This window comes from Cynocephalus volans, chromosome 9 (genome assembly GCF_027409185.1).
Source record: "Cynocephalus volans isolate mCynVol1 chromosome 9, mCynVol1.pri, whole genome shotgun sequence".
Classification (NCBI taxonomy): domain Eukaryota; kingdom Metazoa; phylum Chordata; class Mammalia; order Dermoptera; family Cynocephalidae; genus Cynocephalus; species Cynocephalus volans.
In genome coordinates this window covers 58985251-59050813 of record NC_084468.1, presented here as the reverse complement: position 1 = coordinate 59050813, position 65563 = coordinate 58985251, and the positions used below count along the sequence as shown (strand labels likewise).

Sequence of the window (65563 nt, the reverse complement as noted above, 5' to 3'; positions counted from 1 at the left end):
AAATTGCTGACCAAGAACACTATAAATGGCAGGGCTGTTCTTCAGAAATGAAGATGAGGCAAGGATTTTCTCAAATAATACCTGTGGGAGTCCATCACCACCATAACGGCCTTACAAGAAATGCTAAAGGGAATTCTTCAAGTTAAAAGAAAAAGACTCTAACTGACAACATAAAAATATACAGAAGTATAATATGTACTGTAAAGGTAAGGATATAATTAAATTTAGAATACTCTAATATTGTAATGCTGGTGTAAAAATCACTTTTAACTCTAGTATAAAAGTCAAAAAAACACAAAAGTATTAAAAATAACTATAGGTACAACATTTTGTGAATAAATACATTACATACAAAAGATGTAAATTGTTATATCGATAACATAAAATATGTGGGGAGGAGGAGTAAAGCATAGAGTTTTTGTATGCAATCCAGGATAAGTTGTTATAAGCTTACACAGAGTGGCTGAATAAATTAATAAAAAAGATTGAAATATGACTTCCTTGAATAGAATGTCTTTAGCCTTTAGGAAACACATAGGCTGAAAGTGAAGTAATGGGAAAAGATATTCCCTGCAAATCTCTCTCTCCAATAGATTAGGGGTAGCTATAGTTAAATCAGACAAAACAAACTTTAAATCAGTTACAAGAGACAAAGATGATTACTATATAATAATAAATGGGTCAATTCATCAAGAGGATATAATAATTGTGAATATATATGCACCTAACATCAGTGTACATAAATATAGAAAGCAAATATTAACATAATTTAAGGTAGAAATGGACAGAAATATGATAACAGTGGGAGACTTTAATTTTCCACTTTCAACAATAGACAGATCAACATATTATCAATAAGAGAATATCAAACTGAAACAACACTGTAGAAAAAAATGGACCTAACAGACATACTGAGCAGCCGACAGCAACAAAATACAAAATCTTCTCAACTTTATATGGAACATTTTCCAGGATAGATCTTATGTCAGGCTACAAAACAAGTGTTAACAAATTCAAGAAGAATAAAATCATAGCAAGCATCATTTTCAACTACAATAGTAGGAAACTAGAATTTAATAACAGAAAGAAAATTGAAAAATTTACGCATGTGTGGAATTCAAACAACACATTCCTGAACAATCAAAGGATCAAAGAAGAAATGAAAAAGAAACTTAAAAATTATCTTGACACAAACAAAAATGGAAATACAACATACCAAATCTATGGGAAACAGCAAATGCAGTCCTAAGAGGGAAGTTTATAACAATACACATCTACATTCGGAAAGAAGAAATATTTCAAGCAACTTAACTTTAGACAGATGACCTGAAAGAAAAAGGAAATAAAAAAGTTCTGAGCAAAAATAAATAAGATAAACAATATAGAAGATCAATAAAACTAAGTTGTTTTTAAAAAATATAAACAAAATAGACAAATGAAAAAGAGAAGACATAAATAATAAAATCAGAAATGAGAGAGGAGACATTACAATGATTCCACAAAAGTAAAAAGGATCATAAGAGACTACTATGTACAATTATATGCTGACAAATTGGATAACCTAAAAGAAATGGATAAATTCCTTGAAACATACAACCTGTTGTAGGGTCCTCCACAATAGTTTGGGGACAATTTTCCTCTGTCCTAAGAAATAACAGAGTGTCTTGACTGCTTTATGACCCAGCCAGATGGATGTTTTCCCATGCTGGCTTGAACCCAAGCCTGGGCTTCTGCTGTGGGAAGCCTACCTAGCAACAGGGACTCAGCTGACAGCCAGGAGGAAGATGCACAAGTCAGAAAAGAATGGAGGGGAATTTTTGAGCTCCCTTATATAAACTAAATTAGAGCAAATCCACAGTCCCCCTACCACCTTCCAATCAAACTTATCCCTTGAGAATATACTCTTGTGGAGTTGATTGATCTGGCTAGCTGCTTTCAGCAGAACCCAGAGGAGTCCTTAACAATTTGGTTGATAAGATTATGGGATGGTAGTACTGATGAGGTGGTTCTGTCTGGATGTAATGTAGAAAAGATTACCAATGTCCCAGCATATTCCTCCATCAGGCAACACCTACATACTTCCATGCTATTTTAGGAAATTATTCCATGATAGACTAGGTCATTCCAGCTTGTAGGGGATCTTTGCCATCATAGGGGGATATGACTGGGAATCCTGAGCCTTTAAAGATAATCAAAGAGACACAGGATTTGTTACCTGAGCTGGCAGTGAGGATGGTCATCCATGCTCCTGCTTTCCAGGGAATTGATAAGGTCATTTTCATGGCCAACATATGCAATAAGCTCCTAAAAACTAAGGGGCCCCTCCATATGATGTGGGCCAGACTTTGGCTAAATTAGGGGAAGTAGAACTGACTGGTACAGCCAAAGTGTGGAGTGCTCTAAAAACAGGGGAACCCAAAAAGAGACAAAGAAAGGGAAAAGAGAGGGATGCTACAAAATGTGTGTTGTGGAGCCAAATATGGCAAAATCTTTTGAAGGCAGATACAGAAATATTAAAAAAAAAAAAAATAGGCAAATAACCCAGTACAGTTCTCTTTAGTTTTTGGTAAGCCAGAGAACCCTACTGTGACAGGAAGGTCAATGTTTCCCTCAGTGTAGGGTAATTTAGGAGGACTGGAGGCCTCATGTAGAAATAGTAATTAACTGGTCCCCTCAAAACAAGCAAAAAGTTTGGCTCTGGTGAATACAGGGGATAAATATACTCTAATACATGGTAATCCTCACACATTTTCTGAGCCCCTAACTTGCATGGATGGGTACAGAGGTACATCTATCCCTGTGAAATGAGCATATCCTACTGTGGCAAACTGGGAATGTTCCACTCATCCATGATGTGTCTACATTTCCGTAATTCTAGAGAACATTTTGGGGATAGATACTCTCTTGGGAATTTCCCTTGAAACAACTGTAGGTAAATTCTATCTTCAGGTAAAACTGGTAAAGTCATGCTCTGAGCGGAGGCTAAATGGGAGCCATTGGTGCTACCCAACCCAAGACAGGTGTGTGTATCAAAGAATATGGTCTCTGAAGAGGACACAGAAAGATAACAGTTATGATTCAGAAACTAGAGAGGGTGAGGATTCTGCCTCCTATAGAGAGCCCACTGAACAGCTGGGTAAGGGCAGTGGAAAAGCTTGATAGTACCTGGAAAATGATAGTTGATTATTAGGAACTACATAGGATGACTCTGGCCATAAGCGATGCTGTCCCAAATGTGGCTCAAATACCAAAAAACTTTACTTGTTTAGGTACATGGCAAACTGTTCTAGGTTTAACAAATTCGCTCTACAGTTTACTTTAGACCCAAAGTCCTAAGACATGCTTGCCTTCATCTGGGAGGGCCACCAATGAAACTTTCAGGTGTTACCACAGTGGTACTTACATAGCTCCACTATTTGACATGGTTTAGTGGCCAAAGACCTGGCCATTTTGGGTGATATACCTGGTATTCACTGGGGAACTTATGTGAATGATATTCTGCTAACCTCTACAGACATAAGTCTTTTTTCAGAAAGATACATAAAATGTCCTAGAGAATCTACAATTCAGAAGATAGGACTTTAAGCCGTATAAACCCCCCAAACCACAGCCACTGTAAAATTCCTGGATGTGGTGTGCTAAGATATTGGAGGACCTACATTCTCCACTTGGCCCAATGGATCCGGCCATTACATGATCTGATAAAAAAGTGTTCACAATATTAGGATTCGGACACTAAAATATAAGAAGTGTTTACTCAGACTAAAGACTTACAGATGTAAGCACAAACTCTACAAACTGTCATCCCCTGGAGACCATTTGAATTAAAAGTTTCTGTGACTGAGGAAGAAATAGTTTGGGTGCTCTGGAAGAAGGAGGATAACCAACAAATGTCCACTGGCTTCATGTCACAATTGTTTAGGCGGGTAAAGAAATGCTGTAAAAAGTTTACAAGAAAGTTTCTTTCAGTTTACCAGGCCCTCTCGCACATAGAGCTCTAATCAGAGACATGCCATTGGAAGTAAAAATGGGTTACTCTATTAGTTGTTGGGTCAATGACCTCTTTGCCAGATCAACATCGGAGGTAGAACAAAATAGTACCTTGGTTAGGTGGTATGCATACCTGCAGCAGAAAGGGCACCTTACACATAGCCCTCTGTCTGAAGAATCACAGGCTCTGTTGAAACCTGTATAATATTCTATACATTTAAAATTAGTTCCAACACCATCCCCAAAGAAACCCTATACAGGAAGGATATAGGACCCTACCTATACTAGTCCATTTCTGTTGCTCATAACAAAATACATAGAACTGGGTATTTTACAAAGAAAAAAAAAATTATTGCTTACAGTTTCTGAGGCTGGGAAATCCAAAGTCCGGGGAACACATCTGGCAAGAGACTTGGTGGTAGCGACAGTGATGGCAGAGTATTACATTGTGAAAATGGCAGAGCAGATAGAGAGAATAACTTCCTCATTACCTCTCCTGTTAAAGCCCTAAAAAGTACGTGCCCATGACCACCATTTTTAACCCATTCACTATGACATGGTCCTATAATCTAATCACCTCAAAGGCCCCACCTTTCAATTACCATAATAGGATTTCCCACCCTCTTAACAGTCACAGTGGAGGGTCAAGTTTTTAATACATAAAACTTGGGGGGCGCAATTCAAGCTTCAGTGACTTTTGGGGGAACATAATTCAATTCACTACACTACCTCAGGATGCTTGGTACATGGATAGCTCTAGTATTGGCCAGCAACCCAGATGACAGATTGCTGTGGCTACTCAACCAGCCACTGGTACCATGTGGGTAGAATCAGTAATGCGGTATAGGAGCCAATCAGTGGATGTGTGAGCTGTCTGGTTAGTGATTATGAAGGAGCCACACCCAGTAATTGTGTAGTTATTTCTGGTGGTAATGAAAAGGTTAACACTGTTAATAACTCAATGGAAAAAGGGTCAATGGTTCATAAGTAGAAGTCTATTATGGGGGGTAGAACTATGGGCAGACTTTGGGAGCAATTACAACCAGGGGCTAATGCTACAGTGTTCCACATAGCAGGTTACCAACAATCATCCCCTGGTGAAAATATGGAAGCAGATACCCTGTTGAACAGTTTCTTTTTTGCCACATTTCTTCCTGAGATCTATGTATTGTGTGCAGCTTCACCACCAAAAATCTTCTGCAGTTCTTTGAATACATCTTGAAACACAAATTGGACAGTTTTTTCTGCCAGTATTGGAATGTGTCCTCTGTTATATCTACCATGTTTCTCTGCCCAGGCAACTTTTCATTAAAGGAACCTCAGCCAGTATCCAAGCAGATTGAGTCTGGTGAAGTTAACAGAAGAACAAACTCAGGGATGGAGATGAATCATCTGATGGTGTGGTATCAGACAGAAAGTACAGATTGTGCACAAAAACTGGAATCTGAAGCTCCCTTAAATATTCACATCTGGAAATACTTCACGACTTTCATTCAATAGAAAAGAATGATTTCAGCTGAGGAATAGCCACAAATATCCCATGAGGAAAATCTCTGTCCACATTGGAATAAAAAAGATGCTTGCAGCAAAATGCTTGCAGCGTAATAGTTAACAGTACTGTTTAAGCAATTACAATAATTGTATATTCACTTTTAATGTACTTTCTTCACCTCATTTTATATATCCTGGATTAGTATTAAAACATGATCATTTAGTGAAAAATATTTTGGGTTTTTTGAGATTAGAGTTTTTTATTTTGTACCATTTCTTTAAAGCAGAGTTCTTAGTAACATGAGCTGTTCATGATTTCAAACAAACCATTTTGTACGTTACAGATTTTAATAGATTAACTAATGTTACGGGTTAGTGTTTTCAATCTTTACAATTCAAAAACACCAAAAACTTGTAAGTATCTTAGTACTATCCTCAATATACCTGCTCTGAGTGCACATTGGGTTTATCGCAGTTTTTTCAAGCCATGACAAAGGGTTGAAAAAAAACTTTGGTGGATAAAAGCTTAAGCCAAGTATCCAGTAAGGAATGTGGATTTCCCTGATTCCATCTCCAGGAATGGTGAAGAATGGTATTATAAAAGAAAAAATGGGGGCTGGTTGTTTTCTGAGCAAATTTGCAAGATGGACTTAAAGATCACAAGGAGATTAATTTATGAATGTGCTGGACTTCGTGTAACAGACATAAGTATGTGGCTACATCAATAAATGTGTATAGTCAGGTTTTTGACACATAACTTATTTAATATTACAGAGAAACAATAAAGAATATCAAATATTTCTCTGATCCTGACAGAGAAAATAAATCCCCCCCCACCCCCACCCCACACAGTTGACTTAACTCTTTGTTGTCTAAATTTGGTGTTTCCTGTTCTGGGTGTAGCAAACGTTCTGGTACTTTGAATTGGGATGCAAAACTTAAACCACCACTTTACCAATACGAAAACCAGTGTATTACATTGGCTGTTAGATTAAGCACAGAGCCATCTGGGTTTAGTTCAGTATTTCCAGCAAGTATATTTAATGTTGATAGTTGTGCTTTATTGGATACAGCATACATGCTCACCTGCTTCTTCTATTTGCAGTTCCCTGGGAGAGTTATATTCGCTTATGTATGTGTGTGTTCACATTTTATATCTTGTATTTATATTGAAAATATTATGCAATTAAGAAAAAGAATTTTTTTGTGCATGTAGACATTGGCATGATATGATGTAGTCAACAGTCAATTCCTTAAAGGTCTTGCTGCTATCAGGTGTTATGAACTACATTCATCACAATTCTGTTAAACATATTTCATGTGTAAATAAACATGGGACATTTGTCCAAGAAATAAAAATAATAACCTAGGGAACCATATTATAAAGTATGATGGGGAAAAATCTTCCCAAGAAAGCTAAATTTAACATAAAATTGGTAGAATGTGCAAGAGACCAAATGAGAAAAAATCAAGGGCAAAGGTACTGAAGTAGGAAAGAATTTCTTATCACAAAGCTCAAATTAATCTGATATGGAGATGGATGGAGCCAGAAAATGGACAGTCATGATATTAGAAAGCTGTCAGGATTTTAGGATCCATTTTAGAGAATGTAGATTTCTTTCTTCTTTCTTTCTTTCTTTCTTTCTTTCTTTCTTTCTTTCTTTCTTTCTTTCTTTCTTTCTTTCTTTCTTTCTTTCTTTCTTTCTTTCTTTTTTGCTTTTTTTTAGTTCAGAATTAAGTTTATTTTTTTATTTTTATTTTTATTAAAGAGTCATTAATTGTACATATTTGGGGGGTACAGTGCTGACTATCATCACCTATGTTCAACATGTGATGATTAAATCAATATTATTAGCATGTTCATTATTACAAATAGTAATTATTCTTTTTGTGACCCTTATAGAATATCTTCCAATCCTCTGTCCCTCCTCCCACCTCTAGTAAATATAGATTCATTCTCTCCTTCTGAAAGTTCAATGTATTATTGTGGTGTTTCTTTCTTTCTCTTTTTTCTTTCTTTCTTTCTTTCTTTCTTTCTTTCTTTCTTTCTTTCTTTCTTTCTTTCTTTCTTTCTTTCTTTCTTTCTTTCTTTCTTTCATATGCTATGAGTGAGCACATGCTGTATTTCTCTTTCTGTGGCTTATTTCACTTATAATTTTCTCCAAGCTCATCCATTTTGGTGCAAATGGCAGAATTTCATTCTTTTTTATGGCAGAGTAGTATTCCATTTTGTATATATACCACATTTTCCTTATTGAGTCATCCATCAAAGGACATTTAGGTTGGTTCCATGTCTTGGCTATTGTAAACAGACATGCGATAAACGTGAGAATGCAGGTATACCTTTGACATTATGATTTCCATTGCTTTAGGTATATACCCAGAAGTGGGATTGCTGGATCATATGGTAGTTCTATCTATAGTTATCTGAGAAACCTCCATACTGTTTTCCATAATGGATGTACTATTTTACAGTCCCATCAACTGTGTAAAAGAGTTCCCCTTTCTCCACATCCTCACCAGCATTTGATCTTAACGTATATAAAAGAGAAAGTTGTTAAAGTATTTTGCTCAGGAATGACACTCCCTGCAACAGATATATTTGAAATCAGAGACGTTTCTATGTGGAAAGAGATTTGTAAGTATACAAAAGTGGAAGCAGGGATATTAGAAGGCTTGCTGCAGTCACCTCAGGTTTGATATGAAAATTGCCAGGTTTACATTGGTAACAGTAAAGACTGATAAAGGAGAATGAATTGACACATATTTGGAGGATCAAATTTGTATGATATATTAATCAATTGAATAATTACTCAATAATATTTTCATTATTACCCAATAATTCTTATGAGTATTACAATAATAATGTCATTATCATTACATATTCCTATTGAATAATTATTTGGGGAAAAGTCAACTTTTTAAGCAAAAACATTATACATGAATGTATTATTCTAAATGACACTGAATCCTTTTCTACGTAGGGTAGTGACTTCTAGGTATGGAGATCCAGGCAAAAAAATAGAAAAAATGAAATTACAAGTAATAAAAAGTCTGTGAGAACAAAAAGAGAAAGAAAATAGAATTGGATATGCTGTAAAGGTGAGGTTATCTTTTCACGGTTTGTATTTTCTGTTCTGAGATATCACTTCTCTACACAACATTGACCTAAATCAACTCTGACCTAAAATCAGAACATTCATATATATATTTAGTAATGGTTAAAAAAGGTCATTCTCATTTTCTCTTTAAGATAGATGTGATTTCACAAAAAAGCTTTGGAGTTAGCATTAGAAGATGTGGATTTAAATCTTCTCCCTACCGTAACACCTCTTAAAGTACACATTTTTTCCTAAAAGGAGGAGAGGGCCTCTTTTCTTACTAGAATGTCCAGGATGGTTATCAGCAAGAGAAATACTTGAGACATCATGCTGTTCAAAAGAACATTCAAATGAAACCAAAGAAAAAGAAAGGATAACAATTCCATCTTAATTGACTGAACATCGTATGGTGATGAATTTTATTAACATCATTTAGAAATTATTTTGCATTTGTGTTTAATTTTAAGCCTCTTTATTTCCCTATCTTCTAGAAGAAGCTTTGAAATTCTAGTTCTGAGTATTTTCTTTGCAACTGATTATATTAACTATATCGATCTGTTTTCTTCAAAACAGTTGCATTTGATTTTAATCAAAAATACAAAGTAAACTCTTCAAAGTTTAGCCCAACCCACCATAAAGTAATAGAGAAGGTCAATAATACAAGGTATGTTCTTCAGAGTTTAGCCCATCCCACCATGAGTTGAGAGAGTCAACAATACAAAGCTCACTCTTTAATGTTTGCCCAACCACAATAAATTGATTGAAAGGATCACAAAAGAAGTCTTTCAAGTATCAGCCTCTTGTGCTTGGTTTAAACCCAGGCCTAATTAACTAGAGTGAGAGTTGGTCATGGGGACTGTGAAAGTCTTCTGTGTCCTTTTCATGCTGCATCTGTGTTTCTTCGACTCTGGAAGAAGTGGGAAAATACTTGTTTGGCCAATGGACTTCAGTCACTGGATTAATTTAAAAGTTATTCTGGACGAACTCCAGCTTCGTGGGCATGAGATAACCGTTCTAGTACCTTCGCCAAGCCTGCTGCTTGATCATACCAAGATCCCCTTTAACGTGGAGGTCCTCCAACTTCCAGTAACCAAAGAAACTCTCATGGAAGAGATCAATAGCATTATCTATGAAACTTCTTTTGAACTGCCAAAAGTTTCATGGTGGTACAGGTACCTAAGGATTGCAAAAATCGAAAAGAGTTTTGGAAGTGCATTGAAAAGAGTATGTGACAGTGCTGTAATGAATAAGGAGTTACTTGCCAAGCTAAAGGCAGCTAAGTTTGATATCTGCTTTGCTGACCCTTTAAGCTTTTGTGGAGAGTTGGTGGCTGAGCTTCTCAATATTCCATTCATGTATACTTTCCGGTTTTCTATGGGGAACTTCTATGAGCGATTTTGTGCTGGACTTCCCAGCCCTTCTTCATATGTTCCTGGCAGCACATCAGGACTGACAGACAACATGCCTTTTGTACAGAGGCTGAAAAATTGGTTACTATATGTAATGTATGATGTGATGTATTTTTGCTACCTATTTCCGGAATGGGATGAGTATTACAGCAGTGTTTTAGGTAAGAGCAATTTGCATGTAAAAGAATTGTTATTTCATATGCAAAACTTAAATGCTTATCTGACTGTATGAAGACTTAGAATACGCATATTTAAATGTTAACACATTTTAGCCAAGCGTTTGTGGCTTTTAGGTAAAAAAAAAAAAAAAAAGATTCTTTTTTTTTTAGATTTAAGTTTTAGATGATTGAGGCAAAACAGCATATCAGAGAAGGATTTTTTTTATATGTATTATACATAAATCCTCTTTGTTGCTACTAATTCTTTTTGGAGGTGTACACAATTTGGGATCCCCAAATCGGACACTGTGCTTACTTAACCTTTTGCTGTTTCTTGTTTAGTTCTCCATTTACACACCCTGTTTTCTTTCTGATAAATTGCCTCCTTCTTTGGTTTTCCCTTTGTGACCTTTGTAGGCTTGGTTGTTTGGTAGCAGGGTTTGGCATGTGGTGAGTATGAAACCAGATAGTCAAAAGACTGTAACTTGGTGCATATGCTCTTGTCTCCCAAAAGAGAGAAAGTGGAAGATATTTTGTTAAAGGACTGTTTTTCCATACTTTTTTTTTTAACTTCATCTCACTGATCTCTTGTTGTTTTTGTTGTTCTATATAAAATTGCATTAGAGGGCAACTAGTGAGCTGTGACCCTGAACACGACCATTTCAACAAGTCCTCTTACCCTTCCTTATTAATCTCTACATTCCCATACTGTGGATGAATGCAATGGGAATTTCCAATATAATTGTCTTCTTTTCCCAAAAGTTTGAGAACTTGTACAGCTATTGTTTGTTTTGTTTTACATCGCAAAGAGCCATGAAAATACAATGTTTCCTCCTTATTGCTTTGTGCCTGCCTGGACTGCCAGTCCAGAAGTCTGTGTATTTTAGATTTCTTGCATCCATGTCTTTCTCTTAAAGTATGTTTTAAAAGGAGAGTGACTCTTCGGAACAACTTTGTTTGTGGGTAGCACCACTGGCATCTTAAAAAAAGTCATGCCCTCCCTGTGAGGTTCTTCTCATGTAACCCAGAATATTTAGAATAGTAATATGCTAAGTTTAAATTTTTATTTGACCCAATTGACTTACCTAGCATTTCCCTTAAATTTACAACATTTTCTACTGAGGAGAGATATTTTCACGTGATATGTAAATTGTCCCAGTTTGGTTTTATATGGAAGTTGAGGCCTTGATAACAAGAGGAATTCTCATACAGTGCTCATCTTCAAGTGTAAAATTATTTAAGTATAAAAAGCAAACATTTCTTTAAAATAAGTGTTCTGTTCTCATTAGAAGAAAATAAACCCCATTCACCTCTGTAAAACATGACAATTTTTCGTATTAAGAGAAAATATATTTTGAGCAAGATGAACATTATTCAATTTAAATAGTTAATCATTTGAATAAGCTACATCCCAAATGATCTAATTCTTTAAACACATGTACTTTATAAGCCTCTAGTTTATCTTAAGCATGTGCCAGCCATTGGCCATATAAATTCTGTCTCTCTCTCTCTTCTTTATCTACTCTATCTCACCTCTCTCAATACACACACACACACACACACACACACACACACACACGCACGCACGCACACACACACAGACACACATGCATAAACAAACATGCCAAAAAAGGCCTATCTATTTAGGCTAATATATTTGTTGTGTGTGTAATTATATGTACATATGAGGATACTTCAAAACATTTTTGGAATTAGAGAATTAAAAGATGAGAAGAAACTTTCCATGTACGTATTGAAGACAAAACATATGACCCCAAAACTATAATATGGAACACTCAGCAAACTTATATTCAAGGAAACTTTTCTAATCTTGTGTTTAGAGCAAATAAATAGAAGTGTCTGTATTAGGGCAAACACGAAAAATGTTTTCCCACCTGTGGTAAACTGACTCAGAGCACTTTTGTGGTTCACAATCGTGAGGTTCTTTTTAGTATCTATGGCCTTTCGTAAAGAGAGGCAAATGGAGGGTATAGTTTGTCTGCCCCATAATCTCACTATCAGTTGATATGTTAAAGGCATAATAGAATTCTGCCACATGTTTATATATTAGCAAGCAAGTAAGTAGCAAGAAAGTGAGTAGTCACATCAATAAAATCTTAGCCTTTTGTCCATTTAATCACTCCAACACATGTTCTGAATGATCACTTAGGGCAGATGTATTAATATTGGAGAAAGAGCATTCAGCTAGCACTCTAGAGGCAATTAGGTACCACACTCTTCTGTTAAGTCTTAAAGCACAAAATCAAATCAGAGTCCTGTTACTGAATTCCACCCCAATGTGTGTTAGCTTTCTGGATCTTCTAGATACTTCCCTTTATCTGTTTATGCAAGGGCAGAGATACTGAATGGTGTTTTCAGCTAATCTGCAAATATTTCGCACTTCATATTAGCCATGAAAATTACTTTTAATCTTCCTTATGTGAACTAACTATACTCCAGTGTAGCTTTATTTAAAAATAACTGAAGTGGTTTCATTAGGTCTTCTGAATTGTATAATCATAATTTTTGAATCAAATATTAAGTAATTGCCTCAGACATGTCCATTGTATTTAATCATGCACATGAACACAGTTGTCTATGCTGAACAATTCTAGATTAAATTGCACAAAATACAATACTCCTCGTTTTCAACTTACTTCCGTTCTTAGAAAAAAATATATCTAACTCTGAATTTCTTTGTCAAGAATGTTAGCTCATTTGAGACTGCAGATTTGAGTAGGATCGTAATATGGTTATCCCTAAGCCTTTAGCAACCTGCAGTAACTTTATTGGGAAACTCAAATCCATTGGGAGTAGCTAGATCCCAGAGTGGCAGAAACCAGGAGGCAGCACACAACCTTCAAAGGCAACGTGGGAGTGGTTACCAGGATGGACAGAAGAGTCAAAGAAGCAGAGTAGTCTCAATAGCACAGACATATGGCATTGTTTAGTTAATCATTGTATTCCCAGATGAGAAATAGATAGGAAGCCTATCAAATTATTACTTGGTTTCTATTAGTGGAAAAATTCCAGGTCAAGTGAAAAAAAGTCTTAGATGAATTATAAAATAAGAGTGTCATGACCTCTTAATCAATTCCCAGGCTTCACCCAGTTTATAGACTCGGAACCACTTGAAAGAAGGGGAGGTTAGGTCAGCTTGATGAAAGACACCAGCACACTGTTATAAATTTAAACTGTTAGTTTTCCTCCTTTCCCAAGGGGACCTATAGCTTTTACTAAGGGATATGTGCAAGGGGAAAAAGAAAATAATCAGACCTTTTGGGGGCTACTGGACATTGGCTCTGGGCTAACAATTACTAGAGATCTAAAACATCACTGTGGTCCAGTGGTCATAGTAGTGGCTTATGGAGGATAAGTGATCAATGGAGTTTTAGCTCAGGTCCATCTCACAGTAGGCCTGGTATGTGCCCAACCCTATCTGTGGTTATTCCCCCTGTTTTGAACTGCATAATTGGCATAGATGTAGTTGGCAGCTGGCAGAATCCTTGCACTGGTATTCTGACTGGTGAAGTGAGGGGTATAAGATTGGAGAAGCCAAGTGGAAGCCACTAGGCCACATGAAGCCACTGCCCCTAACAGGGAAATTAGTAAAGCAAAAGCAATACCACATCTCAGAAGGACTGCAGAGATTAGTGTCATCATCAAGAACTTGAAAAATTTGGGGGTGTTTGTACCCAATATTCCTATTCAATTCAGGTGTTTGGCCTGGGCAGAAAATATTTTGAGATTTTAACATTGACAGCCAATTATTGGCTTAACCAGTAGGTGACTCAACTGAAGCTTCAATACATCCCTGGACTGCTTACATCATGAAAATGGCAGCATTTTATTCTTACTGGATGGGCCCATGCACACAGAATTTATTGGGTTTTTGTTGTTGTTGCTGTTATTTATCCCTCCATCTGCAAGCAACTGGTCAGATATAACAGTGGAATGGCCTTTTGAAGATCAGTTACAGTGCCAGATAGATGGTAATAGCTTACAGTGCTGGGGCAAGATTCTCCAAAGGCTGCATATGCTCTGAATCAGTGCCCTGTATACGGTGCTGTTTCTACCTTAGCTAGGATTCATGGGTTCAGAAATCAAAGGTTGGAAATGGGAGTAACACCACTCACTGTTTCCCCTAGTGACCCAGCAAGAAAATATTTGCTTTCTGTTTTCACAATCAAATGAACTTTATGGGAGTTAATGGAGAAGGAGTGTTCTGTATGGATATTGAGTTTGGCTTACACTGAATTTAGAGATTAATTGGTGGAAAACTTACCTCTTGAACATCTAGAGTCTTTCAGCAAAAGAAATTTTCTTTACATATTTTTTATCTAACAATCAATAATGCCTTATCATCCTTTTGATAAAAATTTTAAATATTTATTTCTGAGATTATTCTTTAGAGTTTGTAGTTACCATTGATATCTTCTTGCAGTGGCTATTGCAGAGTTAAGGAAGCTATTGATATTTCTGTATCTCACTCTTGAATTTAGTAACCTAACTAAAATGTGTTAATAAATTCTACTAACATTTAAGTTGAGAGATTTATATCAGATTAACTAGATAAAAATCACATCAATAAATATTAGCTATTTTTTCTTTCAAAACTGTCTCCTACTTGTTTTAGATTTTGGTTTTGATTTCCGTTTGGGGGGGGAGTTGCTGTTATTTCTATTGCTGCTTATTCCATTGACTGAAGCCTCAAGTATGACAATAAGTACTAGTGGTAATAACCAGAAATCTTCCTTCTCACTAATTTTAACAGAAGTTTCTGTAATACCTTATCTCTACTAAAGGTTAATTTGCTCCTATAAATATTAAAATTTTCCCATATAATTGTGATCTTTTATAAGGAAACATCCATTTTCCTTTTTATTGCTACCAGTAATGTAAATTTCCTCTGAAAAATGATTTCCTCACCAATTTGCATACAATGTGAATGCTTCATAATACCGGTGACTGGTTTTAGGAGGTACACAACTTAATCAGATCCAGTTGTTGCACTGAGACTTTTTCTGGGCATTCTGGGACAGAGGCAAATGCTTATTTCCTCTTGAATTCACCCTGAAAAATGTGTACAGAAACTACTACACCCATCCTTTACCCATGGTCGTAGGCCAAGCAGCAAAAGGCAAAACTGAGAAAAGGTAACTGTGTAGCCGATCCTGGTGACCATCTCTGAGCCATGGATCAAGCAGTGACAGATCTACTCCTGGAGTTAACTTATTTGATTACTTTTGATTCCAGTAATTTGGTAGTCAGTTTTGAAACCTCTTTTATAGTAAAGCATTACTGATAGACTATTATTCTGTCTCTGATTCTTTCCTAGGTCTTAATACTGTAAAGTGTACTTTTTAGCAAAAAAAATCAATATTCTGAGAAAGAATGTAAAATTTGATACATAGAAGAAAAAAGATTTATTTGCCAGTCTACACTTAAAAAGGCTATTAGCTGTCATTTGTCATTTGATTGTTTAGAATTTGGAATCTTTATTACGTCATTCAGTCCAAGTATATTCTTCAGATTTTTAGAAAAATATAATTCATAACTCACATATAAATTAAATAAACAATGTCATAGAAATATCTACATCACTGAGGAAGAAACCAGTAAGATCACAAATCTGTTTCAAAAAATATTTTGAAGAAGTATTTATAAACTTTTTGATGAGAAAAAGGAATGTGATGATTATTCTGCCAAATCAGATACAAAATTGATTAATGCTAATAAAATCATGATTTGGGGAAAGATATTTCTACCAGACAGAAATATGCAAGTTAATATTTGGCTACATTGTATCCAAACTCAAAAGTAAATAGTAAATCAATATTAAATAACAAAGTCAAACTTAAGCACATTCTTCTGGAAGATTAAATCCTTAGAACATTCATTGGTAAATTGCCCCAGAATGACATCAGAAGGAATTGTTGTAATATCTTTTGATTACACAATTTGAGACACCTTTCCAATAATCTCTTTATCTAAATCAGATTTTCTTTGGACTGTATTGGCTATATTTTTTAAAGTTGCATTAAGCATACTCCACTCTTATCTAAGGAGGAGGAATTTCAACAGGAAAAAAATATCGTGTTATGAAAGAGAGTGAATCAACTACAGGAACCACTGATTCTCTGCTAGGTATGCAGCCAAGAAAACATATCATTTACAGAAGCCAAAAGTGGAAACAACCCAGATGTTCATCAGCAGATGAATGGATCAATAAAATGTGGTATATTCATGCACGGAAATACTATACAGGAATACAAAGCAATGACATGACGATACATGTTAAAACATGGATGAGCTTTGAAAATATTCTGGTTAATTAAAAAAGCCAGCATGAAACACCCAATATTGAACGATTCTGTTTATATAAAATGCTCAGAATAGCAAATCCATAGAGACAAAAAGTAGATTAGTTTTTGTCAGGGGATCGGAAAAGGGAGAAACAGATAATGATTTTCCATTGGTTGTAAAATGGGTGTAATAAAAAATGCCCCTTGGGGGTAGTGAAAATGTTCTAAATTTAAAAAATGAATTAAAATTAAACAGTAGTGATGGTTGCTCAACTTTATGAATACACTAAAAACTACTCAGTTGTGTACTTTATAAGGAAGGACCTTACAGTATGTAAATTATATCTCAATAAAGTAGTTATAGAAAGGGTGGGGTAGTGATGTATCATACAAAGAGAATAAGATCACACCCATGGCTGATTTGAACAAGGCACTAAAATGGGATATGTACTGAATCTGGATTTTGGACATCATCGTCATTACCAGAATTAAACACATAAATTACTGAAATGTGCTTGCTTTTGTACAGATACACTGTCCTGATCAGTTCATACTCTCTCATATTTCCTAACCAAAATGCTGGTACATTTAAGACATAAGGAGAATATTCAGAGAGCCAGATGTGGAAAAAATACATTGCTATGGTTTCCTCATATCTATATCACTGAATACACATATGAGAAGACACCAAGAATCTGGGTAAGATTCCTCATACCACAATAACTGAATAGAATTCAGAAATGAGTACTCTGACGAAGCAAAGTGACCTTACTCAGAGTCACTAATATGAGTTCTTATTCCCTTAAAGTTCAATTGCTTGCCATGTCAGCAGAAAGATACCCCCTTCATAGTTTTTGTCCTTTAATATGTCAGACAGCAAATATTTTACCACCAAATTATTACGCAGTGCTATGTCTCACCAAAGTTGACAAAGCCCTGTGACATAGGAACTTTCATTTTGTGTGGTGAAGGAGTTAATCACTTTCAAACGTTTATTAAAAGATTTCCACTCCTGCTATGATATAATTTTCTGTGGCAGCACATTCAAAAACACTAGAAAAAGAGAGATAAATCACAAAAGCCTCTAGAGAAAGGCCTCAGAAGGCTTTTGCAGCAATAACGATGAGATCAATTGGAATTGCAGAAGAGGAGGCGTGCTCTGTCCCAGTGAGTGGAGGATCGCTGCCTGGGTTCCTGGCAGGGAGCATGAGCCCATTCTCAGCATGGAGCTGGGCTCATGTGGGGTTCAGGCAGAAAGACTGGACTGGCAGAGGGAAAGCAGTGGGCTTCTGACCTCGTTCTAGTCTTCAATCCTTGTTTGGGTATTCGTAATCTCAACAGAATGTACTCTTGAAAGGCCAGCTGATTTCAGATGGATTACATAGGCCGAACAGTGGTTCTTTAAAGATTTTCTTTGAAAATTAGATTGTAAAATATTTATCATTTAATATATCAATTTATTTTCCCTCTATCATTCTTTATTTTTTTTCAGGAAGACCTACCACAATTTGTGAGATTATGGGAAAAGCTGAAATGTGGTTGATTCGAACTTACTGGGATTTTGAATTTCCTCGCCCTTATTTACCTAATTTTGAACTCGTTGGAGGACTTCACTGCAGGCCTGCAAAGCCCCTACCTGAGGTAATTTATTGTGCTTATTTTTGCTTGTTTGAGTATTTTTCTCCTGCAATGATTTCTTCTTTATTTTTTATAACATTTGATCCTTAAACTGAAAAAAATAGAGAATTAATAGGGATGAGCGGACATTACTGTCTGAAGTAATTATACTACCATAGATATATTGCAACCTTATGATGTCAGTCATTAGTGATGATCATCAAATATGCCAGATATTTTATAGGAACAAATTTTTTTGCCCCTGAGTTTGGGGGAGGCATGAAATAATGTCTGGTCAATAAATATGAGCTGAAGTGGCATGCATCATTTCTGGGTCTAGCACTCAATTGCCAAGTCCAGTGCTCCAGAATTCTCTTTCCATTTGTCATATGAATTGAGTGTGTTAGGGTTAGTAGCTGCTCTGTCAACCTGCGTTTTGAATCAATGAATATACATAGGAACTGCAGTGCAATAAATAGATATATGACATGATAAAGAGATAAACTGTTCTTTTAAAACCCTGAGATTTTGAAATTACAAGTTATTTGGCATAACCCAATTTTATAAATTTCCAATAAAGGAGAAATTTTACTTTGAGAATAGGTCGAGTATACATATGATGACCTAAAAACAAACAAAAAGCAGAAACACACACACAAGAACCCTGGAAGAAGTTTAGTAATGATAGTGATAAACTGTTTGGTTGAATAGAGCAGAGAAATACACTGGAGAGATGAGAGGGGATAGGTTGTGAAGAAAAAAAGGGCGTCACTAAGTATACTTTACCTCAATTTAAGGACAATGAAGAATAAGTGACTAATGTTTAAGCAGTAATACGGCAGAGTTTTCCTTTTCATAAAGATCGTCTGTTTGAATTGTTTGGAAGGAAGAAAGATTGAAGGCAAGAAAAAGAGTGAAGATATGATTGCAGTAGTTCCTGGGAGAGATTATAGAGATCCACACTGTGGTATGGTAGTGTTTCGAATCAAAGTTAAGACATTTAGGAAGTGTTTACAAAAAAATATTATTAGGACTTAGTGTTCTGCTGGAGGTGGAGATTAAGGGAAAGAGAAGTTAAAGAATAAATCCTGGCTTTTTCTTTCCTTGTGTGTCATTTATTTATTTGTTTGTTTGTTTGTTTGTTTACACAGGCTCTTATACACAAGAACGTGATAAGAAAACATGCTAGAACTGGAAACTTTCCAAAAACAATAATGTTGTTTTGAAGTTAGCGTATGTACCTTAATCCCTGTACATCTGTCTGGTAAATCAGCCTGGATCATTTGGTTTGAATCAAGTGCGCATAGCTGTTCCTTCCCTGGAGACAAAATCGTTATCAATTATTGCGCAGCTATCTCAAAGTAATGAGACACATGTACACTTGAAAAGAAGAAGACTGTATTCGAGACCTGCCCTTGGAACAGGTTCTTTTCTTCTTAAATGTTTTCCCCATCTGTAGAAGAAGTAGAGTAAGAGCCACACTCACCCATGTATGTGTGTTCTTACAACACCCAGCACAATGAAACCCTAGTGAGTGTGGCCCAACCAGGGATCTGGAGTAAAACTCAATTGGATTTTCATCTCCTCCTTCTAAGAAAGTAACAGGAAAAGGCTGGGGAGAGGAATGAAAAATGACCCTCCCTCTAAAACATGATAAATGATGTCACTTTGATTTTGAATGCCAAAACAAGTTTGTGTTGTACAATTTATATCTGTTTTTCTTAGCTTTGTTTGGACCTCTAGTTCAGCGAATGTATTAAACAAACTTTCAGTTTACACCATATCGTAATCAGTCCATAGCACAATCCACTCTTGATTTACTTATATGTTTACCTTTTTCCTTTGTCCTCATTTCTTTTTCCATTCTTCTACCACCATTAGGCACCAGTTAAGTACACTTAATATTACCTACTCATTCAAATTTGCACATATTTATGTAGGTAACTATTGATCCTGAACAATATGTGTTATTGATTTGAGTTTTTTAATTATGTAAATGATATTATGCTATAATTGATAGTTTCTTATTTATTACTCAATACTATTTTTCATATTTATCCAAGTTTCTATTTGTAAATACAGTTCATTCACTCTGACTTATCTATTCCCCATTAAAAAAAATTAGGTGTCTCCATCTCTATCCTACTACAAAGAATATTGTGAAGAAAAATTTCAAACATCTTCCTTTATGGATCAGTGTATGCATTTGAAACATATACCTAATATTGGGATCATAAGGTCACAGTACAAGTTTTCTGTAGTCTACAATCTCTAGGTATCAATCCTTATTTTAGCCATTGCAAATATCTTCTCCCATGCTATCATACATCTTTTATTGTTACATCTGATTTCCCTTTTTAAACATAAAGTACCAAAGTTGATGTAATCAAATCTATAATTTTTTACCTTATGTTTTGTGCTCTTCAAAGTACTATTTAAAATGTCTTTTTTATCTCCAAAGTTATAAAGACATTTGCCTGTGTTTTCTTCTGAAAAATGCTTAATACCTTTATTTTACTTTAACACGCATGCATTTAATACACGTATTTTATATTGATGTATGGTGTGAGGTAAGGACCCATGTCCCTTTTTGTCTAAGTGGTGAATATACTTTTATTACCACTTCTTAATAAATAACCCAATCAGTATGAGTTGTTCTCGCTGATTGTCTCAGTGACTTATGATATCACCTCATCCTACCGCAAGCTTTTACATGCTCATGGTTCTCTTTCTGGGCTCACTGCTTTGTTCAATATTTCGCTTTGTCTGTTAGGAAGTCAGTGGCATTCGTTTCACGTTATACATTATTACCTGGTTGAAGTAGTTCCCAGTATTTCCCTTTCTCTTTCCAACTTTATTAATTATTTATGAAAAATTTTCTTCCATATACATTTGAAAATTTTCCAAAGTTCTCAAGAAAAATATACTGCAATTGCAAACTAATTTAAAGTTATTGATATCCATGTTAAGTCAATCCATCTATGAACAATGTGATGGTTACTTTTATTTGTCAACTTGCCTGGGCCACAATGCTCAGATATATGGTCAAATATTATCCTGAATGTTTATGTAAGGGTGTTTTTAGATGAGATTAACATTTAAATCAGTTGACTTTAAGAAGACTTCTCTCCATGTGTAGATCTCATTTAATCAGTTGAAGGCCTAATTAGAACAAAACACTAACCTTTTCGAAGCAACAGGAATTTCTACCAGCAGACAGCCATCAGACTTGAACTGTAACATCAGCTCTTCTCTGGTCTCTAATCTTACAGCCCAGCCTGCAGGTTTTGGGCATGCTTGCCTCCATTTCCCATGAGCATATTCCTTAAAATCTCTCTTTTTTTTCCGTACACACACACAAATGCACACACTCATCTTATTAATTCTGTCTTTCTATTTGGGTCTTCTTTTATGTAAGTTACTAGAATTTAAAAGTTTTAAAGTACATGTATCTGTACTCTTAGTTTATATTTTTAGTTGCTACAATGAATGCTGACCTTTTTTTTTTTTTAAACTCTCAATTCAGGTTGATTATTGCTGTTATGAAAGAATATTATGGATTTTTTGTAATGCTTATATTCGGGCCAACTTGGTGAAATATTTTATTATTTCTAATAGTTTCCATATTAGTTATTTAAATTTTACCAATATTTGTATAAATGTACGTGGACAATTTATATCTTTCCCTTTCAATTTTCACACATTGTTTATTGTCTTTGGTAAACTTAGTTTGATATAGTATTTAGAGGGAGGGTGGAACTAATTCTTCTTACTTAAATATGATTAAATATGCCATTTTTACATGAATGTAAAGCTATATTTTTAATAATTTCACTGTCATCTCTAGAGTATGCATTATAGATATTTCTGTGTTATGTATTTGGTAAGGAATTTATATAGCTACCTTGTTTCGAAATGTGAGTGTGAAAGCTTATATAAGGTACAAATGCAACCAAAAAAATAAAATTTTAGTTTATGAAACAAAAAATGTAATATACTACTAGTATGTTAATATACTAGGTGAGACTGGAGAAAATTATGTTAAGTAAAGTAAGACCGACAAGGAAAGAGAAATACCTCACGTTATTGCTCATAACTGGGTGCTAAGAACAAATGAATTAAAGGATGGATAGATGGAAGGAAGGAAGGAAGGAAGGAACGAACGAAGGAACGAAGGAAGGAAGGAAGAAAAAAGACCACAACAATATGTTGAACTTTCAGAAGGAGAGAACAAATCTAAGGATACTAGAGTTGTGGGGAGGGAGGGAGGGGGTTTGGTAAGTGATAGGTCAGGTAAAGTGTGTAAAAAAAATTACAGTTTGTAGTAATGAATATGTTAATGATAAAAATTGAAAATTAAAAAAATAAAAGTTAGTCTTCATTAAAGAACAAGAAAGAAAAAAAAAGTTGGTGATAATATTAGCATCCAAGGATAAGTAGAGAATACCCAGTATGGTCATTGTCTTTATAGTAAATAAGCTTAAATTGGAAATTTGGCTCTGCTACCTACTGCTGTATTGCCTTGGACCAACTATTTGACATCCGTGGGATAGCTTCCTCATCTGCAAATGTATACGTATATCTAGGCTCATTAGATGTAAGGAGTTCAGCTGATGCTAGGAGATAACAAGTAGTCAATAATTTTTAAATGCAGACATACACACGTACAGACTCCTCAAAAACATTTAGAACATGCTAGAAGACAACTCAAAATCTGATCGTTTTTAATTGGCCTAATAAACAATGATTTCAGGTCATATTTCAGTCTCTTCCATGGTTGAACATATATAAAGACAAAGCTGATCTAATAATTCCAACACACTGAGAATCACGTGTGGCTGTTTTATTTTTGTGGCACTAAGCTTTCGTATTAAAAGACTGATTTTTTTTTTTTTTTTTTTTTTTTTTTAACAGGAATTGGAAGAGTTTGTCCAGAGCTCTGGAAAAGATGGAGTCGTGGTATTTACTCTGGGGTCAATGGTCCAAAACCTCACAGAAGAAAAGGCTAACATGATTGCATCAGCCCTTGCCCAGATTCCACAGAAGGTCAGATAATATTATTTTCTGAGGAACAGCTAATGTAAAATCCAAGAAAGTATCCTAAAAATGTAGGAAAAGTTATTGGTAATGTTAGTGCTTAAAATGTAAAGAAAAAAAGCATTAACTATCAGAAGAGGGTAGCTACAAACATTGGATAGAAACCTAGCTTAACACATGAAATTACAATCAAGAGAACATATTGCAGAAGTTTTAAAAAATAATGGTTTAAAAGTCATTCACTTATCTTAAACAATCTGTTAGACTTCTTCCTGGTTTCTAAAGCTTTTATGGAGTCTAAGCTTTTTTGATGTTCTTGTTTGTTTGTTTTTAAATCTGAGGCATACATACAAGTTAAAAGCAAGATGTTGGCGAAAGAGAAAAATGTTCAAATATATAATTAACTCACATGATTCCTTGAGTCTATATTAAGTTTTGATTTTTTTTTTTTTTTTGGATTTGCTATAAATATTTATGGGGTAAAAGCTTTCATGGGGTAAAAGCTGACCGTCACCACTTGTGCCCAAGATGTGATGACCAGATCAATACTGCCAGCATGCCCATTACCACAAATTGCAGTTATACCTCATGTCCCCCACCCAATTAATCCCCAACCTCCATCCCCATCCCTGCTTCCCCAATCCCACTTTGCAACCCTAGGTATGCTCTATCCCTCTGCAAGGCCAATGCACCACTGTGGTCTTTCCTTCCTTCCTTCTCTCTTAGCTCCTACTTAAGTGTGAGGACATGTGGTATTTTTCCCTATGTGCTTTGCTTATTTCTCTCAACATAATTTTCTTCAAGTTCATCCATGTTGTTGCAAATGACAGAATTTTATTCTTTTTACATAAGAGTAGTTTTCCATGATGTGCATATACCACATTTTCCTTTTTCAGTCATCCATAGATGGACACTTAGGTTGGTTCCTTATCTTGGTTATTGTAAACAGAACTGCAATGAGCATGGGAGTGCAAGTCTCCCTTCAACATGATGATTTCTATTCCTTTGGCTATACACCCAGAAGTGGTATTGCAGGAATGTATGACAAGTCTATCGGTAGTTGTTGGAAAAACCTCCATACTGTTTTCCATTGTGGTTGTACTAATGTACAGTAGCACCAACACTGTAGGAGCATTCCCTTCTATCCACACCCTAAACAGCATTTCTTATTCTCCATCTTTTTGATTATAGCCAGTCTAACTGGGATGAGATGATATCTCAATGTGCTTTTAATTTGCATTTCCCTGATGATTAGTGATATTGAGAATTTTTTTCATGTACATGTTGGCCATTTGTATGTTTTCCTTAGAAAAATGTCTATTCATCACCTTTGCACATTTTTTAATTGGGTTATTTGGTATTTTTTACGGTGTAATTGCATGAGATCCTTGTATATTATGTATATTAATCCCTTGTCAAATGTACGGTTTGCAAAAATTGTCTCCGACTCTGTAGGTTGGCATTTCACTCTGTGGATTGTTTCCTTTGCTGTGCAGATGATTTTTAGTTTGATATAGTCCTATTTGTTTATTTTTTCTTGTGTTGCTTGTGATTTGGGGCTCTTGCTCATAAAGTCTGTGCACAGATCTAGTTCCAGAAGAGGTTCCCCTATTTTTTTCCTTTAGTGCTTTTATGCTTTCAGGTATTATATTTAAGTCCTTAATCCATTGTAAGTTGATTTTGTTATAAGGTGAGAGGTGCATGTCTAATTTCATTCTTCTGCATATGGATATCCAATTTTCAAAGCACCACTTATTGAAGAGGTTGTCTTTTCCCCAATGTATGTTTTTGTTGCTTTTGTCAAATACCAGAAGGCTGTAAGGCTGAGGGGTGGTTTCTGTGTTCTCTGTTCTGCTCCATTTGTCCGAGTGTCTGTTTTTATGCCAGTTTTGGATAGTCTAGCTTTGTAGTATAATTTGAAGTCAGGTAGTGTTATGCCTCTGGCTTTACTTTTTTTGCTCAGGATTGCTTTGGCTATTAGGGGTCTTTTGTTGTTCCATTTGAATTTTATGATTGTTTTTTCCATTTCTCTGAAGAATGTCATTGGCATTTTGATAGGGATTGCATTGAATCTATAGCTCACTATGGGTAGAATGGACATTTTCACAATGTTAATTCTTCCAATCCAAGAGCATGGAATGTCTTTCCATCATTTTGTGTCTTCTTTAATTTCGTTCAGTAGTGGTTTGTGATTCTCATAATAGAGATCTTACACATCCTTGTTAAATTGATTCCTATGCATTTTATTTCATTGGTAACTGTTGTAAATGGGCCTACCTTCCTGATTTCTGTTTCTGCTAACTCATTACTGTACAATATAAATGTAAGTGATTTGGGTCATTTATTTGTATCCTGCAACATTATTAAAATTATTAACTGGGTCCAGGAGTTTTTTGATAGAGTTTTTAAGTTTTTCTACAAATATAGTGTCATGTCATTTACAAATAGGGACAGTTTGATTTCATCTTTTTCAATCTGGATACCCTTTATTTCTTTCTCTTGCCTGATTGTTCTGGTTAGTACCTCCAGTACTATGTTAAATAGAAGTCTTGGGAGTGGGCACACTTGTCTTGTTCCAGTTCTTAAAAGAAAAGCCTTCAGTTTTTCCTCATTCAGGATGGTACTGGCAATGGGCTTGACAGAAATGACGTGTACTGTGTGGAGATACTTTCCTTCTAATCCTGATTTGCTGAGTCTTTATCATGAAGGTACTTGGAATTTTGTGAAATGCTTTTTATGCATCTATTGAAATAATTACATGTTTTTTGTCCTTGATTTTGTTGATGTGGTGTATCCTGCAGAATGTTCCATGTGCCGATGAGAAGAATGTATAATCTGTAGTTGTTGGGTGAAATATTATGTATATATCTGGAAGGTCCAGTTGGTCTAAGGTATAGTCTAAATCCTGTGTTTCTTTGTTGATGTGTTGTCTGGAAGATCTGTCCCATAGTGAGAGGTGTGTTCAGGTCACTCACTATTAACACATTAGAGTCTATTTCTTTCTTTAGGTATAACAGTGTTTGCTTTATATATGTGGGTGCTCCAGTATTGGGTACATACATATTTATTATGGTTATATCTTCTAGCTGAATAGATCCCTTCATCATTTTATAATGACCTTCTTTGTACCTGTTTATGGTTTTTGATTTAAAGTGTCTTTTATCCAATACAAGAATAACTACTCCTGCCTGTTTTTGGTTTCCATTTGCATGGTATATCTTTTCCAATCCCTTCACTTTTAATCTGTGTTTGTCTTTACAGGTGAGCTGAGTCTCTTGAAGACAGCGTATACTCAGGTATAGCCTTTAATCTAACTGGTCAGTCTGTGTCTTTTGAATGGGGAGTTTAATACATTCACAATTAGGGATATTGGCAGGTATTATTTAACTCCTGTTTTTTGATTTCTTTTTGTTTAGATGTTTTAAATTTATTTTGTTCATTACCACCGCTTTCTTTCTCTTCTTCAATGTTAGTTGGAAATTTAAGTTGGCATGATTTAGCCTCATTCTCTTTCTCATTTGCATTTTTTTAAATTTTATTTTATTTTGTCAGTATACAATGTTTTTGATTATTGTGGCACATTACCAAAACCTCCCTTGCACCTCCCTCTCCCCCTGCCTCCTAACAACCTCATATCTGTTCACTTGTCCTATCAACTTCAAGGAATTGTGATTGTTGTGTCTTCTACCCTTTCCCACAGTTTATTTGTGTATTTATTTATTTATTTTTAGTTCCCACAAATAAGTGAAAACATATGATATTTCTCTTTCTCTGCCTGACTCATTTCACTTAATATAATTCTCTCTAGGTCCATCCATGTTGTTGCAAATGGCAGTAATTCATTCTTTTTTATTGCTGAGTAGTGTTCCGTTGTGTACATATACCACATTTTCCATATCCACTCATCTGATGATGGACATTTGGGCTGGTTCCAACTCTTAACTATTGTATATAGTGCTGCAATGAACATTGGAGAACAGGTATAGCTTCGACTTGATGATTTCCATTCCCTGGGTCTTTTCCCAGCAGTGGGAAAACTGGGTCATATGGTAGATCTATCTGCAAATGTTTGAGGAACCTCCATACCATTTTCCATAGGGGCATTTTTATTTTAACAGCAGGTTTTGCTCTTTCTTTTGCATCTGTGACAGTGATCATCATTCAGATTCCAGCTGAAGGACTCCCTTGAGGATTTCTTGCAGAGCTAGTTGTGTGGTGGCGAACTCCCCCAATTTTTGTTTCTCTGGGGAATATACTATTTCTCCCTCATATCAGAAGGGAGCGTTGCTGGTTATAGAATTCCTGGCTGACAATTTTTTTCTTATGGTATTTAGAGTATATCATCCCACTCTCTTCTTGCCTGTAGGTTTTCAGTTGAGAAGTTTGCTGTTAGTCTTATGGAGGTGCCCTTGTAGGTGAATTGACACTTTTCTCTTGCTGCTATTAGAATTCACTCCTTGTCTTTGAGCTTTGCCAATTTGACTATAGTGTGTCTTGGAGAGGATCTTTTTGGATTTAATCTGTCTGGGTACCTTTAAGCTTCCTGGAACTGAATGTCTTCATCTCTCCCTACACCTGGGTAATTTTCTCTTACTATTTCCTCAAATAGGTCTTCAATGCCTTTTCCTTTTTCCTCCCCTTCTGGAATACCCATGATTCAGATCTTAGAGCATTTGAGATTGTCTGCTAGCTCTCTAAGATTTTCTTCATTATATTTAAATTTTTTTTTTCCTTTTTTGTCTGCCTGGGTTATTTCAAAAAGATTGTCTTTGAGATCTAAAATTCTTTATTCTGCTTGCTCTAGCCTGCTCCTCAAGCTGTCTGTTGTGGTTTTTTATTTCATTGAGTGAATCTTTTATTTCCAAGAGTCTGTTGCATTCTTTGTAAAGGTTTTAAATCTCTTTATACATTTCCTCCTTTATAATCTGGATATTTTTTCTTGTTTCATTGGGTTCTCTAATTGAATCTTCACCTATCTCTTTTAGTTTTCTTAGGATTATTTCTTGGAATTCCTTTTCAGATATTTCCATCATTCCCTGTTCTGTAGGATCTTTTGCTTGAGCATTACTGTACTCCTGCAGTGGTGTCATATCTTCTTCTTTATTTGTAGTTCTAGTATTTTTTCGTTGATGATTTGGTGATATGGTAGAGAACTTCTTGCTTCTATTACTCTGTTCTTCTCCTATTTCTTCTATATCTTCTTTTTGAGGGTAAAGATTAGCTCCTCTATTTGTAGGCATTGCCTGTGAATCTTCATATATTGATGTAGTTGAGTGTGCAGCAGATTACAAGTAGAGTGGCCATGGCTGCTACTGTGATGGTGAGCCATGCTTGAAGTGACAGTAGCTGTGGCAGTGTATGTACCTCACCTTGGCTCCTGTTCCACCAGTGAGCAGGGCTTTCCCAGGTTGGAGTCTTAGTCCCCAAAGGCACGTGGGGCTTGTCTCACCTCAGTGCCTACTGGGGCTCTAGGCAGCTCCCTCCAGGGCTGGAGACACTTTATATTTAGTTTTAATTAAGCATTTTGGGCCAGGACCTGGTTGAGCCTGTAATTAACAGCTTGTATTCCTGAGGTATTTCCTAAATAATGGTTGTTTTATTTATTCATTCATTCATTTTTTAAAATACATTTTTTTCATTATACACATTTATGATTAGAGTGTGTTCTTTAATGTATGCATATACTGCATGATGGTCCAGTCATAGAAGTTACTATATCTATCATCTAAATATTTGTCATTTCTTTGTGGTTATAACATTCAAGGTCCCCTTTTCTGGCTATCTTGGAATATACAATACAATATTATTAGCTATTGCCATCCTAGATAACCAGAACTATTCTTCATATGTAACTGTAACTTTGTTATTTTGTATTGGTCTACCAACCTTTCCCTTTTGCCCGCACTCCTTCTCTGGCTCTGCTAACCACTAGTCTATTCTCTATTTCTTTTTTGTTGTTGTTAATTTATTTTTCTTAATTGACTCATGATAATTGTATACATTTATGAAGTTATGAAGTACATTCATGCTGTGTAGGGCATTTAGTCTATCCTTCACTTCAAATATTTTTTACATCTCTATTTTGGGAACATTCAGCATCCTGTAAACTAGCTACTCAAGCTACACAGTCCTTTGTTTACTGCAGCCTCTGCATATTGCCATAGAACTCTAGATCATATTCTTCCTCTCTCTCTACAATTTTGTAGCCATTGTCCATCCTCTCCCCATCCCCCCTTTCTTCTCCCCTTACTACTTTCTTGTAACCACTATTCTACTCTCTACGTTAATGAGATCAACCTTTTTATCTTCCCCACATGAGTGAGATCATGCGGTATTTCTTTCTCTGTGTCTGGATTATTTCACTTAAAATAGTTTTCTCCAATCTTATCTATGTTGTTGTCAAGGGCAGAATTTCATTTGTTTTTATGGCTGAATAATATTCTATTGTGCGTAAATACCACATTATCTTTATCTAATCATGCATTGAATGACATTTAGATTGGTTACTTCACTGATATGAATAGGGCCTCAATAAACAGGGGAGTGCAGGTACAGCTTTGACTTGTTGATTTTCATTCCTTTGGATATATACCCAGTAGTAAGATTCCTGAATCTTCTGGCAGCTTTATCTGTAGTTGTTTCAGAAATCTTCATACTCTTTTCCATAATAGCTGTACTAATTTACATTCCTATCAACAATGTATAAGAGTTCCCATTTTTCCACATCTTGGCCAGCATTTTTTTTTCTTCCTTTTAGATAATGGCAATTCTAACTGGGGTGAGGTATCTCACTGTGATTTTCATTTGCATTTCTCATATGATTAGTGATGCTGAGCATTTTTTCATATATTTGTTATTCATTTGTATTTCTTCTTTGAAAAATGTGTATTCAGCTCCTGATCTATTTCAATGAAGTAAAAATTATTACTTATACAGTAAAAATTTTGTGAAATTTACAATCTCATACAATATCATTTTTTGCTAACACAAAAGGTTAGATTATAACTGAGTGGTGTTTTTCTTAAACTACCATGGACAATTTTTCTTTCTACCTTTCGTTAAATAGACAATTACATATAATTTTATGTTTGAAATGCTATTGATAATGCTTGTATTCACAACAAAATTTCTTTCAAAAACTATTTGTGGAAGCAGAACCTGTTTGTATTAGTCTGTTTTTGTTACTTATAACAAAATACATGGAACTGGATCATTTTTAAAAAATGAAATATATTGCTCACAGTTTCAGAGGCTGGGAAGTCTCTGGTGAGGGTTTTGGTGTTAGTGACAGTGACACAAGGTATCACATTGTGAAAATTGTGGAGCAGAGAGAGACTAACCTCCTTATTCATTCTCTTTTTAAAGCCCTCCATACCATACCATGACCACCATTTTTAATCCACTTACCATGGTATGGTCCTACAATCTAATCACCCTTTCAATTACCATAAAATGATTTTTCAACCTATTAACACTGTCAAAGTGGGGGTCAAGTTTTGGGGAGACACTCAATCCAAGGCACTGTTTTGATAGTTCTTTTGATTCCATAGAAAATTGTATTATTGTTATTTTTTATATAGAATTTACATGTTTATGCGGTATCCATAGTGTATTGTTTCAATACCTGCATATATAGTTGCTAGCATATTTATCACCTAAAGCTCTACTGTGGTGATAAAATTCAAGATCTTTTCTAGCTATCTTGAAATACATAATACAATATTATTAGTTGCCATTACCATAGAACACCAAAACTTATTCTTCTTTTCTCACTGTAAATTTGTACCATAGACCAACCCCTTTTCAATCCACACTCCCATCCTGAGCTTCAGGTAACCACTATTCTACTCTCTACTTCTACGAGAAATCCTTTTTTAGATTCCACATGTGAATGAGATAATGCAGTATTTGTATTTCTGTGCCTAGCTTTCTTCAGTTAACATAATGGTCTCTAGGTTTATGCATGTTGCCACAAATGGCAGTCATTTTTTTTAATGGCTGAAAAATATTTTATTGTCCGTATACACCATATTTTTTTTATCCATTCATCCATTGAAGGACATTTATAAATTCCATCTATTAGACATTGTGAGTGGTGATACAGTGAGCATGGGATTGTAGTTATCTCTTCAACATACTGATTTCATTTTATTTGCATATATAATCAGTACTGAGATTGTTAGAGCATAAGGTAGTTCTATTTTTTTGTTTTGTTTTTTGTGGACCTTCCATACTGTTGCCCATAAAGCCTGTACCAATTTACACTCCCACCAATGCTGTTTAAGTTTTCCCCATTCTCTGCATCCTTACCAACTTTTGTTACTTTTAGTCTTTTGGTTAATAATCCCTCTACCTGGGGTGAGGTGAGGGGGCATTGTGGCTTTGAATTGCAATTTCCTAATGATTAGTGATGTTCAGCACTTTTTCACATGTTCATACCACAATGTCTTGGTTATTGGAGCTTTATAGCATATTTTGAGGTCAGATAATGAGATACTTTCAGCTTTGTTCTTTCTTTTTTATCTTTAATTCCTTTTTTAAAATTCTTTTTTTATTGAAATGCAATTGATTGCACATACCAGTGTTAAGGGAAATACACCAGGCACAGAAACAGAAATACTTACTCATAAATGAGAATTAAAAAATGAGCAAGTAAATTTAAAAGTAAGAAAGAAATATACAATCATCACAATAACTTGTTGAACTTTCAAAAAAAGAGAACCGAACTGAGGCCACTAGAGGTGGGAAAGGTGGAGGTGGAGAGGGGCCAGCAATAGATTGGTAAAAGGCCGCAAAATATGATTACATTGATAATGCAGAACATAGCAATTATCCTGATTTGAGCATCACATAATGCACGCATTTAAATATTTTATCTAAAAAGAATCTTCATAAAAAGATTGAATTTTCAATTGCCTTAAAAGACAATGATTAGAGATGACTTCAAGAAAGGTGGTGGAATAGGAAACACCAAGAATCCAGTTTTCCACATAATAATTACACTGGAAAAAATTATATAAGGTAGCTATTTTGAAACTCTGGTATCTATTTGAATGCTTGCAAATTCCAGGGGAAAGCCTGGCTGTTATATTATAAAGAATTTCAGTCAATTTCAGCCTTTAGCACAGAAGTGGCTACAAATTCTCCTTTACTCAACACCATGGCAGGAAACATGTCTGCATCCTTCCTGTGAATGTGTGTATGCAATGTGTGTATGCAATGTGTGTATGCAATTTAGAAAGTCATACACGTGCCCACGGAAAGGTACATGCTCAGAAAAACACCTGAGAAAACGTCAAGTTTTTGCTTCAGGCTGATCCTAGAATAGACACCTTGCAACAATTAAAAAGACAAGCCCTCAGGAAAAAGGGTCTTCTGATTCCAGGGTTAGTACATTATAAGGATCAATGTCTAGTCTTCAACAAGTATCACAAAGCACAAAAAGAAATATGAAAGTATGGCTCATTCAAAGAAACAAAATGACAGAAACCATCTCAGAGGAAGCTCAGACTTAGGAATTAATACACAAAAACTTTTAAAAAATTGTCTTAAAAATGCCCTCAAAACTAGGGGGTATATTGACAAGAAAGACAGAAAAATAAGATATGGACAAAATGAGAATATCAACAAGAAGAAAGAAATTATAAATGGGAAACAAAAGGAAATTCTGGAGCTGAAAAGTAAAGTAGATGAAATTAAAAATTTACTGGTGGGCTCAAAAGCACATAGTAGGAAGTCAAAGAGATTATTGGCAATGAATAAAGAACAATTGAAATTATTGAGAAAAGAGAAGAAAAAAGAATAAAGAAAAGTGAACAGAGCCCAAGGGACTTGTGAGATACTATCAAATGGAACAACATGTGGGAATACTAGAAAATGAAGAAATAAAAAAAAAAATGGCACAAAGAATACTTGAAGAAATAATGGCTGGACATGTTCAAAATTTTATAAAGGACAAGATTCTATAAATCAAAGAAGCTCTGTACACTCAAAGTAGGATACACTTAGAGATCCATATCAATATACATTATACTTAAGCTGTTGAAAGTCAAAGACAATGAGAATCTTGAAAGCAACAAGGGAGAAGTAGCTCATCATAAATGCCCCCAAATCAGTTGCATTTATGTACCCAAATAATGAACTAATGGAAAGAGAAATAAAAAAAGTAAGCCCATATACAATTGTCACCAAAAATATAATAAAATACCTAGGGATCAATTTAACCAAGGAGGTGAAAGACCACTATAATGAGAACTACAAACCACTTCTAAAAGACATTAAAGAAGACACAAAATGATGGAAAGATATTTCATGCTCTTGGATCAGAAGAATTAACATTGCAAAAATGTCTATACTACCCAAAGTGATCTACAAATTCAATGCAATCCCCATCAAAATACCAATGACATTCTTCACAGAAATGGGAAAAAAATTAATCTTACATTTCATATGGAACAACAAAGACCCCAAATAGCCAAAGCAATCCTGAGCAAAAAAATAAAGCTGGAGGCATACCTCTACCTGACTTCAAATTATACTACAAAGCTGTTGTAACTGAAATAACATGGTACTGGTATAAAAATAGACATTCAAACTGGTGGAGTAGAATTGAGAACACCAAAATCACACCTCTAGATTACAACCGTCTGAATTTGGACAAAGGCAACAAAAATCTACCTTGCGGAAAAGACTGCCTCTTCAACAAGTGGTGCTGGGAAAACTGGATATCCATAGGCAGAAGAATGAAACTAGATATGCATCTCTCACCATACACTAAAATCAACTCAAAATGGATTAAAGACTTCAGTATAACACCTTAAACTGTATAATTACTAAGGGAAAATATAGGTGAAACACTTCAGCAACTTGGTCTGGGCATAGGCTTTATGAACACAAGTCTGGAACCACAAGCAGCAGAAGAAAATATAACAAATGGGAACATATCAAAATAAAAAGCTCTGCACAGCAAAAGAAATGATCAACAGAGTGAAATGACAACCTACAGAGTGGGAGAAAATTTTTGCTAACTGTACATCTGACAATGGATTAATATACAGAATATACATAGAACTCAAGCAATTGTACAGAAAAGAAATCAAATAACCCAATTAAAGTATGGGCACAAGAGCTCAATAGATATTTCTCAAAGGAAGACATACAAATGGCCAACAGGTATGTGAAAAAATGCTCACCGTCACTAGTAATCAGGAAATGCAAATTAAAACTACATTGAGATACAACCTCACCCCAGTTAGACTGGCTATAATCAAAAAGACTGTGAATAACAAATGCCGGCAAGGTTGTGGAGAGAAGGAAACACTCCTACAGTGTTGGTGGGCTTGTAACTTAGTAGAACCACTATGGAAAACAGTATGGAGTTTTCTCAAACAACTACAGATGGATCTTCCATACGATCCAGCAATCCCACTTCTGGGTATATATCTAGAAGAATGGAAATCATCATGTCAAAGGGATACCTGCATTCTTATGTTTATTGCACTTTTGTTTCCAATAGCCAAGACATGGAACCAATCTAAATGTTCATCAATGGATGACTGGATAAGGAAACTGTAGTATATATGGACATGGACTACTATTCTGCCATTAAAAAAAAAATGAGATTTGCATTAGCAACAACATGGATGAGTCTGGAGAAACTTATGTTGAGTTAAAGAAAGTACAGAGGGATAAATAACACAAGTTCTCACTCATAAGTGTGAACTAAGAGAAAAGAAGGAAGGAAAGAAAGGCCACAGTAGTGTGTTGGTCTTGCCGAGGGAGAGAGCATTCCTTGAGCTACAAAGTGGAGTGGTGGGGGCAGGGAGAAGAAGAGGGAGGGAAGTTGGGATAATTGGGTGGGGGACACGGGGTACAAAAGCAATTTCTGGTAATGGGAATGCTGCCAGTTTGAATCTGGCTCTCACATCATGCCACAAGGGGTGACAATCAGCTTTGTATCTCACGAATATTCTTAAGAAAATAAATTTAGGGCTGACCACGTGGCTCACTCGATAGAGTGCGGCTGCTGGGAGCACGGCAGCGCTCCCGCGGCGGGTTCGGATCCTATATAGGGGATGGCCGGTGCCCTCAGCGAGCGACACCAAGCCAAGGGTTGTGATCCCCTTACCGGTCACAAAAAAAAAAAAAAAAAAAGAAAGAAAAAGAAAAAGAAAAGAAATTTAAAAAACAACAAAAAAGTAGATGCTCATCATATAAAAGTGACGTGTGACAAGATTATTGATCGATTTCGCATCAGAAACCTTGGAGGCTAAAAGGCAGTGAGCAGATATACTCAAAATGCTGGAAAAAAATGTCAATAGAGAATTCTGTATTCAGCAAAACAGTCCTTCAAAAACGAGAATGAAATTAAGATATTTCCAGATAAACAAAAGCTGAGGGAGTCCATTACCAACAGACCTACTTTGTAAAACATATGAAAGAAAATCTTTCAGGTTGAAATTAAAGGCTGCTAGAAAGTGACTTGAACCCATATAAAAAAATAAAGACCCACAATAAAGATAAATATATGAACACTTATAAAAGTAAATACTATTGTTCTTTTAATTAGAATTCCACATCTTACTTTTCTCAATGTTTTACAAGACAAGTGCATTAAAAAATTATCACTCTATGATATTTGGCAAACAATATGTAAAGATTTAATATGTGACATCAATAACAGAAAGATGAGTTAGAACTGTATAGGAAAAGAGTTCCTGTATGCTGTTGAAGTTAACAACCAATGGTCAAAGAAGAAATCCCAGGGCAATTAGAAAATATTTTAAAATAAGTGAAAGACAACTTACACAAAATTATGTGAGAATTCTGTTGCTCAGAGGGAAATCTATTGCTGTAAATGCATATACTGAAAAACAAAAACGATCTCAAATATATCATCTAATTTTATACATTAAAAAAAAAGAAGTACACACTGAACTCAAAGTTAGCAGAAGGAAGCAATTAATGAAGATTTAACTAAAGGTAATCAAAACAGAATAGAAAAACAATAGAGAAATTCAGTGAAAGCAAAACCAGTTATTCACAAAGGTCAAAAATATTGAAAATATCTTTGGCTATACTGACAAAAGGAAAAAAAGAATAACTGAAATCAGAGATAAGTCTGGGGATATTCCTTCTGACTTTACAGAAATAAAAAGGTTATAAGAGAATATTTTGAATAATTATGCAACAACAAATCAAGCAATAGAAAAATTCCTTAAAGTGTACAAATTACTTAAACTGATTCAAGAAAAAATACAACAATTTTGGCAGAAATTAATAATAAAAATCTTCCAAAAAAGAACTCCTGGACCTTAAAGTTTCACTGGTGAATTCAACCAAGCACTTAAAGAATTGACAGTAATCCTTTGCAATGTCTTTCAAAACAATTGAAGAGGAGGCATCACCTCATAAAATCATTTCACGAGACCAGATTTACCCTAACCACAGCCAATTATGTCACACCCTAAAAAATTAAAGACCAATAAATATGGATTAATAAAAACCCTCTCCTGATCAAAGACATGATTTCTCAGATTGAAAATAAACATTGATTACTGATTAGAATAAAGAATAAATCTATACTTAGAAAACAATAAAGACACCCCCAACAAAATATTGCCAAATGAGATCCAGCAGCATATTTAAAGGATTATTCACCAAGACAAAGATTTATCCAAGAAATGCAAGGGTAACTTAACGTGATAAAATCAATTAATGTAATATACCACATTAATTGAACAAAAAATAAAACGTATGATCATTTCAAATTAAAAAGAAAAAAATATGACAAGATTCAACACTCTTACATGATGAAAATGCTCAGAAAGAAAAACATAGATGAAAAATTCCTCAAAATCATAAAGTGTTTCTATGAAAACTCCCCAACTAACATCATATATAATGGCAAAAACTGAAAGCTTTCCCCCTAAGATCAGAAACAAGACGAGGATGCCTGCTTGATGCCACAGCTATTTAACATTAAACTCTGACCTCTAGGCAAAGGTATTATACAAGACAGAGATATAAAAAACATGTAAACTAAAAAAAAGAAAGGTAAAACTATGTCTGTGTGCATATGACATGATCTTTTATACGGAAAATTCCAAAGAATCCACAAAGAAATATTAGAGCTGATAAATGAATTCAACAAAGTTGCAGGGTATAACATCAACACAAAAATTAGTGTTTCTCTAAACCATTAATGAACAATTAGAAAACACAATTAAGAAAGCAGTTCCAATAAGAGCAACTCAAAGAATAAAATACTTAGGAATAAATTTGATGAAGGAGGTTAAATATTTATATACTGAAATCTACAAAACCTTATTGCTCTAAGAAAGTAAAGATGACCTAAATAAATGGAAAGTCATCCTCTGTTCATGGATTGGAAGACAGCATTGCTAATGTTCCTGAACCCAATCTGGCTGCCTGCTGCCAAAACAGAAACAAATGACTCTATAGTCAAATGTTGGTGACATAGAAGGCAGCTATATTTCAGGCCTGAGGAGACATCAAGTCCTCATGATTGAATGTGTGTCCTTACAAGAAAGGTTGAACTGAGTGCCCTAATGCCTTTTGTCCTTCTGTCTCTCCCTCCTTTTCTACCATATGAGGATTCTGTGAGACAATGCCACCAATAGAACAGGTCCTCACCAGACTTCAAATGTTCTGACACCTTGATCTTGGATTTTCTAGTCTCCAGAACTTCGAAAAATAGGTTTTTACTGTTCATAAATTGCCAAGTCTAAAGTATTCTGTTATAGCACGAGGAAAAGACTGAGACAACGATCAGTTGATTTTCAAAAAGTGTACCAAAAACTTTCGATAGAAAAGGACTCTCTTTTTAAAAATCGGTCTTAGGAAAAACTAGATATCCACATGCAGAAGAATGATGTTGGACCCATACTGAATAAGGGGGAAAAAAAAAGAAATAAACCTCTTTTTCTCTATTCCCACAACACAGAACTTCTGGCCACCAGATACGTGGGTGTTTTTCTCCACAACAATTCAGTTCGATTCTCTACAGACACTGACTGTGTGTCCTACAATTTAACTCAATTGTAATACTATTTACCTGGCAATAGCATGTTTCCACAGATTAAGGGCTTACTCCCAAAGACTGCCCTCCAACTAAGAAGCCAATTGCAAATAGTAGGTAACCAGGTTACCCACAACTTACATCTTACTTGGCTACAAATTGCAATCCCTCAGGGTCAATAGTTTGCTAGACCAACTCTCAGGCCTTTTCCCAATGTTGGGTTTGAGCAATATTCAGTATCATTCATTCAGTCTGCCTGACCCACTTTGCTAAAGCCTTATTATCTTTCCAGGTTGATTCCCATTTTTTGCCTTCTCCTTGGAAGAGAACTTTTTCAAATCTGCCTATTCCAATCAATAAATCTTTTTCCTCTGACTGCTGCTTCTCACTAAAATCGAGTTCAGCCTGTTGCAGAATACCTAGACTGGCAGTTATATCTCCTAAGGCCCTTTTCTGTCTTATGGGTCAGTGCTATGGATTGAATATGTCCCTCAAGGGTTCACGATTAAAAACTTGATCCCCATCGTAGCAGCGTTAACAGGATGGAAAAGTCTATTAGGTAATTGGAGGGTGGGGCCTTTGAGAAATAACTGGGTTGTGGGATCATACAGATCTACTGTTTGAAGCCTACTGCTTTAATTCCCCCATCAACCCATTGTTTTTCTCCATTTCCATTTGTAGATAGCTTTCCATCCATAAAAACAAGGGTGATGTGTTTGTGAACTGCACACTGTGGTGAGTTTTACATGCTGTCATATTTTGTCTATTATAACCAGAGACCTTTCTAAACATTCAGACATCAAGATTTATAGTTATGCAGTGATCCATCTGCTGGGAGCCATGCACCAAATGATTTGAAGGTCCAGTAGAAAACAGTAGAAAATTCCTTCCTGTATAGTATCCTTTGCAGTAGATGTAGCTTGTAAAATATTCATTAAAATATACTAACAATTTCCTAGAGTTCCATTTAGTCATTATTAATTACTCCAATTCATCAGCATACAGTATGACCAGAATGCCTCTCAGAGCCTTTCTCAGGGTATTAATATAATGTTGTATTACCTTCATTGCAAAACCCACTTATTCATTATTCTATCTTCAGCTACTATTTCCCTTTTCTTCAATTGTCATTAATTTTTATCCAAACATTTTATCTTTAAATGTAATGTTAGGTTTGGCCACTGTGCTGGCCCAATTGCTGGCAGTAATACTAGTGTAACCAGTGCCATGCCCTTAGTTCACTTTCATTCACAGAGGGTAAGCATACTTGGGAATAAAACTAATGGGCTATCCTGACCACCAGGGAGCACAATAGCATTTACTGTTAACTCCAACTTTTTCAGCTGGGGTAAAGGCACAATCTACCATATCAGGCTCAATGGAATTCTGACATATAGATTTAAAGGTATAGTGACAGTTTCTGCCTTAGGAGTCATCCCTGCTTCTGGCACCCACAGTTGTGTGCTTGATCCTGGGATCACTGCCTTAGGCAGAGATAAAAAAAAGAATTGAGTTGATGTGGGGAAGAATTGTATAGTTGCACGAGCATTCTCTCGATTCCCTCTGTCCTTGATCTCTGAGAAAAGTGAAAGAATCTATAAGATGGGGACCCTCCCTTAGCCACCACACACATTGAGTGTGAGTACACACTAATGAAGGTGTGTAAGCCAGTCTTTTATGTCTTTATTTTCCCCAGCTTTAGAAAGTATCTTAGTTCATTTGTGCTGCGATTAGAAAATACCTAAGACTGAGAATTTATAATTAACAGAAATTTATTTTTCACAGTTCTCAAGGCTGAGGAGTCCAAGATCAAAGTGTTGGCAGGTTCAGTGTCTATTTATGTCTTCTCTGTTCCTCCAAAATGGTTACTTGAAAGCTGAGGCCTCTGGAGGAATCAGATGCTGTGTCCTCATATAGTGGAAGGGACTGAAGGAGCAATCTTAAGCCTCATGCCCTTTATTAGGCACCAATTCATTCATGGAGGTGAAGCCCTCATGACCTAATCGTCTTCTACAGGCTCAACATCTTAATATTGATGCATTGGGGATTAAGTTTCCTGATAAATTTGTGAATGGGGCACAATCATTCAAACCACAGCAGACAGCAAATGTTCTGTCTCTTCCAGTTCTCTACTGAACCATTACTCTGAGGATGATATGCAACATGATTTGTTCATTTGATATAATATCTCTTTGCCCACTGCTTCACACTATTGGCTGTAAAGTACGTCCCTTGATCTGAAGAAACATAGTTTGGTGGCCCAAATTAGTACAGTATCTTCTGTTCCAATTTTTAAATAGTAATTTGAGCATTTTCAGCTACCACTCAGCAAGCAAAGCCCAGTCTTGAGTGTCTTCTCCTGTCTGGACTCATTTATAGCCCCCTGGTGCTGCTGGCATTGCTCTAATGTAATCCACTTGTCAGATGTGTGCAGTGCCATCTCCCTGGTGAATCTTCCCCTTAGCCATCTGCAGTCTCTATCTCTCTTGCTGGTGAACAGAACAGTTCTTGTTACCTTCTTATGATTTTGGGGTGCAAGAGGAATATGACTAGATTCAGCCTATGTCTATTTTATGGCAGCTCTCCCACATCCACTCATTTCATGAACCCAGGTTGCCACCTCTAGGTAGTGCACCAAAAGTTCCACTTGGTGGTTCCAATCATCTTCTGAACCTGGAAGGGGAGTCTTCTGACGGGCATTGACATGCTCTACTTTAATGCAACACTTAAATTCCCAGAGGGATTTCCAACTCCTTGAAGTCAGTTCTACTACCAATTCCAAATTCCATTGGTAACTTTTAACTTTTGTATCAAATTGCAGCACATCTGCAGTTTCATGCCCTAGGTGACTTCCTAGCCTTCCAGGGATCAACAGTTCCTCATCCCCCAGCCTTTTATCCTTTCTCTTTGCAAACCACATGTTCATGAGCCAGGACCATTCCAGCAAATCCCACGTCTTTGACACCAAAAGAAAAGGGAAAAGCAAACTGTTATGCTCTATATTTACTCACTCCTGGCCACCAGTTTGTGACAACATTTTTTTACCACAACAACCAAATTCAATTATTTGCAGACACAAACTAGGTGCACTGCCATTTAACTGAATTCTGACGCTGTCAGCCTAGAGATAGCAACAGATCCCAGGGGTTAAGGGCTCAGTCTCACAAAACTGCTCCCCCTTCAGGCACCAATCATTAGTTGGTCTCCAGATTGCCCACAACTTCAGTCCAATTGTGGTATGAATAAGAGGTCCTCACAGTCCATTACTAAAGTTCAATAATTTACTACAATAGCTCACAGAGCCCAGGAAATCAGTTTATTTACTAGGTTACCAGTTTATTACAAGGGATCTTTTAAAGAATACAAATCAATACCAAATGAAGAGATAGAAAGGGAGAGGTTCAGAAGGATCCCAAGCACAGGACCTTCTTTTCCCATTGATCTTTGGGGTGTTCCACCCTCCTGGCATATGGATGCATTGTTGTTTGCCAACCCCAGAAGCTCTATGCACCCTGTCCTTTTGAGTTTGTATGAAGGCTTAATTATATAGGCAGGATTGACTAAGTTATTGGCCATTGGTGATCAAGTCAACCTTTGGTCCCTCTTCTCTCCCAAGAAGTCAGGAGTTTGGTCTGAAAGTTTCAACCCTCTAATCACATGGTTGGCCATGTTGGCAACCAGCCCTCCATCCTGTGATTTTCTATGGTCTTCCAAAAATCACCTCATTAACGTAAACTCAGATCAGCTTCATTAACATAAACTCAGGTGTTTTAAGAACCTTGTTATTAAAAAAAAAAAAAAATACCTCTTTGTTCTTTCGTCTTTATCTCTTGAGCTGCTTCAGGAACAGAGAAAAAAAGACCAAATATTATACCAAAGGATACTCCTGATTCCTGTTGCTCTCATCACTTAGTAAATTACAAGGGGTCTAGGAGATGCAAGCCAGAAACTATGGACAAAGACCAAAATATATATTTCTTATTAAATTACTTATCACACTTACCTTACAGCATGTGCAAAAATTAAGTAAAAATGGATCAGAGAACTGAAATTTAGAGCTAAAACTGTAAAAATATTGAGAGAAAAAAATACCATTGGGGAAAGCTTCATCCCATTGGATTTGGGAATGAATGATTTCATAGACATGGCATTAAAAGCACAGGCAATGAAAGAAAAATATAGATAAATTAGATTTCATCAAAATGAGAACTTTTTACATGAAAGCAAAATGCAATGTACACATTAGAAGAAAATATTTAGAAATCATGTATCTGGTAAGAATGAATATCCGTAATACCTAAGGAATTCCTAAAACTCAACAACAACAACAACAACTGCAACAAACAACCCAATTCAAAAATGGGAAATGAAGTCAGGGGTCATTTCTCCAAAGAAGATGCACAAGTGGACAATAAACTCATAAAAATTCTCAGCATCATTAGTCATTAGAGAAATGCAAATCATAATTACAATGAGATACCATTTCATATCCATTAGGACACCTATTAAAAGATGGAAAATAACAAGTGTTGGTGAGGATGGGAGAAACTGGAAACTTTGTGCGTTTCTTGTGGGAAAGCAAAATGGTGCAGCCACCATGAAAAACAGTGTGTGAGTTCCTCAAAAGTTTAAACATAGAACTGCCATATGACCCTTCAATTTCAAGCATGGGTATTTACTCAAGAGAACTGAAATCAGAAACTTGAACAGATATGTGTACTTGAGTGTTTTTAGCAGCATTATTGGCAATACCCAAAACATGGAAACAACTCACTTGCCTATTGGCAGATGAATGGTAAATAAAATGTGAAATTTACTCACAATGGAATATTATTTAGCCTGAAAAAGGAAGGATGTTCTGACACATGTGACAACATAAATGAACCGAAGAGACATAAAGCTTAGTAAAATAAGCCAGTCACAAAAAGGCAAATACTGCATGATTCCATTTTTATGAAACACCCAGGGCAGTTAAATTCATTGATACAGGAATTAGAATAGAGATTACCAGGGGCTAAATTGTGGCAGTGGAGGGAGGATGAGGAGTTATTGTTGAGTGATCCAGCAATTATATTGAAGGTGATGAAAACATTCCTCATACAGACAGTGGTGATAATTAAACACCACTGTAGTTGTATTTAATGCTATGAAATTGTGTACTTATAACATTAAAATGATAAATATTGTTATATGTATTTTACCACAATAAAAAGAAACAATGGTTGCTTCTATGTTACTGTCAAGTACGATATAAATTTGAAAACATTTAACAAATTCTTAACAAAATGAATGTAAACAATATATTTTACCTTTTGCTTCAGAAAACTGCTTTTAAAAACCCTTCTTTACCAGGATGACTTGGTAACACTAATACATAATTTTCTTAGTTACAGATTGTCTTTTTTTCCCTTTTCATCTGCTAGGTGAGAATTGTAATGATAATGATAGCCAATCTATTAGACCTTTGCAAGCATTTAAAATATAGCTGTAGATTCAGTGGTTTAAAATCACTCACTAGTTCATCTCTCAGGGTCTCAGATTGCTCATCTGTTACATAGAGGCAATGACCTAGACTGATTCAAAGAAATTGTCTCATCTGATGGGCTTTGATCCCTATCTTCTAATAAAGACATTTGTCTTAATAGGTTCTGTGGAGATACACAGGAAAGAAACCAGATACATTAGGACCCAATACAAGGCTCTATGAATGGATTCCGCAGAATGATCTTCTTGGTAAGACCAAAGAAACTAAACAGACTGGGATGAGGGATAATCTGAATAATTACTCAACAACGAAAACCCCCAACATATTTGTATCTGAAACAAGCAAACTAGCAAACAAAAACTTAATGTCTTCTTCATGTTTCTTCTGGAGCTCCAAAATAAATGCAGAATCTAAAATTCTCCCATTTATTATACAAATTCAGACTCAGACTGAGAATCAACATGCTTTTAGATCAGGCTCTCATTAACTTTTGCATGGAATATTGCAGCCCCCTCTTGATTCTTGTATCCTTTCTCCCACTTCTTTTCTATCTTGCCCTCTATAACTTTTGGAAAAGAAAAATCTGATAATTCTGTTGTGGGCCATTTGTATATCACCATTTCTAATATTATAAATGACTCCATACTGCTATAAAATCAAGTATAATTTCCCATTTTCTTAAACAGAGCACTTCATGAATTTTCCATAGTCTGTGTTTCTAGCCTGTTATACTAACGCTCTCTCCTTGAAACTCTGCACATCTTACCTACCCTTCCCCAATCACACAACAGTTTAGTTTCTTAAATCCCTCCAATCCTTAGTATTCATATATTCTTCCTCCCAACAACTTGTCTGCCTGACAACTGCTCTCCATCATTTAAACTCAACACAAATCATCTCAGATGTTTGAGACCTGAATTAATTGCTGGAGTAACTACTCACTACCACCTTTGGAGCCAAGAGTAATTTACATATAAGCCTCATGGCACAGCAAGTTATGTAGAAGATGCTGCCTAATTAAGTCAATACTTTGTACAGATGCCATGTTTCTCTCTTTCTGGAATTCTCACAATTTAGAATAATGCTACGTTATTTTTTCTTCTCTTAGGTCATCCCCAAACCAGAGCTTTCATCACTCATTGTGGAACCAATGGGATCTATGAAGCTATTTACCATGGGGTCCCTATGGTGGGAATTCCCTTGTTTGCTGATCAGCCTGATAATATGGCTCGAGTAAAGGCCAAAGAGGGGCAGCTGTTGAGGTGGACTTGGAAACAATGACGAGTTCAGATCTGCTTCATGCTTTGAAGGCAGTGATTAACAACCCTTCGTGAGTATATATGTATTCTTTCTGAGAAGCATCTACCTCCTTAAAAGCAAGAAATTGTTTCATTCCATTTTAAATGAATTACTCTTAAATAATTACCAATACATACTAATCTCAAACATGATTGTCTTATACTTCCAAAATTCTATGGAGGCATTTTGATTCACCTACTGTGAATGGGTAATAAATTACAACTTCAAAGAAATATTTAAATTGCTTTAAAGAAAATCAGTTATGTTAAAAAGGCAAAAGCCTTCATTTTTATAAAAAGTAATTATGTTAATATCTTAAAAACTTACAGAAACTCCCATTATACAGGACTTAGACAGTATAACAAAAAAAAAGAAAAATTAAAATTAAAAATCACTAAAATCTCCCTCCACGCTTTTATGACCAAACTTACTGGTAGGGAAACATAACCTCTGGTAAAATGTTTTTGCTAATTTATAAATAGCAAAGAAAAAAATGAAAGTTATTTTATAAAAAATGGATAATACAATTTTAAATAAAACATATACTGGTATATTTAAAAAAAAAAAAAACACTAAAATAAAATTGAAAGAGTCACCAGGCTTTGAGTAAATGTTTCTTTAATACCAGATAAATTGCTTACATTAAGAGATTAGAATAATTATATTTTAAATGTTTCAAATTTTGTCACCATAGAATGGCTTTTCACTATGAAGTCATTTTCCAGCTTCCCACACATCTATTAAACACCAGATATTAATTTTTGTTTGATATGTGTTTATGTGGTTGAGGCTTACAAATATGGACTAAATGATGCCATTCCTGTTTTACTATATTTGTCCCAGTCCTGTGAGTCTCTGTCCTTAGTAATTTGTTATGAGAAGTATTTTGTTTATGCATCTGGGTGCTTTTGTTGCTTTCTCATTTTTATGCAATAAATCCAGAAGAGACACTTATTCTTTGAATTTTTGTATATTAAAGAAAGTCTGCCTTGTTTTCTTTTTAAAGCAATAATCAACTTGGCTTTGTATAAAATCTCTGGCTCACAATTTTCTCCTTCAGAACTTTCTACATGTCATTTTACAATCTTCTATAATTTAATGTTGTTACACTCTCCTTAATTAATGTTGGTTCTTCGGTGTGGGAGAATAAAGCTTCCACCTTCTTCTGAAATCCAAGGAAATCCTCCTTCTAGCTCAAACATCCAAAACCTTAAGTCAAAACTGTGGCCTGGCCTTTTGTTCCTTAAGTGAAGGTAGAAGGTTCAGTGTCCTTGCTGTTGCCATTGTCCCATCTCACCACTGGCACTTGAATCCCTCCACAGCTTGTAGCAAAGATTGCAGCATCTGCTCACTCTGAGACCTCATTTCATGTCCGAAAGATCTGATGGGCTTTTTGTTTTACTCAGAAGTATCGTGGCCAAAATGATCGCAGACTGAAACCACTACTTGGCACTGTTGAAGACCAGCTTATTGTTCACACTAAAAACTCCGGGCCAACATGGGTGGGGGAGGGGTTTCCTTTATCATCGGCCTGCCCCTGAATGCTGCTGCCTGTCACTACCTTAACCCTAACGCCATACATGGCAAATGAGATCAAACTTTGGCATTTTCAGCCAACATATTCTACATTCTTATTTCTGAACCTTTAAAATGCTATCTCTCATCAAGCATTTTAAGAATATGTGACATAATTTCAGGTGTATCATGTTCTTAACAAATTCTTTAAGTTGCTATCCATGTATTTAATCTTCAGCTACAAAGAGAATGCCATGAGGTTATCAAAGATTCACCACGATCAGCCTGTGAAGCCCCTGGATCGAGCAGTCTTCTGGACTGAATTTGTCATGCGCCACAAAGGAGCCAAGCACCTGCGGCCAGCTTCCCACAATCTCACGTGGTTCCAGTACCACTCCTTGGACGTGATTGGGTTCCTACTGGCCTGTGTGGCAACTAGTATATTCCTGTTCACAAAATGTTGCCTGTTTTGTTGCAGGAAGTTTGGTAAGACAGGGAAGAAAAGAAAGAGGGAGTAGTTTTTCTTTAACAGTTCTGTCTGGAAATCTTGATAGAGCCCATGTGAATAAATTTAGACCCTGATGTGAACAGATTCCTCTCTGTCTTTTCAAAGTTCTTGTCCATTCCTGAGTTTATCATGTCAATGATAAAGTAATCGACAAAGTAGTCTAATTCTAATGATTTCAAAATAAGGTTTTAAATAGTTTATTGTTTAAAAGTAGAAGATAAGCAAGCCCATGGACTGTTCTACTACTACTATAATCTTAATGCTTTCGCTTTATTTACATTTTTCAGTTCAACAAATTGAGATGCTACTTGAGACATTAGGAACAAAATGGTTAATTTTATTTTTATTATCAATCATATTAAATATTTTCTAAATATTCATCACCATTTTGGGTCCATTTAATAATTACTGAATATTCCCTAAAGAACTAGTCAGTAAATAGGATAAAATATGCTGTAGCCAGAGCTTCCCTTCCAATTAGCAATATCAGGAGATAGTCAGGGATTCTGTTCTGCATCCTGTAAAGTGTATTTTATTCCACTAGTTTCCTTCCATATGACACAAGATTTTCTCCTTCTTGAATATAAAAAAAAAACTATGTTTTGTCTTTACAGTCCGCCCTTGACTTGGAAATTTATAATGTCAGTGCCAAATTTGTATCATATCACTTTGTGGCTGTGTGGAAAATCAATAATTTTGACAAGTTAGCAGGATCGACGGTATGGTGGAAAGAAGAGATATAGCTATTTAGCTATACTACAGATAATTTGGAGAAAAATACATTTCTTAAAAATGCTATTGGCTATGAGGATGATTTCTTCATCTCACAATCAGTGACTATGCCCACTTCTTCCTTTTCTTTTTCCCCATCACTCTTCCTGGCCTTCTCTTGACACGTATTGTAATCAGTATACAAGGCACAAGTACTTAGGTTTCTTATTAACTAGAATTAGCCAGAAATCTACAGGAAACACAAAGGCACAAGTTTAATTTTCATAGAATAAAGGATCTATTTTCCTCTCTTTCTTAAAAAGACTGTCTCCCAGTATATATGCCAATTCTTTGTCCTTGATGTCAAAGAATTATTACTGTGCTAGTGTTATGTATTAAGCAAGCTCAGTGAATGAATTTCCATGGTTTGATATCTGTAACACAAGTTTCATCAACCTACAATTACAATTCCATCTTAGAACAATATAAGTCATTTAGGAGATTACATTTATTTTTTAAAAAATAATAGTGGCACAAATAAAAGCTATACCAAATATATATATATATATATATTCTTTGATGGGAAATTAACTATAGAGGAATACAGAAGAAAAATTCATTTCATCAATTTCATGGGGTTTTGAAATAACTTAAAAACTTATAAAGGTTTAAGGCATAGAGCTTAAAAAGTTTAAACACTTGTACTGTTGTACAGCTTCGTTTAGAGTCTCATTAATGGAATCAAAGTCATAATTTGCCATTGTGCTGAATTATTTAATTTGATAATGTTCTTCTTATAATAGTCTTTAAAATTATAATCTTTGATCAGATAATTTTGTATCAAAATCAAACTATCTCTTTAATTTTTTATTAGTGTAAAATGATATAACATAAAGTAGTTTAAGTAACTTAAGATTTGAATAACTTGCTAAGGTGATCTGAGTTTATTCAAAGGAATGACCTTGACAAATGAAATGATATACTGTATCTTGTAGAAAACAAGGCTTTTTTAAAGAACAAACGTTTACATGTTTAAGTTATCTCTTAGGGACCAATGCTCTTCTTAGGAACAAACATTTACCTAGTTAAATTATTTCTGCTACATTAAATTAAATATATTGACATTCTGGTAATAATTTTAGGTATGCAGAGACCAAACCTTGTGATGTATATTTTTTCTAGTTTAAGTTTTAATAAAAACAGATTTTTTAGGAATTTAATGACCCCTGGCGTTCCTATTCAGTTAAAACAACTTATTTTAAAATATCTTATTTTTAAACTATTTACAGTTTATCTGTGTCTATATTATGAAAATCTGCTCAAGTTTCTTTTGGGTTATAACTTAACTAAAAGTGCTAATAGGTAGATGCAAACATTTTGTGCATATGTGCATGAGTATACATGTGAACATGGAAAATCATTTTCTATATGTTATTAATAAAAAGTAATTCATATTGTTGTATTTGTGATTTTTGACACTGGCTTTTCTTATGCTGAGGGAAGTATCTGTTTCTGTTATGTTCTATGTGTTTTACAAAAAATCTTGATTCATGTGTAGTCTCAGATCTACCATATTTCCTAAATTAATGTGAATATTATCCATGATATTTTAAACTGTTATGCATCTGGGACTGAGAAGAGTCTGCTGCCCATGGAACACCGTAAGTTCTACAATGCATTGTAATTGTCACTTGTTTTCTACTTCTCACCATCCTTTCCTCCCTCAGATTCTTTGCCAGTTCTGCCATTGTTCTCGATTTGGGTTGTAAACGCATCCAAATAACCTGAGATCCTCCTCTCTTACTCCCAGTTCCTACCAATAATTTTCCCCAGAGATTTTTTTTTTTACCTGCTCAGATAAAATATCCACATATATGACAGAGCAATCCATACGACACCATGAAATGCAGGTTCTTAGCCTTCACCCTTGAAGCGATTTTTGCAGTGTAAAGTCATGACTCTTCCATGGACAGAAGCCATGCCACTGATCCTTTCTCATGATTATTATGCCTCCCTCTAGTTCCTGCCTCATTTCCAAAACCTCCTAGCCATAAGAACATGCTATGCATGTAATGAATGACAGAAGGATCCTACAATTCATGGAGATCAGAGTTAGAAATAAAGTAGACATTTCCTCCTTTGTTGATGAGAAACTGCTATTTCATCAATAGCTACCAGGAACCGAGGGAGAACTCTCTTTCCAGGTGTCATGATAATGTCACATAACTTGAGTGAGAGGTTGAAGAAACCACCTCTAGCTGGTATTACTCATGCACCATTCCTTTGCTGTTAGAGGCCAGCTTCCATTACAGTTCTTAATAAAACCCAGCGCTGAAACTGGAGAACATTAGAAGTTGAAGTGTGGATTCACCCATGAATTATCTTTGTTTACAAAACCAGATGATGAGGGTGCTATTCCCCAACTAGTTGCCACTCTCAGAGCCTCAAAAGTCATAAATTGAGTACTTTATCTTCCAGAGTTGATTCCAACCAGTGGCCCCATTTTAATTCATGCTCATCCTAGAATAATTATAAACACAAACTTCATCATCAACTTGTTCCTCATTCTTAAGTGCATCCTACTCCTTGGTACAAAGTGCTATTTATTATTTTCTTCTTCCTGAAAAAATATGATTCTATCTTGATACATATTTTTTTCGTACTATCTCTGAGTATTTCTTATGACATCATTCTCCTAAGTATTGAGATCTTTTGTGATAACAGCAATTTAAATCAAACTAAATCAGAAATTGATTCCAATTGCCATTCTTGATGTGATCACAACCAGAATAAATTACACAGAGTCTGTTTATCATGATGTTTGCATTCTGGAGAAAGAGAAATGTTTAGATCTTCTAGAAACTTATAGATAACCTTTGAACTGATAACTAAAAAAACAAAGATAATCCTTCCATCATAGAAAAGAAAGAGTGAGATCTCATGAAGGTCAAGTATCAGTAAAAAATTACCCTCAGTTCTTCTTACACTGGATCCAGTAAGATCATGGAACCATCCTGTGTTGTTTCTTTGGTCCCAAAATGCAGATACACATATGTAGTGAATTTTTATAATTTTGTGTTTCCTTATCATCCATTTTGAATATAACTTCAACTTTCTCTTACTGGAAACAGGGCTTAGTCACCTTTGACACAGTTTCCATTTCTTCTCCTCCTCCTAGTTCTTCAGCGTAGTGAATCCAGATATCTGCCTTATAAAACCACTTTCTGGTGACATCCTCCTCATGGGAAAGCTATATACATCCTACTCGACTTGTCCCACTGACCCCCAGACCCCACATGGATGGTGCAGATGCGCTACAGTGACCACCTCTAAGACACAGAGTAACTTTATAGAACACATAGCTGCTTTTACTAAACACAGCAGTTAGAACAGCCTCCGGGAAACTACATTCTTCCTTTTGTCTCTGACTCTAATGTCCCTTACCCTGGCCTTTTCTCTCCCCATGCACTGGTTAAATGTGCATGATCCAGACAGCTCTCTTTCCCTGCAAGGCATACTGCACTTTTCTCTCTGGCATCTGTAAGTAATCCACTGGTTCTGGTATTTCAGATGTTTTGTCGAGTTTCCTTCTTTGTGTCTGACATGACTGACATATCTGAACCTAACTCTTCTCCAGTCAGAACTCTTCATGAGAGTGGTTATCATGGTAGGAAAAAATTAGACACAGGTAAGAGAAGATCTTCAAGTGTGTCTTCCAGTATAAACAAGTTTCCTGTGAGAGAGACACCTATTCACTTAGGCATTAGGCCATTTACCAGGATAAAGAAGGGAAAAACACATTGTACATAAAAATGATGAAATAAATGACTGGAGCCCCATGCAGGCAAGGCTAGAATTTATAGCCACTCTTTTGAAAGAGATCTCATGACTAAACTAGAGAAAAATAGAACTTGGTAATTGACAGAATCTCCAGTTGGGTTAATTCATCTAGATGGTGACATCTCCATAGTATCTTCATGCAGCTTGGGAGTCTGGAACTGAATATGGGCTATAGTCAATGGTACTGAATATGGGCTATAGGCAGTGACTATGGGCTATAAGGGTAGGTGGTTAACTAATGATTTATGAAGTGTTGCTTAACATTTGAAAGTCTCTCCCCACTTTCTCAAGGACAGTTTTTATATTGACAGTTTACACCTTGTGTAATGCATGTGAAAGGCCAGCTTGGTTAAGTGACTAGATAAGAATAAAGGACCCCATTAGTAATTTTGCCTTGCACAATTGCCCAAATTCACAATGCAAGTCTTTGTGGTTCACACTTGAGACAAATTGTGTCCTGTGCAAATAAGAAAATACCCTGGGGACCTGTGTCTGAAACTCACCAGAACACTTGGTGCTAAACTTCACAACTCTTTCTCCTGCTGTAACATTTATGCTCTTTATTAAAAGCATTCCAAGTGTATTATCTGTGAAGACTTGGGAATCCTTTCAAATACCCAAGCTAGAGATCTTCACAGAAGATCAAGTCGGGGCCACTGAAATTCTGTGCTACTCACCCCGGACCAAAGTAGTAAATCACAAGCCCTGGCATGTCAATGCAGGACTCTCAGATATTAGTGCCACCATCAAACGCTAGAAAGAAACAAAGTTGTGATCCCATTTACAGCCATTTATAGTGATGTATAAGAAGCACACTTTACAACAAAAGAGTATAAAAATGGACTCAATAGTCTTAACATATGTTTTTGCATTTGAGTTTTCAAATAGACTTTAAATTTAATTTGACTGAGGTTACAGCAAAAACCCAATTTATTGACATGTAGAAGTAGAAAAAAGAAAACACACAAACCATATAGTTAACACTTACTAGTTTAGTAATTTATTCTCTTAAAAGCTACTAGGCTAAGTAAACAAAAAAATAGGTCTTGAAAATAAGACTTAAAGCTACAGATTGGTCTCTCTGCCTTGACTGACACCAGGTGTCCTCTGCTCACTGATGTTACTTAGAGAGACACAGAGAACAGAGTATATGGACTATTCAATGAGGGGTAGCTTGGTGACGGTGTGGCAAGTTAGGCTTTTATACTAGTGAAGCATTGGATATTGTTGTTACACCTAAGATTCTTAGATTTGATAAATTTTTAATTGGCTTACTTCATTAGAGTTACATTATTATCCTTAAATACACCTTTGTTTGCCATATTCTTAACTGTAAATTGAGAGGTGGCCATATGCTTACCAGAATAGGTAGATTCACAAGGGGTGATATAAATTAGTAAATGAGTTAAAGCCAAATAAGTCAATCGTTAAGAGACTACAGTCAACAACAAAGTAGTGTGTGTCTTTTAATAGCTAGTCAAGATGATGACGAATGTTCTCAACAAACAGCATAAGCCGTCCTTTTTTCAACATTTTGAAAAAATACACGAGTATTCCCAATCCTTTAAAGCAATTGATTTAATATTGGTTGATTGATCGACTAAAAGCTAAAAGATGTCATCTTCTGATGGTCTGTACTACAGGAAGTGATCAGTGTAGGGTGTCATCACCTCCACAAGAAGAATGCATAAGTCTGGGACTGAGAGATGCAAGAAGCTCCTAATAGTATTACAAGCAACAGATCCTACAATGATTTTTGCTTCCAGTCTCCAAGACCATAGGGTTCAGTGTGTTTGGAGGTTCCTGAAAAAGGAACACATTACCAAGAACAAATCTATCATTCTATGAAATTGGTAGCTGAGCCTGTCCTCTGTCCTCTGCCTATACTGACGGCAGAGAAGGGAAATTCTCAACAGAAAAGTTAGGATGCTGTTGAACAATGAAATAAAGAGCACCTCTCAAGGAATCCTTCACTGGGATGCCTCTTAGTACTACCACGCCCTACATTTGCTACCAATGGAGAGCTGCAGCAATCCAATAAATACATTACTTATTGTACAAAAAGAACTTAGATCAGATAACTACACCCTCCTTTGGTCTTTTAGACTTAATGTTGGTAAAGCTCCCAGAGTTGCTAGCTCTAGAATTCTGCAATATTTCTTGATGGGTTTCTTATATCCTGCACACATATTTATAAATAGTTCTTATTTAACGTTAAGCTTTTTATTCAGTACATTTGCAATGAAAGTACTGAAAAGATGCTATACCAAAAAAGTCATTAAAATAGTTTGTAGGCTTGCCCCCGTTACACAAAATATGTTACTATAATTAAAGGCTTTGGTATAGGTAATCATGTGCTTGTGCTCTGTTTACTGAATAATTAATGAACCAGACACTGTTTTAGTCACTTGAGATATAATAGTGGTATGGGTCAAATGTGTCCCCCAAATGTTCATGTGTTGGAAACTTAATCCCCATTTTAATTGTATTAAGAGGATGGGAAATCCTATCACAGCAATTGAAAGACGGGGTAATAAAGAGGTGATTATATTATGAAGATCATGTCCTAGGGAATGGATTGATCCATTTGTGTAGTAATGGGTTGACGGTTTAATGGGTGATCATGGGCATGGTTCTGATGACTTTATAAGGAGAGCTAGTGAGCTGATTAACTCTCTTGTTGAGTACTGATGAATAAATTGCAATACTTACCTAGTAATCAATGACTATACATTGGTCAAAGAAAATGAATATCATGTCACACATCCTCTAAAGAGATTTAATGATTTGGTGAGTTAGAAGGTGAGACTTTTCTAACAATTCTCTATTTAGAAATGTATGGATTCAGTTCTTTCTAAGAAACTAAAAAACAGAAGGAACAAACAAAAAAATCTCCCTGTAAACGTGGCTTTTCTTAATGCAACAGATCATTTTTTCCAAGAAGTGAAAGAGTTCACCCAGAGCTCTGGAGAAGATGGCACTGTGGCACTTAGTTTGGGTCCAATTGTGAGCAACTTTACAGAAAAAAAAAGTCTATAACGATTGTATCAGCCTTCACATATCTCTATTCCACAGAGATATGTTGTGTGCTGAACAACTAACTGAGAGACTGTAGAGTCTGTAGAAAGGGTCCATTAAGACATTTCTGCAAAAAGAAGATATTTCATAATAGAGTTAGATCAGAGGCATCTCATTATGAGATTTATTTGCATTTATTTATTTATTTTTAATTGTACATATATGTGGAGTACTGTGTGTTATTTCAACTCATGCATATACTGCACAGTAATTCATTTTGAGTGGATAGCATAGCTTTATACTCTATAGTCCAACAGTTCTCACCCTCCTCCGCCCTTCCCTCCAGTCTCTGGTTGCTGGTAAACATTATTCTACTCTATTTCTATGAGAACTTTTTTTTTTTTTACCTTCCACATATGAGTGAGTAATATCATGCACTTTACGGGTAATGGTCTTTCTGTGTCAGACTTACTTCATTTAACATGATGTTCTCTAGTTCCATCCATGTTGCTGTAAGTGAAAGGATTTCATTTTTTATAGCTGAATACTATTCAATTTTGTATATATAGCACAATTTTGTTTTGTTTTTATTTTTTAACCATTTTTCCTTCAAAGGGCAATTATGTTTATTCTTTCTCTTAGATATTGTGAATAGTATTGCAGTGAACGTGGGAGTGCAGGTGTCTCTTACATATATTGATTTCTTTTTTTACGGAGTCAATTTTTAGTTCTCTTAGAAACCCCCATACCATTGTCTACAATGGCTGTACCAACTTATATTCCTTTGAAAGAGGAATGCAGAAGAGTTCATTTTCTCCACATCCCCACCTACATTTGTTAATTTCTGGTTTTTATTGAAAATAGCCATTCTAACTGGAATAAGACGATATCTCATTGTGGTTTTAGTTTGCATTTCCCTGATGAGTAGTGATGTTGAGCATACTTTCATGTTCCAGTTTTTTCCTGCCTTTTTTTGAGAAATGTCTATTTAGATTTTTTGCCCTTCTTTAATTGAGTTATTTGAGTTTGTAAACATATATTCTGGATATTAGACCCTTGTCTAATGTGCAATTTGCAAACACTTTCTTCCATTCTGCAGGTGTCTCTTCACTTTCTTGAATTTGATTTTGCTGTGCAGAGGTTTTTAGTTTAATGTAGTCCCATTTGTGTATTTTTGCTTTATTGCCTGTGCCTTTCTAGTCGTGTTCAAAAAATCATTGTAAGCTCTCATTTTATGCAGTGTTTTTCCTGTGTTTTTTACTATTACTTTTCATGGGTTTTGAGTCTTTCTCTCATTCCCCCAGACAGACTTCCTTTGGTAAACCACAAATGTTTACTTGATTCCATGAATACAGTAATCCTGTGTGGAAAATATTGCCTCCATTATTGGCTTATGCTGTAAATTTATAGTTCTAATTCTGGCACTCAAAATTCATAGTTTTCGTTCTTCTCTTTTTTAGGTTGCCCAAAACCAAAGCTTTTATTACTCTTCGTGGTGACAATGGAATTTATTAAGCCATCTATCATGGGATTCCCATAGTGGGACTCCCCATGTTTGTTGAAAAACCTGTTAATATTGATGACATGGCCTGAAAAGATCAGCTGTTGGATTTCACTTGAACACTATGTCAAGTATGTATTTTCTTAAAGATTGAAGACAGTCGTTGATGACCATTCAGGAATATCACTTTTTTTTTTTTTTTTAAACCAGGCGTTATTTGTAGGTTCTCCTGTCAGAGGCTAATTTTTAATGAACTACAATGATATAATTGGTCTGAAATTTGTGTTTATGTTCAACAAGGCAGTTATTCCAAAGTTGCATTTTAACCCTATAGATTTAATGAGTAGCCATTTAGTGCAACAAATATATGCACAAAAAACTTTAAAGTTGTATAGTTAATTGTAAGAAGCACACATTTCTTAAATATGACAGAATTCAAAAAATGATGAACTGAAAAAATATATAATATAGTTCAACTCAATATGTAAAATTTCTGAAAATATAAGTCCTTTCTGTTAAAAGCTGTTTTTATTATGAGTAATTTGATAGATTAAATAATGGGATATAATTTACATACCATAAAATTCAGCTATTCAGAGTGTAAAATTAAAACATATTTTTTGTGTTAACAGAGTTATAAAACCATCTTGATAATCTAACTGTAGAATATTTTCATCACTCCAAAAAGGAATTCAGATGCCATAGAAACCATTTTTCATTTCCTCTTAGCCCAGAGCAGCTACTAATTTTTCTCTCTCTATAGATTTGCCTATTCTGGAAATTTCATATAAATGGACTTACATAATAGATGGTCTTTGGCAACTTGTTTCTTTCACTTAGCGTGATAATTTTGAGTGTCATCCACATTGTAGTATGTTTCAGTACTTCATTCCTTTTAAAGTTTAATAGCATACTACGGTATGAGTATATGACATTTTATTAATTCATTCATCAGATAATGAATATATTGCTTGTTTATACTTTTAGCTATGATAAATAAATCATAATGCTACAAAATATTGCTATATGTGTTTTTGTGTGAACATATGTCTTTATTTCTTTGGGCTAGATATCTCATCTAGGGGTGGAATAGCTGGGTCGTATGATAACTATATTTCCATGAGGAACTGCCAAGCTATTTCTAAAATGGTTGCACCATTTTACATTTTCACCAGATGTGTATGAGGATTGTGATTTCTCCACATCATTGTCGACACTTGAAATTATCTGTTTTTAATTTTAGTCATTCTAGTGGTGTGAAGTACAATGTCATCTGTTCTTGATTTACATATCCCTTATGGCTAAAGTTCTTGACCATCTTTCATGTATTTATGGATCAATTTTATATATTCTTTGGAGAAATGTTTACTCAAAACCTTTACTATTTTTAACTGGGTTGTTTTTCTTCTCATTACTGAGTAGTGAAAAAATGTTTATATATTATGAACCCAAGTCTCTTATCAGATACAGAGTTTGAAAATATACCCTCCATTCCATAGGGTCTTCTTTAACATTCTTGCTAATGCCCCTTGAAGTAGAAAATATTAATTTTGATAAAACAGAAATTTAATAATTAGATTTGTTCATACTTAAAATAAAATAATGTTCTGGAATTTGTACTGCCTACCATGGCTAACATCAGTTAAACATCTATTATAACTATCATTATTATTGTTATATCGAGAGGGTATCACATAAAAATACCTTTTAAATGTGTTATGAATAAGAAAGTAGTGGAGCAATCGAATGCATATTATTTCTTTTTTCTGTCTAACTGATCTGTCTAGGACTTCCACTACTATGTTTAATAAAAGTGGTGATGGTGGGCATCCTATCCTTGTACAAAGCCTACAAGAAAAAGATTTCATATTTTCCCTCTCCATTAAAACGCTAGCCATGCGCTTTTCATAAATGGCCTGTATTATGTTAGGTTTCTCTGTATCTATTTTGTTTAGAGTTTACATCGTGAATAAATGTTGAATTTTGCAAATGCCTATTCTATGTCTATTGAGATGGTCCTGTCATTTTTATCTTTCATTCTGTTAATGTGAAGTATTACAAAAATTTATTTGCATACATTGAAGCAGCCTTGCATCCAATGAATTAATCCTGCTTGGTTATAGTGCACTATCTTTTTGATGTGCTGTTGAATATGGTTTGTTGTTATGTTGTTGAGGGTTTTTACATATAAGTTTATCACAGATAGTTCCCTGTCGTTCCCTTTTTTGATTGTGTTTTTTCTAACTTTGGTATCAGGTAGTTTTTGTCCTCAAAACAAAAATGAGTTTGGAATTATTCTCTGTTTTCCTATGTTTTTTAACATATTAAGATAGACTGGTAACAATTCTTTTTTTGAATGTTCATTAGAATTCACTAGTAAAATCATTTGGTCCTTGGATTTTCATTGTGGCAAGGTTTTTGATAACTGCTTCAGTCATCTTACTTATCAAGTACACACATAATATTCGCTAGAATAGATCACATGTTAAGTAATAAAACAAATCCAAAGCTATACAAGTCCTAAAAGAAAACATAGGGGAAACACTTCAGAAGTAGGACCGGGCAAAGACTATGAATATCACCCAAAAGCACAGGCAACAAAAATAAAAATAAACAAACTGGATTACATCAAACTAAAAAGCTTCTGTACAGCAAAAGTAACAATAGAGTGAAAAGACAACCTACAAAGTTGGAGAAAATATTTGCAAACTATGCATCCAACTATGGATTAATATCCAGTATATACAAGGATGTAAAACAATTTAACAGTAAAAAAAACAAGTAATCTGATTCAAAAAATTGCTAATGGAGCTCAACAGGCATTTCTCAAAGGAAGGTTTACTACTGGCCAACAGACACATGAAAAAATGCACAACGTCACTCACGTTCAGGGAAATGCAAATCAAATCCATACTGAAATATCTCATGCATGTTAGCCTGGCTATTATTAAGAAGACAGAGAATAATAAATGCTGGTGAGGATGTGGAGAAAGGGGAACTCTCCTACACTGTTTTTGGGACCATAATTTGGTGCACTCATTATGGAAAATGGTATGGAGTTTCCTCAAAAAACTACAGATAGAACTCTCTTCTGATCCAGCAATCCCATTTCTGGGTAAATACTCAAAGGAATGGAAATGACCAAGTTGAACGAACACCTGTACACCCCTATTTATTGCCACTCATTTACAAAACCCAAGAGTTGGAACCAACCTAAATGTTCATTGAAAGATGACTGGACAGGGAAAACGTGGTACATTTATACAATGGGAATGCTACTATGCCATAAAAAAGAAAGAAATTCAGCCATTCACAGACACATGGATGAACTTGGAGAAAATTATGTTAAGTGAAATAAGCCAGGCACAGAAAGAGAAATAATACGTGTGATAATTTATATGTGAGAGCTAATTAAATAGATAAATAAACAAATAAATTTTAGAAAGAAAGATAGAACAATCATAGAAATACATTGAACTTCTAAGAGAAGAAAACAGAACTTAAGTTGCCAGTGATGGGAAGAAAGAAGGGAAGGGAGGAAAGGGAGGAATTGGTAAAGGACCAAAAAATCGATGACATTGTAATGTGAAGAATATTCTAATCATCCTGATTTGAACATCTCATATTGCACACAGGTATGGATATTCAATGCTGTACCTGACAGATGTGTGCATTCAACTAAGTTCCAATAATAAATAATACAGAGAACAACTCAAGAAAATCAAAAACAAAAGCACAGCATTCCAGAACTTATGGGATTCTAAAAAAGCAGTAGTAAGAAGGAAGTTTATAGTGATAAATACCTACATTAAGAAAGAAAAAAGGACTGGCCAGTTAGCTCAACTGGTAGAGCATGATGCTGTTAACACCAAAACAATGTGAAAAGAAAGTCTTCAGAATGGGAGAAATTAGTGGAAAAGTATTCATCTGGCAAGAGATTAATATCTCATATATACAATAAAGTCAAATAACTCAAAAGCAAAAATAAGATAAATAATTCAATTAAAAAATGGGCAAATGACTAGAATAGATATTTTCAAAAGAAGACATACTAAAGGCCAACAGACATATGAAAATATGCTCAACATCACTAATTATCAGAGAAATGCAGATTAAACCACAATGAGACATCACCTCAAACCTCTTCAAATGCCTTTATAAATCAAACTGACTCACAAACACACACAGCATAATAATTGCTTTATGCGGAGAAACTGGAAGTTTTGTACACTGCCCATGGAACTATAAAGTTGAAGCTACTATGGAAAACTGTGTAGAGCTTCTTCAAAAAATTAAAAATAGATATTCCATAATATCTGACAATCCTACTGTAAGTGACACACAGATGAATCTTGATGATACAATGCTAAGGTAAATAATCCAGTCACAAAAAGACAAATATTGCATGCTTCCACTTACATGAGGTATCCAAATTAGTCAAATTCATGGAGGTAGAGAGTAGAATGGTGGTTTCCTGTGGCTAAGGGCAGGAAGAAATTGGGTGTTGCTGTTCAATCAATATAAAGTCTCAGTTGCACAAGATGAATATGTTCTAGAAATTTGCTCTACAATATTGTGGCTATAATTAACAATAGTGTATTACACTATCTAAATATATTAAAACAGTATATCACATATTAAGTGATCCTTTTAACACATAAATATATGCATTATATATATGAGGATGCTTCAAAAAATTCATGGAAAACTGGAATTGATGGATAATATGAATCTTTCCATGAACTTATGAAAGACTCCTCCTACACAATATATATATGTATAAGTTTATTAAAGGTTACAAAATTTTCAGTAAAACAATATATATATATATATAAATTTATTAAAGGTTACAAAAGATACCTCTGTGCTGAATTGATGAAAGTACACATGTACCCTCAGAATATATCCTAAATATTTCTATTTAAATTAAGACTCTTAACTTATTAAAAGTTTGGATAATAGCATTCAGCATCTTAAATGTGAAATAGTTACAAATTCATTGCATCATTAGCATTAAAAATTACTTTTGCCATAAAATTTAAAGTGTCCAGAAATTGTTCTCATGATATAAAGCATGAAAAGTAATATCTATTCAAAAACAATTGACTAAGAATTGGTAAAAACAATAAGAGAATTTAACATTTAATGATGACCTGAATTTTCACTGGTTCCCAACTCAGTGTGACAGAAACTCTACTATAGGAAGGTGGAGAGTAAAACAACTATAAAATAGACTCAATAAGAAACAGAAAATCTGAATAGACCTATAAAAGCATGAGAGCTTGAATTCATAAGCAAATCTCAACCAACAGAGAAAAGCACAGGTCTGACGGCTTCACTTTTCAGTTCTTCAAATCATGAAAAAAAAACAAAAACTGCAGATCACTATCTCTTGTGACTACAGACAAAAATTTTCAACAACATCCTAGCAAACTTAATCCAGTAACATACATAAAGGATTATATACCATGACAGGGAGGTACTTATGTTGAGAATGCAAAGTTGTTTGAACATCTTAAAAATAAATTCATATAATACAAAATATTATTACAATAAAAATAATGATCGTCTCCATAAATATAGACAAAATAAGTGGATAAAATCCAAAACCCTCCATCATAAGAGTATTCAGTAAGATATACATGTGGACATCCTCAAACTGGTAAACGGCATCCATAAAAAAAAAAAAAAAAAAAAAAAAAAACACACAGCTAAAGTTTGCTTAATGGACAAAGACTAAACCCACTTTTATCACTTTTACTAAACATAGTTTTGAAGGTTCTGGCCAAGGCAAATTGGGAAGAAAATGAAAGAGAAGATATTTGTATTGGAAAGAATGAAGTTAAACAATCTCTGTTGGCATATGAGAGATCCCATTGATAGAAAACCTTTAGAAATCTTCTAGAAAAATATAGGACCAATAAGCAAATAAAGCAAGTTTTTAGAATACAGGTGAATAAAAACAATCAAAATTCTAATTAGAATAACATATCCAAAATGAATTTAAGAAAACAAACACACTTAAAATACCATTAAAGAGAATATGATTCTTAGGCACAAATTTAACAAAAATGTGTACAACTCGAACTGTGAAAACTATAAAAAACTGTGGAAAGAAATTAAAGAATAACTAACTAAATAAAAAAGCATCTCCTGTTCATGGATTAAAACACTTAATATTGTTGTAGTGGCCATACTTTACCCCCAAATTGATATACAAATTTAATGCAACCTGTATCAAAATCCCAGTTGGTTTCTCTGCATAGATTAATAAGCTGATTCTAAAATTCATATATATATTCAAGGGCACACAAACATCCAAATCATGGGTGTTTCAGAAGGGGAGGAAAAAGGAAGAGTCATTGAAAATATATTTAGTGAATCCCCAAATTAGTAGAGTGAGAGGAAATAATTAAGACCTGAGAAGAACTAAGCAACATAGAGACCCCGAAAATTTGTTTTTTTGAGAAGATAAACAAAAGGGAATGCAATATAGCTATACAGGGAGACATAGACAATGGAATAGTTTTTAGAATCCAGATTTATACCCATACATTTATGGTTTTTGACCAGGGTTCCAAAACAACTCAAATTGGAAACAATAGTCTATTCATAAATGACGGTGGGAAAACTGATTATCCACATGCAAAAGAATGAAACTGGACCCCCTACCTCAAACCATGTTGAAAAATAAACTCAAAATAGATAAAGACAAACAAACAATATAAGGGCTTGAATTATAAATCTCTAAAACCAAAACTTAGGGGCTAATCTTTGTGACTTTCTATTTGGAAACAGCTTCTTAAATATGACACTAAAAGCAAAATCAACCAAATTGAAAAAGATAAATTGGAATTTATCTAAATTAAAACTTTTGTCTTGCTTCAAATGACATGATCAAGAAAGTGAAAAGATAACCCACACAATTGGAGAATATATTAGAAATAATACATCCAATGGTATCTAAACATGTTGTATCTAAACATGTAAACTTATTATTAAATTCTATATAAATACATACACCACAATAAGAAAAGGAGAAATAACCAAGTCAAAAATGTGCAAAGTATCTAAATAAAAATATCTTCAGAAAAATATACAATGGCTATTAAACACATGAAACAAATCCCAACATCAAGGACATATAAACCATAATGGACTACCACATTATTCCCACTTGTTGCTTTGCATTGCTTTGCCCCCCATGGATTTGTCAACCCACTTCCCCTGGGTGATGGAGATGCAAAGGATTACTCAAAGCTCATCTATTCTGAGCAGTGAGATGCCCCAAAATGGTTAACTTCACTGGGAATGCTCAAGCGAGAGCCAACCCCTCCATTTGGGAAATTAACCCCAAATTGGGGTTCTCTTCCAGCATTTATTTTCCAGACCAGGAAGTTACAGGAAGAGAACAAAGGTGGGATTATAGTTTAACAATATAGGCTGGTAACTTTCAGTAAAACAAGCCAGATGACATTCCAGTAAGGCAATTTAGTGGCCTTATCAACACAAGCTTGATTTTAGCAAACATTCCTTCTTATAGCAATTTCTCAGTATGTTTACATAACAATCAGTAACTAGTCTGTCTTTGAGCCAGCAACCTGCTATGCCACAATTCTTATCTTGCAACAGAGACTTACAGCCTGAGGAAAATTTCCGGTCCTTGCAAGGTCAGTATTTGAAACTGCAAGGCTTTGGAAAACCAGGCCCTGTGAAGTACATAAGCTTTATAGTATATTCCACACCCACTATCGTGAATATAACCAAAAGACATGTAAAAACAAATGATGGCAAAGATGTCAAGAAGTTACAATCCTCAGAAATTGCTGGTGGGAATGGAATATGGTGCAGCTTCTTTGGAAAACAGTCTAACAATTACTGAGAACATTAAACATACAGTTTAATCTACTTTCAATCCTAGTCATTCCACTTGTAGGTACATACACAAGAGAATTGAAAACATGTCCACACAAAGATTATGCATGAATATTAATAAACAACACCAACCATAATATTGAAAAATTGGAGAAAAATCAATGTCCAGTGTCCGGAGCCAAAGAGCTCAGTCATAGCCTGCCCAGGGTCATGAAGCCCTGCCAATAGCCCTCTGACACTAAAGATATAAATGCTGTGACCTCTCCTCCTTTTTTCTCCTTCTTACTGCTTGCACAGCCCTAGGCGTAGATCACCGCTGCTTTGCTTTAGATAGCTGAGAAATGTTCCATTTCCTGGAAAGATTTGCCCTGTGATTTCTCCCAGAAAACATCTGCATACTTCCTTATCTGCTGATTCCCTCCTGCCATGTATATAAGCTGTGACCTTCTGGCTAATAAACGAGACTTGATCAGAATACTGTCTTGTCTCCATTTCTCTTGTCCCATCCAATTCCCACTCCCCCCTCCAGGGTCTGCGTTGAATATCCCGTGGGCCGGGACAGTCCAGCAATGGATGAAAGAATAAGTTCAATGTGTATATCCTACTATGGAATACTCCTTGGAAACCAAAAGAAATAAACTCTGGATATATGCCATGTGTGGATGAATTGTTAAAAAAAAAAAAAATTCTCATTGAAAGAAACCAGTCACAAGAGACCATATACAAGGGGTTCTCAAAAAGTTCGTGGAAAGATCTACATTATATTTTAATTTCATTTTCCATGGAACCTTTGATGCATCCTTATATTGCATGCCTCCATTTACAAAAAATATTCAGAATAGGCAAATCTATAGAGACAGAAATTAGATTGGTGGCTGCTCAGGGCAGAGGGGACGGAGATACTCAGTTGGGGAGACAAAGGCTAAAGTATACAGAGTTTCTTCTGGGTAGGTAAGAATGCACTAAAACAGATTGTTGTGGTGGATGCACAGTTCTATTAATACACTCTAAAGCACTGAATTTTACACCATAATTGGTGAATTACAGGATTACTGAATTATATCAACAATGTTTTAGCAAAAAAAGTCCTTAAACCATGAAATATAAACAATGCTGATTTGGCTTTATAATTACTTTTATCTCTAGTGTTGTCTCAGGTAGACAACGGACACGAGAGTCTCTCACTTGGCAGTACTGACATATTATATTGCATAAGGCAAAAGACTGGTACATTCAAGGTCATTGATCTTAGCTATCACCTATAAACACAAAAGAGACATTAAACACACTTGTGTAAGCATGAGATCATGTAGGTTGGGTTTGTTCATTTGCCATCTTCATCCTCAGACTATTTATATAATGTATTTACTTAGAGTCCTTTAGTTACATTTTAACTTCTTGATTGATTTCTTCTTGGATATAAGCATGAGAATGCTGGAGAGGAACAGAAACTGGAAAAGAAACATTACATTGCTCAGTATGTCTATGAAATGGACTTCAGTTCTGCTGCTGCTACAAGTGAGTTGTTACTTTAGCTCTGGAAGTTGTGGAAAGGTGCTGGTGTGGCCCACAGAATACAGCCACTGGATGAATATGAAGACAATCCTGGATGAACTTGGACAGAGAGGGCATGAGGTGACTGTGCTAACATCTTCAGCTTCCG

The 65563-nt window shown here is 35.1% G+C and overlaps 2 protein-coding genes across 6 annotated transcripts in view; both read left to right on the top strand.

Moving 5' to 3' along the window:
• The first annotated feature begins 9431 nt into the window (after nucleotides 1-9431).
• LOC134385605 (UDP-glucuronosyltransferase 2C1-like) lies at nucleotides 9432-46965 on the top strand. Its single transcript, XM_063107316.1, is given in 7 exon segments — nucleotides 9432-10152; nucleotides 17947-18095; nucleotides 22986-23117; nucleotides 43794-43881; nucleotides 44742-44878; nucleotides 44881-44963; nucleotides 46686-46965. Coding segments are annotated over 7 exon segments (1590 nt in total).
• Nucleotides 46966-65376: 18411 nt separating this feature from the next.
• Nucleotides 65377-65563, top strand: part of LOC134385543 (UDP-glucuronosyltransferase 2B4-like) — a 22195-nt gene continuing 22008 nt past the window's right edge. For 4 of the 5 annotated variants that reach the window (XM_063107220.1, XM_063107219.1, XM_063107218.1 and 1 more), the window contains exon 1: nucleotides 65380-65563. This exon is cut by the window's right edge. In XM_063107220.1, the coding sequence (XP_062963290.1) occupies nucleotides 65380-65563 (184 nt within the window). The other variant, XM_063107222.1, reaches the window with a different exon arrangement.